This window comes from Phoenix dactylifera, chromosome 12 (genome assembly GCF_051530095.1).
Source record: "Phoenix dactylifera cultivar Ajwa chromosome 12, Ajwa_hap1_PhDact_Kaust_v1.1, whole genome shotgun sequence".
Classification (NCBI taxonomy): Eukaryota; Viridiplantae; Streptophyta; class Magnoliopsida; order Arecales; family Arecaceae; genus Phoenix; species Phoenix dactylifera.
In genome coordinates, this window is record NC_143201.1 from 17,663,554 (window position 1) to 17,734,182 (window position 70,629).

At 43.7% G+C, this 70,629-nt stretch overlaps 5 protein-coding genes and 1 non-coding gene across 12 annotated transcripts; 4 read left to right on the forward strand and 2 right to left on the reverse strand.

The window, feature by feature from the left end:
- The first annotated feature begins 12,938 nt into the window (after positions 1-12,938).
- On the forward strand, positions 12,939-19,699 carry LOC120111877 (nuclear transport factor 2-like). 3 transcript variants are annotated; one of them, XM_039129960.3, is made up of 9 exons: positions 12,939-13,277; positions 13,377-13,514; positions 13,694-13,982; positions 14,088-14,332; positions 15,078-15,258; positions 15,354-15,475; positions 15,596-15,661; positions 18,747-18,813; positions 19,159-19,699. In XM_039129960.3, exons 1-9 carry the CDS (start codon positions 13,227-13,229, stop codon positions 19,449-19,451), a joined length of 1,452 nt encoding a protein of 483 aa, XP_038985888.3. In that variant the 5' UTR covers positions 12,939-13,226; the 3' UTR covers positions 19,452-19,699. The 3 variants fall into 3 exon arrangements, with proteins under 3 accessions (XP_038985888.3, XP_038985889.3, XP_038985890.3); XM_039129961.3 differs by having other exon boundaries at positions 15,599-15,661; XM_039129962.3 differs by having other exon boundaries at positions 12,982-13,277; positions 14,088-14,233.
- A 5,370-nt stretch (positions 19,700-25,069) lies between these two features.
- On the reverse strand, positions 25,070-28,952 carry LOC103709393 (uncharacterized). The gene is made up of 3 exons (XM_008794696.6): positions 28,819-28,952; positions 27,860-28,690; positions 25,070-25,875 (listed from the first exon to the last, which is right to left on the reverse strand). Exons 2-3 carry the CDS (start codon positions 28,644-28,646, stop codon positions 25,379-25,381), a joined length of 1,284 nt encoding a protein of 427 aa, XP_008792918.4. The 5' UTR covers positions 28,647-28,690; positions 28,819-28,952; the 3' UTR covers positions 25,070-25,378.
- Positions 28,953-31,718: 2,766 nt separating this feature from the next.
- LOC120111879 (cyclin-C1-1-like) lies at positions 31,719-45,664 on the forward strand. 5 transcript variants are annotated; one of them, XM_089926775.1, is made up of 10 exons: positions 31,818-31,955; positions 32,050-32,156; positions 36,885-36,958; positions 37,316-37,355; positions 38,470-38,532; positions 39,374-39,492; positions 40,112-40,226; positions 44,395-44,439; positions 45,080-45,227; positions 45,328-45,664. In XM_089926775.1, exons 5-10 carry the CDS (start codon positions 38,474-38,476, stop codon positions 45,454-45,456), a joined length of 615 nt encoding a protein of 204 aa, XP_089782901.1. In that variant the 5' UTR covers positions 31,818-31,955; positions 32,050-32,156; positions 36,885-36,958; positions 37,316-37,355; positions 38,470-38,473; the 3' UTR covers positions 45,457-45,664. The 5 variants fall into 5 exon arrangements, with proteins under 5 accessions (XP_088564834.1, XP_089782900.1, XP_038985892.1 ...); XM_088708709.1 differs by having other exon boundaries at positions 38,470-38,514; XM_089926774.1 differs by lacking the exon at positions 36,885-36,958 and having other exon boundaries at positions 31,795-31,955.
- Positions 45,665-47,011: 1,347 nt separating this feature from the next.
- Positions 47,012-47,164, forward strand: LOC113462879 (U4 spliceosomal RNA). Its single transcript, XR_003386145.1, has one exon. It is a non-coding gene; the product is annotated as a U4 spliceosomal RNA (small nuclear RNA).
- Positions 47,012-48,416, reverse strand: LOC103709439 (syntaxin KNOLLE-like protein). Its single transcript, XM_089926783.1, is given in 3 exon segments — positions 47,012-47,123; positions 47,126-47,164; positions 48,383-48,416. Coding segments are annotated over 3 exon segments (147 nt in total). The 3' UTR covers positions 47,012-47,049.
- Positions 48,417-48,711: 295 nt separating this feature from the next.
- Positions 48,712-70,386, forward strand: LOC103698775 (protein RETARDED ROOT GROWTH, mitochondrial-like). Its single transcript, XM_039129965.3, has 7 exons — positions 48,712-49,340; positions 49,450-49,561; positions 50,204-50,366; positions 54,554-54,702; positions 54,783-54,934; positions 69,752-69,866; positions 69,963-70,386. Exons 1-7 carry the CDS (start codon positions 48,841-48,843, stop codon positions 70,089-70,091), a joined length of 1,320 nt encoding a protein of 439 aa, XP_038985893.1. The 5' UTR covers positions 48,712-48,840; the 3' UTR covers positions 70,092-70,386.
- The last annotated feature ends 243 nt before the right edge of the window (positions 70,387-70,629 follow it).

Sequence of the window (70,629 nt, forward strand, 5' to 3'; positions counted from 1 at the left end):
TGATATCAAACAAAAGGAGGGAGAATCCCTAAGGGAGTATTTGGACCGGTTCACCGCTGCAACATGGGAAGTCCGGGAGCTTGACCAGTCAATCGCCATGTCGGCACTAAAGACTGGAGCCCGGTTTTACAGGTTCCTCTTGTCTATCGAAAAGAATTTCCCTGCGAACCTCACCGAGATGCTTGTTCGGGCACGGAAATACGCCAAGGCTGAGGAAGCCGTGGCTGTTAGGCGGAGTAGGGCCGAGCAGAACCCCAAGAAACAGAAGAGACGCCGCGAGGAGCGCGGCCAGCCCAGAAGCCCGTCCCCGCGCCGAGCCAAAAATCCGCCCCGCCTGAAGAGTCCACCCCGACTACGGGGACCGCCTCAGCAGAGGTCACCACTCCGCCCGAGGTTCCCACCACGGGCCCGTGCACCCGAAGGGAGGTATGAAAACTACACTCCCCTCACTGCTCCCCGAGCTGAAATCCTTATGGAGATTGAGGGTCAGGATTATATCCGGCTCCCACCTCCAAAACGAGATTCCAGAGCTCGGCGTGATCCCCGGAAGTATTGCCGTTTCCACCGGGAGCACGGCCATGATACTGAGGACTGCTATCAGCTCCGAAACGAGATTGAAGCACTCATCCGCCGAGGGGTGCTCGATCGATTTGTGCGGGGCCGGCGTGAAGAAAAGAAGCCAGCCGAAGGAGCCGCGCAGCCTGAAGGTTCAAATGCCAACAAGCCCATCGCCGGCATCATCAACACCATCCAAGGCGGGGCCTCGGCTGGAGAAGCTTCAGGGAAAGGAACCTCCTCGAAGCGCCTGCGCGCCTCAGAAGCCATCTCTTTCTCAGATGATGATTTAGAGGGAGTCGAAACTCCCCACGATGATGCTGTGGTCATCTTCATGATTATAAATAGATTTGATGTAAAACGCATCTTAATCGATAATGGAAGCTCGGCGAATGTTCTGTATTTTGATGCCTACTATAAAATGGGGATGACAGGAGAGCAACTACGGAGGATGAATGCTCCGTTAGTTGGATTTACTGGGGACTCAGTCCCAGTAGAGGGCGAGATCGACTTCCTGGTCACAGCCGGGCTCGCCCCCCGTGAAAGTACCGTGGGGATGAGCTTCCTCGTGATACGCCTGCCCTCGGGCTACAATGCCATTCTCGGAAGACCAGGTCTCAACGCCCTCCGAGCGGTAGTCTCGACTCGCCACCTGCTCATGCGATTCCTCGCCAGCCAAGGAGTTGGCGAAGTTCGTGGAGATCAAGCAGTAGCAAGGCAATGCTACATGGTGACCCACGAGGCGGAACGACCAGCTGAGGCGCCTGTCCCAGCAACCGACCAGCCTTCAACTAAAGTTCTGGAGGCGCGGGTCGACCCTCAGAAAAAGCGGGTAGAGCCTGGTGAGTTACTAATCCAGGTTTCTTTGCACGAAAACTTTCTCGAGCTAACCGTGCAGGTCGGCTCTGGCCTCAATGAGCGCGAAAGGGATCGCCTCGTCAACTTCTTGCGAGACAACATGGACGTCTTCGCATGGTCGCCCACGGATATGCCAGGGATAGACCCAGAAATCATGGTCCACCGGCTCCAAGTAAAGCCAACCTGCAAGCCAGTGCGACAAAAGAAGCGAGGCGCCGCCCCTGAACGACAACGAGCAGCAGCCAAGGAGGTTGACAAACTCCTTGAGGCTGGTTTCATCCGGGAGATATCCTATCCGGAGTGGCTCGCCAACGTGGTCCTCGTCAAAAAAGCCAGCGGGAAATGGCGCATGTGCGTGGATTACACCGACCTGAATAAAGCCTGCCCAAAGGACAGCTTCCCACTTTCCAGCATCGACCAGCTCGTGGACTCCACCTTGGGTCACGAGCTGCTAGCATTCATGGACGCCTTCTCTGGATACAACCAGATCCGCATGGCGCCAAAAGATGAAGAAAAAACGGCCTTCATCACCGATGGAGGAACCTACTGCTACAAAGTAATGTCATTCGGCTTAAAGAATGCCGGGGCAACTTATCAGAGGCTGGTCAGCCGGATCTTCAAAGATCAAATAGGCCGAAACATGGAGGTCTATGTTGATGACATGCTGGTGAAAAGCAAGGTGGCGCAAGATCATGTGGCCGACCTTGATGAAGCATTCTCCACACTCCGAAGGTATCAAATGAAGCTCAATCCAGCCAAATATGCATTCGGAGTCACCTCCGGCAAATTCCTCGGCTTTATCATTACACAGCGAGGAATCGAGGCCAATCCTGAGAAGATCCGAGCCCTCCAGGAAATGACGCCTCCAAGGACAGTCAAAGAGGTACAACGGCTTACGGGCCGAGTCGCGGCTCTCGGAAGATTCATCTCCCGCTCAGCCGAGCGCTGCCTTCCGTTCTTTGCGGCTCTTAAGAAGCCAAAGAATTTTTTATGGTCGGACGAGTGCCAGCGGTCTTTTGAAGAGCTCAAGCACCTTCTGGCATCTCCTCCCCTGCTCACAAAGCCTCAACAGGGTGAACTCCTTTACCTGTATTTAGCTGTCTCCCCTGTAGCAGTAAACTCGGTCCTGGTCCGAGAGGAGGGCAAGCTCCAAAAACCAGTGTACTACACCAGCCGGGTCTTGAGGGACGCTGAGACTCGATACTCCAAGCTAGAGAAGACTGTTTATGCCCTGGTCATCTCGGCTCGGAGGCTGCGGCCTTACTTCCAAGCCCACACAATGGCCGTGCTGACCGACCAGCCAGTCAAGCAGATCCTGCAAAGATCAGACCGCGCGGGCCGGATCACTAAATGGGCCATCGAGCTCGGGAAATTTGACCTCGAGTACCGACCCAGACCGGCGATCAAAGCACAAGCACTCGCCGACTTCATAGTCGAGTGCACCATACCGGATGAGGTCGAGCCCGAGCCTGAGCCACCAATGGAGCAGACCCCAAGTTTGGCATGGATTTTACATGTCGATGGCTCTTCAAACTCGGAGGGTAACGGAGCAGGTCTCATCCTCACCAGCCCAGAGGGGGTGGTCGCTGAGCAAGCCTTACGCCTCGAGTTTCCTGCTTCCAACAACATGGCGGAGTACGAAGCGCTCGTCGCCGGGCTCAAGCTAGCCAGAGAACTAGGAGCGAAGGATCTGAAGGCCTTCAGTGATTCTCAGCTCGCCGTCAACCAAATCATGGGAGACTTCGAAGCCAGAGACCCGACCATGCAGAAATATCTTCAGAAGGTACGGGATCTCACCTCGACCTTGGACTCTTTTCACATCCAACATGTTGCCAGGTCGGAGAATCTCAGAGCCGACCAACTGTCAAAGCTGGCGTCTTCTCGCATGAGCGAGCTCCCCAAAGCGGCAGCGCTGGAGTATCTTCAAAAACCCAGTACGGAGGAGCCCGAGCAGGCCCTTTGTATTGAGTTCGAGCCAAGCTGGATGGACGAGCTCATCAGCTATCTGCAAGACCAAGTCCTCCCCAGTGATGAACGAGAGGTTCGCCGAATAAAGCGCTCCGCCACCTGGTACCTACTGCATGAGGGAAAGCTTTATCGGAGATCTTTCACTTAACCCCTCCTCAGATGTCTCCGCCCAACGGAGGCTGATTATGCCATGCGCGAAGTCCACGAGGGGATTTGTGGAAATCATCTGGGAGGACGAGCATTGGCTCATAAAATTTTGCGCCAAGGATACTATTGGCCGACACTCCAGAAGGATGCTGTGGACTTCGTTCGAAGATGCGACCGATGCCAGAGAAACGCCAATGTCCAACGCCGACCTTCGGCTCCCTTGACTTCTATCAGCTCCTCTTGGCCTTTTGCCCAGTGGAAAATTGACATTCTCGGGCCATTTCCTCTGGCTACTAGATAAAGAAAATTCTTGGTCGTCTCCATTGACTATTTCACAAAGTGGGTAGAAGCTGAGCCTCTTGCCCGAATCACCGAGCAGAAGATGCGGGATTTTGTCTGGAAGTCCATAATTTGCAGATTCGGGCTCCCCCGCATCCTCATATCTGACAACGGTCGCCAGTTCGACAACCTCCATTTTAGAGAATTCTGCTCCGAGCTTGGCATCGACCATCGCTTCACCTCGGTCGCGCACCCTCAGACGAACGGAGAAACCGAGGTAACAAACCGTACTATTTTGCAGGGGCTCAAAGCCAGGCTCGACAAATCCAAAGGACAATGGGTCGAAGACCTATATAATGTCCTGTGGGCTTACCGGACCACATTCTGTGTCCCCACCGGCGAGACTCCCTTCAATCTGACGTATGGGACGGAAGCTGTCATCCCGTTGGAGATTGGGCTTCCTTCTCCAAGAGTAGAACATCACGATGCCAGCTCCAACTCCTCGCAGCTCAGAAGCAACCTTGACCTGATCGAGGAAACACGGGAGGCCGCCCGAGTTCGCATGGCGAGGTACCAGCAAAAGACAGCTCAGTACTACAACGCCAGGGTCAAAGTCAAATCCTTCAAACTGGGGGACCTTGTCCTCAGAAGAGCTGAGGCCTCCCGACCAACTGAACAAGGAAAACTGGCTCCAAATTGGGAAGGACCTTACCGAGTCACGCGCATCCGCCGACCCGAAACTTATAAGCTAGAGTCTCTAGATGGAACTCCCATTCCACGAAGCTGGAGTTCTGAGAATCTCCGCGTGTACTACCAGTAGAACCCCAAGGGGTCCCCCATTATTCAACCATAAATTTCATCTTATAATAACTTGTGATGGTTTGTGCACTTGTTCGAGCTCACCAATTCTCCTAGCTATCTCATGGTGCCAGGCTCATTCTCCTACCCTGACCACGGTCGGGATGTCTTGATATTTCGGGATGGTGCGTTCTCCATCGGCCAACGAGCTCGGCTCGTTCTCCATCGGCCGACGCGCTCGGCTCGTTCTCCATCGGCCGACGGGCTCGGCTCGTTCTCCATCGGCCGACGGGCTCGGCTCGTTCTCCATCGGCCGACGGGCTCGGCTCGTTCTCCATCGGCCGACGGGCTCGGCTCGATCTCCATCGGCCGACGGGCTCGGCTCGTTCTCCATCGACCGACGAGACGGCTCGTTCTCCTACCCCGAGACGTCGGGATGCTCCGATACGTCGAGATGCCCCGATACGTTGGGATGCCCCGAGACGTCGGGATGCTCCGATACGTCGAGATGCCCCGATACGTTGGGATGCCCCGAGACGTCGGGATGCGGCCTTTACCAGCCAACGAGCTCGGCTCGTTCTCCATCGACCAATGAGCTCGGCTCATTCTCCATCGACCAACGAGCTCGGCTCGTTCTCCATCGGCCAACAAGCTCGGCTCATTCCCCATCAATCACAGAGCTCGACTGCTCGTGATCGGCGAGAAGACTGTCATTGGCAACGAACTGGATTCTATCTTGCCGGCGTCCTCAAAAAACAGACTCCGAGTAGAGGAGCGTCTCCAGTCGCCTTGGCATAAGAACGCTCACGGTACCAGGTACCCATTTATTTAATATCTTTCCATTATCTCATTTATTCTTGGATTCTTCTATCTTGCTGGCGTCCTCAAAAAACGGACTCCGAGCAGAGGAGCGTCTTCCATCCCCAGGCAAAGTTCACGGTCTTGGCATAAGGACGCTCATGGTACCAGGTACCCCTTTTAATTGATGTCTTTCCGTTTTCATTTACCTTCATTCTTGGTTAATTAATTACCTGAATGAACCCCTGACTGGCGTCGAGGCACCTGGTCAGGCCAATCATCGCTCGGCCTCACCCCTCCAACATGCACTGTCTAATAGCAAGCTTAGTCCAACAACCCTTTCGTCGGAACAAATCCGATCCGCCTCGGCAACTCGAGGCTCGAACCCAAAATTCACTAAAAAATTCCAAGTTTTAGTGGCTAGTCTTAGGGCTCGGTCGAATTCCGAGTTAAACTCGAACTTGAGCTCGCCATCTCGAGCCCAAATGCAAGTCCAACTGTGACGGACGAAGTCAGGGCCGTGGAGCCCATGTCCTTGGAGCCTAAAATGGATCCAAGCAGAGAAACCAAAGTCTACCAAAGACAAAGGCATTTGCAAATTTAAGGAAAATACATGTATATTCATTTCAAAAAGCCCGTAGGCTAAGTACAAAGACTCGGGCTCGGCCTTAACAAGTATGGAGGCCATTCCGACTTAAAAAAAAAAAAACTAACTACACTAAGGCTCGCGCCCGGCAGCTTCGGGAATAGCCGGCTCTGCGGTAAAGGCCTCCTCTTCGGCAGCCTCAGCAGCACCAGGAACGGCCTCGGAGGCCGTCCCGGTGGCCTCGGGGACAGCCTCGGCCGCCTCGGCCAGACCTCCCTGGTCGGCCTCCGGAGCTTCTGCCTCGGCCTCCGGAGCTTCTGCCTCCGGAGTTTCTGCCTCCACCTCCACCTCCGACCTTTCAACCCCTGCTCCTGGTCTGAGCAGGTTCAGGTCAAAATCTGGAAGGAGCTCCCGCAGTTGGTTGCGGAAGTCCTTGAAGCCCTAGATGAGCCCGTTCACACCTTCTTCTTCTAGAAGGTCACGGAACTCATCCGACTCACGGAAAAGCTTGACCGCGTCTTGGGCCTGCTCCCGAGCCTCTTGCTCCCGAGCCTCATGGTATGCGGCTTTCCGCTCGAGGTTTTTTATTTCCCGCTCGAGCTCTAAGGTCTTAAGGCGGGCATTCCCCACCTCTTGCTCGCAGAAGGCCAGTGCCAGCTCGGCCTCGGCCAAACGAGCCTCCGCGGCGCGCACTTCCGATCTCGCCAACGTATGCGCGCCCTTCTCGTCCTCGAGCTCGGCGGTCAGAGCTTGAATCTCGTCCTCGGCTGCTCCCACTCTTGTTTGGAGCACCTGGCGCTCGGCCTCGGACGCCTGGCACCTCGCCTCGGCCTCCTCGTGCCCCCTCTGATGCCTCCGGGCCCGCTTCCGGTAGTCTTGTACAATGTGCATCAGCGTCTCCGTCTCGTGCAAATGCTGTAAAAAAGAGATGTGAGAGATGAGACTAAAAAATAAAACTTGCATATAACCGTACGAATAGGAAGACCAACTTACCCGAACGGCAGAGCAAAGAGTGGAGTCCATGAAGGCGCTGCAGTTTATGGACCGTATCTTGGCCTGGTCGGCCGGAAGCAGCGCGACCCGAAACACTTCGCGTGCTACTTGAGGATTGTCGAGGGCCGAGTCGCCCTCAAAAACCGACCAGACGGGAGCGTAAGGAATCCGCTCCCGTGAGCCCGACGGGCCCGAAAGGCTAGCTTCGGCTGCCCTAGGCAGAGCCGACCTCGAAGCTCCCCGGCTGCTCCCCGGCTCGGAATTGGAGGGCTGGGGTCGAACAGGCGGCCGATCTGACTGCCGCGAAACTAGAGCGGGGCGCGCGAGCGCCAGACCCGCGGAGCTTCTCCCCTGGTCGGCAACTGGGGCTTCCTGCCGACCAGGAATTTGCGACAATGGCACCGGGCACGGGAGCGCCACCACAGCTCCCCTTGAGCCCACGCCCCTGGAATCCGCGCCCTCCCTCCGACCAGCTTCGGAGCGCGCGGGTCGAGGAACGCCCACCTCGACCGCTGCGGTCGCCGAGGTCTTCGCCTTCTTCCTCGGCTCGGTCGGTTCTCCCGAGAGCTCGGCCGCCCTCTTCTGAAACCGGGCGTATAGGACCTCGCTCTTGGTCACCATCTTTGCGATATCTGCAAGGGCGAGCAGGATTAGAACTTAGAACAGTAATAAAATGAAAAATGACACCCTACTGTTACCCTTACCATGGGGACGCGCCGAGCTCAGGCCAACGTTCACTAGAGCATCCTGACTTATGAGGCCACTCAGTAAAATACCGTCCCCGAGGCTGTGGATGGTGTCGATGATCCCCTGCTCACGTGGAAAAAGCTGGGGGGGTTTGTTGATAGACCTAAGCTGGGTCGGTCTCCACCTAAGGTCAAACCCCCATGTCCGTTCAGAGCCTAGGAAGAAGAACTTCTTCTTCCAGTCATGAATGGACGAAGGAGCGCCCTGAAAGAGTGGCCGACCCGCCCGAAGGGCGATATAGAGCCACTCTCCGTCTTCCGGATTCGACTTCAAAACAAAAAGTCGCCGGAAAACGTTGACAGAGGTCGGAATCCTGTGCAGTAAACACAGCGACAAGAAACCGATCACTGTCCTCCAGGCATTCGGAGCAAGCTGCGCCGGAACCAATTAGTACACCGCCAACAACTCGTTCACGAAGCCGTGGGGAGGGAATCGTAGGCCGGCCCAGAGTGACTCTAAGTACACTCCAATCCGGCCTACCGGAGGATCGGTCACCCGATCCCCCCGCCTGGCGGGTTCCAAACGGAACCCTTGAAGAGGGAAAAACCACTCTTCGGTCATTTCGACCTCCAGAACACTCATGGTGGACTCAACTTCACTAGGAATGGAACCCATTAGAAGGAAGAGGGAAAGACTAGGAAGAAAAGGGACCTGTAGGAGACGCCGGACAAAAGAAACTTCGGACTAAGAAGAGTTGGAGGAAGAAGACAATAAGAAAGGAACGGGAGGCCGGGTGAGAGTTTATATAGACCCCTCCAACGGCCCGGATCAGCGAGAGAAACGCTGCATCCCGTTTAGATTACGACACGTGTCGGCTCAAAAGACGGAGCGCCACATTTAATTCGGGTTGACGCTTCGAACACCGAAGCGCCCCATCGGATCGTGCGGCCCCATCATGAGCCCACGACATGAGGACGCTTCGGAGAGGGCGTCCCAATAATGGGACATTTCGGAAAAGAAGAGACGCCGCCTATTAGAGGCACCTCGAAGCGCCTGATAAATAGAAAAGCGCGATAATTTAAAATTTTCGAAATCCGTAATGACCCAACTAAAACTACTTCCCGCGCTCAAGCTGGTAGCCAGCTGGAACTTGGAAGTCGGAGGGTAGTGTTGGGGGAAAAATCCCAAGTCATGCCACCTCGAAGGCGCTCAACCAAATAGCGCCGACCAGCAAGGCGCTCGACCAAAGAGCGCCGACCAGAGGCGCTCAACCAAATAGCGCCGGCCAGCGAGGCACTCAACCAAAGAGCCTGAATAAAGGCGCCCGACTAAAAAGAGCCGACCAGAGAACGCCGACCAGAAGTAACCCTGCCACAGGACACTCCGCTGGGCGACCAGCTCGGCTCGGCACCCGTGCCGAGCCCGAGCCTTAACCAAATACTCAATCTCCGCCTAACCCTCTAAAGGATCTGACGGCTAAATACACGACTCCACTACAATCTACCACTATCTCTAAGTCATCAAAGCGCGAGATTTTATATTCTTTCTCTTTCTCTTGAGAAGAGTGAAGAAACATCCTTTTCTAACTAGGAAAGCTCATTGAAGTAGAGGAGTAAGAGCTAGGGCAGAAAAAAGAGAATCGTAACATTGTCTTTCTATGTCTACCTCTCGGAATCTTTAGTTAGTAGAAGAGTTGATCAAGACTTGCTCCAATGGTAGGGGAGTTCCAGGCCAGGCTCCTTATGCCAAGTAGTGTTAATTTCTCCCTTTTTAGTGCAGGTACTCGGCACGACCTGTCATTAATGCATGAAACCCCCTCAGGCCTCCGATGCACTCAGTCATTAAATGAACACGGCTCAAGATGATCTCCGGATCACTGAACCATCAAAGTGTATGGCTCTCCCTGACCGCCGATTCACTCAGCAATTAATGCACTTACCATCTACGAACCCCAGGCCCACCACGGCCGGCGGTTCAACCACTCCAGCGGGTCCGATCAACCGTGACAACTATCTGATTCCGGTCTGATCCCGCCTTATTCTCCACTACGCCATTAATGAGCCAAATCGTGCCCAATTATCACAAAAGAGGACAAATTCCCCTGTCACCTCCCAAGTAACATAATATCCTTCTATAAAAGGGAACGGAGGAAGTAGAGGGAGGGGACAACACAAAACAGACACAAATATACACACAGAAAGAACAGACACTCCTCTCCTTACTCCCCCCACATATTAGCCCCCTCTGACTTAAGCTTCGGAGGGCCGGCGCCGGAAAGCCCGGCCACCGGCTTTTTTGCAGGACTCTCCAGGAGGACACCACCAGCCGGCGCACCGCCATCCACCGTCCCGGCAGCGGAGCTCCTCCCCCTTTGGTTCGCGGCAGCCCCCGGGTCCAATTTCTAGCAACAAAACCAGTCCCCAGTCTTTGAGAAGTTGTGCATTGCACCATCAAACTTTACCTTGGCATGACAATGGACAGTCGAGCCTGCCGATCAATAAGAGAAGGATTAGAGGAGTGGAAATGGAATAGAAAACCTCAATGCACTTTGCATTAACATATTCCATAAACAAATAAAAGTCCATCATAAAAGGTCGGCCATCTTAAGCTTTGCTTCTTGTTTCCTCAAAATTTATTACAATGGAAGGGGGAGAGGGTCAGAAATATTCTCTAGGAGGAGAAATTATTGGTTGGACCAGGTCCACCTGCTCAATAGTTAATCAATCCAACCATAAAGCAACATGCACAAACACGGATAAAGAAGCAGGAGGAGAGAAAAGGGAGTCGGAAGGGCATTTTATGCATTTTGCTTTCTAGTTGGACTAGTCCACTGCTGAGCTGGTGGACTTGATTCAATCGATAATTTTTCCTCCAGAAGAGGGCATGAATAGAGAATGACCAATTGATCAATCGTAGGTATCCATGTATGGTAGGATAGTTATGATTGTACAGGGCCCACTGATGCATGTGCGGCACATTGTCTCGTGTACCACATGAGACCTGCACAATTTTGGCCATGATTGATCGACTGATCCTCTCGGGTTCAATGCCGAACCAGAGAGGATCCAAACTTGAGATGATAACTCACATATTATTGTACACCTTAATAGGTTAAACATACCCTACCACCAACTTATGTTCAATTAGGTGCAAAAAATAAAAGTTTTTAAAATATTATTTGATTTTTTTTGCTATGATTATTACCTTAGATAGATTAAATGATGGAATAATCATAAATTTTAGATAAATCTATATAAAAATATAAAATTGAAAAAACACATAAATATATTAACAAATAATTAGTTCACATAAATTATTTAAAACAAATAATCATTTGAACTCTAGATATGAGATCACAACTGTCCATCAAGTACTCTCTCATCTCGATTGTTAGGTCACGCGAAACACTCTCTTGCCCCTCGTGCGCCTCTAGAGAGAAGAAAACTAGCAAATTTGAGGAAATAAAATCCTTAAATCCTAGGATCCTCTAAGCTCAAACCTTGGATTTTTTTGTTGTAAATGCTCGGGATGGAACAAGGGATTCAAAGGAGAGGGAGAATTGGAGGATTCGATTGCGCTTGCAGGGATTTGGAGCTCGAGAGAGTGTGTGGGATGGGGGAGGGGATTGGGTAGCTGCACAGATCAATGGGTACATTTCCATTGATTGTGGAGTCCCAGGCAAAATAGCCTCCACACCCAAATTTAAGATGGCCTCCAAGCAGGGTTGTGTATAAAAATGGTGGAACCAGGAACCTAACCCAAACTAGCTTGGTTTATATCTATTTTTTTTTGAAAAAAAATTGGGTTTAATTTGAAAAAAATTAATCTGAAAAAATTGGTTTGTTTTCAATTTAAATTTTTTAAAAATCGGTTCAAATCAATTCAACCCGATCCAACCCTACACACACACACACATATACATTTAAACCAATCCTACCCAACCCAACTCGATTCAATCCACATGCATCTACATATAAATTTCGATTTTTTGATTTTTATTTTCCTATTTTTTATATATAAACAAAAGAATTTTTTATATATAATAAAATTCTTTTGTTTAGATTTAGCTTATCTTGTTTAGTCCAATCTATTGAATATCAATCCTATATAAAATAATTTTTTTTTTATATTTAGACTTAGTCTAGCCTATTTATCCTAGCCTATCAAATATCGATCCAATAAATTAAATTGAATCGAACCAAATTTTTGGATCGGCCTCATGCAACTTTTTATAGATGGTTAGTTTGATTTTGTTTCAATTTTATAGAACCAGTTTAAATCGGTTCAATTTTGAATTTAGCTCCAAACCAACATAACCTGACCCATGCACACCTCTACCTTCGAGCCTTGCATTTCCCTATGTAGGAGCCCGTGACTCTTCTACATAATCTATGTTTTATATCATACGTCGAACTAGTAACATACGGTGAAGATGGGCTATATAGATGTTTCTGCCTCTACCTTCAAGCCTTGCATCCCCCCCTTAAGGAGCCTGTGACTCTTCTACATAATCTATATTTTATATCGTACATCAGATTGGTAACGTACAATGAGGATGGATTATATAGATGTTTCGGTGTGGACGGTTGCACCGTGAGATTTGGTTAAGTTGCTTCATGTTTGGAGGATGAAGTTGAAGGGTTGGAAGATTTAAAAGTTGGATTAGTTTTATTAAAATGTGACACTTGGGAGATACAATATATGGGTGTGTCTTTTGCACCAACTAAAATATTTTTTTAATTTTTATTTTTTTGATAAATATATTTCTCTCGCTCGTAATTTAAGAATAGGAAGTAATATTTTTATAAAAAAAAGTTATAGATTTTAATATTTGAGATTACTAAAGGTGTATTTATTTTTATACGTGGTTAAAACATGAAGAGAATCGACAGAATCTACGTTGACCTTGTGTAAAGTACATATCTTTTTGTGAAGATTTTGTTCTCATCGACAGGCAGATAAATAAATCGGGTAAAATGCCGGCGCAGCCATCGCTGCTCCATCCCACGTGCATTGCACACGTGCGGTGCAATCTCATTCCAGCTTCTCCGGACGAACTCGATGCCAAAGTGCCCCAAATGGACACCTTCTGATGTCACGTGCACAGGAATCATAGATATTTCCATACGGAAATCGCATCGACCGTCCGCTTTAATCATCACTCACATCTGGACGCCATTTCTTTGTTCCCGCATAAAAAATCTATGCGTTCGATTGGAAGTTTGCTTCGCCGCCTCTGCGTTATTTAAACGGCAATGAAACGGAAAAAGGAACCAAGAAATATAAACAGAGCTCTCCCTGTCCTTCCCTTCGTTCTCTCTCGAGTTGTCGTTTCTTGGCCCCCCAGATCCTAAGACCCCAAGCCCTTGGGAGTGCTCGACGGATCGAAGGAGGAAAACCAAATTTCCTCGTCTTTTCACTCCAATCCCTCCTTTAATCCGACCCCCGGGGCTCGATTTCCATCGATCCGTGACTCTTTTCGTTGATCCGCGGCGCTTGCTCCGTTTCCCGGCGAACTAGGGTTTGTTCCGGTTCTTGTCGACCTTCGACTCGCGGCATGGCGTCCGAGCAGCTGGCTCCTGGCGGATCTCCCCCCTCTGCTCAAGTGGTAAGCGTCTCGATCCGATTGGGCTCTGTTTTCCTTCTTCTTGATTCAAGAGTTCGAAGAAAGGTTCGTTGCTATGCTGATTTATTGGATTGTTGGTAGGTTGCGAACGCCTTTGTTCACCAGTACTACCATATCCTTCACCAGTCTCCGGAGCTGGTCTACCGCTTCTACATGGAGAACAGCAAGCTCGGCCGCTCGGAGGCCCAGGGCGTCATGAGTTCGATCACCACCATGCAAGTAAGCTTGTCCTTGTTTCTTGTAGGAATTTAACATCTTTGAGTTTGATTGATGAGAGAAAGTAGAGAAAAATAAGAAAAAAAAATGAAGACCGATCTTTCTTGATAGCAACTCTTGCTTTAGATTTTTCTTTTCTGATTTAATTGATTTTTCTGTTGCCTGGTTGGATTGATGGGAAGGCGATCAACGAGAAGATACTGTCTATGTACTACAGAGAGTTCGGGGCAGAGATAAAGACGGTGGATGCTCAGGAATCGCTTGATGGTGGGGTGCTCGTCCTCGTGACTGGGTACCTCACAGGGAAGGATAACATCAGGAGAAGCTTCACTCAGTCTTTCTTCCTTGCTACCCAGGATAAAGGTTACTATGTCTTGAATGATATATTTAGATATGTGGAAGAGGCTGACGAGCAACAGGGGATCTCTGGGTTGGTGAATGACACTGGTGTGACTCTAGCACCCCAGCAGGGTATGATTCGGAAGCCACCAAATACTTGATTTATATGGAAATTTATGTGTTCCATTACTCATCTTTCCCTGTTTATTCTTTTTTCCTGTTCTAACTTATGTGCAGAGGCTCCTCCACCACAGGAGCAACATGTGATTGAGCGGGCAGTGTTGCATCCAGGAGAAGAGGAGGAAGTGAATGAAGAGGCAGTGTATAATCCTTCAGAGAACGAGGATGGTTCAGTTGTGGAGGAGGAAGCACCAGTAGCTGAGGTGATTGATGAGATTCCAAACAATTCTCAGGCAGTTTTAGCTGATTCAAATTCTGCTACAGTCCAGGAAGAGGCGCCGAAGAAATCATATGCGTCCATTGTAAAAATCTTTTTTGCATCCTTAAGGCTTTCCTTCTATTTACTTCTCCATGACTTGCTAACTATTAATGCCTGCTTAGACATTGTTCCTTTATCTTGTCATGTAGTTTTCATGAAATCATTTCCATTTTGTCACTGACACGTGATAAACTTTGAAAGGATACTGTGTAAAACTTCTATTGCAAATCTCCAGAACCGATAAGCCATGTCGAGGGAATCCTGTCCTTTCTTTTGCTAACTTGCACATATCCTATCTGCTTTAGACCTTCGACCATAGTGTTTTAATGATAATTCTATCCATAATTCTAGACTTAGAAATTTGTAATGTTCATGTTCTTCTCTTATTATATTTATTTATCCCTTAATGAATGGAAATCTATATTTATTTAAATCCTAGTGATTGAATTTAGGTCTTCAACTTATTTTCCTCTACTTGGAAGATGATGACAACTTCGGTTATTATGTATTTGTAAGTTGACAAGAATTTGGCACATTGCATGCTTGTTTTCTTAATGTTATTTGTTTTCATCCATAAGCAATTAATTATCAAAATATTTCTATTTGAAGCGTGTTAGTCTTAGTCTGTTAGAGCTGCATGCGATGCTCTAATGAGGAGTGTAACAAGGAGCAGGGTTTCGACAAGCATAGAGCTGTCTTCCCATCTAAAAATTCAATATCATTGCATAACAATGTGGAACAGTAGTGTTGCAGCAGTTCTCGTGATCTTAGATGTTTCACTAATGTAGGTGAAAGTCATGAAGGACAACGTTACTCCTTTATCGATTCCAGCATCTGCACCTGCTAGGCCAACCCCTTCTAACTCAGACCAACAGGCAGCCCCGGCTTTTACGGCAGCTGCAGCACCGGAGAATGTTGCTGCCAGTTCTAGTGCTGTTGAAACAAAAAATACTGCCCAAGAGTCAGAAGGTTGTGCAGTTCTTGCTAAAACTATGAAGTATTTTGATTTTGTACAAGTCTGATATATTAAGTATGATTATCGCTATCCATTTGCTTCTTTCCAGTTGATGGTCATTCAATTTACATAAAAAATCTGCCCTTGAATTGTACTCCTGAGCAACTCCATGAGGAGTTTAAGAGGTTTGGACCTATCAAGCCTGGTGGCATCCAAGTTAGAAGCCATAAGGTTTGCGTTAACCTCTTCAATTTTCTATGTTCTTTGTTGTTTTCTCGAAATTTGTCATTGACTGTTGCATAACTTTTATTTTCTTGTGGCTAAGGTGTATCTATTTTTCATTATTTACAGCAGCAAGGGTTTTGCTTTGGTTTCGTGGAGTTTGAGGTGACTAGTGCTGTCCAAAGTGCAATAGAGGTACTCATACATATAACACTTCTGGCTTAACTTCTTCTGTTATGCCATGGTTACTTGGAAGATGAATTAATTGACTGAAGAGGGTATTATCTGCATATCTATGAATTTTTTTGTGTCATGATCATGTATGCCTAGTGTGACAAACGTTCTAGGAGACTATTACTTAGGATCTGCTATTTTGTTCATCTGGCCTCATTTCTTCTATCCTATATCTTCAATGCCCTTTTTGCTAATTTTACTGTGACAGTCGAGGTTTTAAATCCCGTAGATTGGGCTTGTTTCGATTTTCTCATGGAAGGGGATATGTTGCCGTCTTGATCCGTCCCAACATTTGGAACAGAGGATGTCCCAAGATATGCCAATTGGGACGTTGGGACGATGGCGGGACGGTTCTGTCATGACACATGAGATGGTAATCCATCCTAGTGTCCTGCGAGACGTCCTGCCGGAACTTGAATCCTTAGTGACAGTAAATTTATATTGTGTAATTTTGGATTTTGTTACATTTTTTGTGAATTTTTTGGAAAGACTATCATGTTTTAAAATATTCTCTGATGTACTAGAAATTGCAATTTAGTTGTTGAGGTCTTCTAGAATTGATGCTTCATCTTTCTTTCTAGTTCTCCTCTGATGTGATTTAGGTATCTGTGTTGATAATTGTTGATGTATGTAATCTCATGCTTTTTCTTTATTTTACTCAAACTTTTGATGTGTCAAACCATGCTTTTTCTAGTTCTCCTCTGCGTATCAAGCTGATGGCATTAGTAGGTTCTTGCTTTGTGGTTAGTAGGTTGTATCTTCATTTCCCTCGCAGTCTTTTTGCAGTTTTAAGACATTATTTGCACTGCTTGCTCATTAACCTTGTATACTAGACATGCTTCAAATGTTTTAAGCCGCCTGCTTTAAAATTCATGACCTAGTCTTTTACCATTGGAGCATCCAGTGGTAATGTCTTTTTCTCCACAAATTTTGTTGTAGCATTGTTGCTCTTACCTTTGCTAATATGTGTTGTTCCTGCTAACTCAGTCTGTTGTCAGTCAACCTCACAAGCCAGAACATTGCCCGCGTCATCAACACATGCCAAGAGTACCTTTCTGTGGGTCTTTTAACCGTTGGAGCTTTATTTCTAGGTTTTTCAATGGTTGGACCTTGTTAGTACATCAATCTAGTCGTCTTGTTGACTTGTGATGGTTGTAGGGTTACTAATTCAGCTTTGAGAATCTTCTAGTAGAATCAGCTGAAATGCAGATTTACATTGCCACAAGCACCTTTTCTCCTTGACCTTGGCTCATTGATTATATTGGTGTATTATCCAGGGTCAGAGGAGCTGGTACCGGGCACCATACCGGTTCTCCGGTAGAACGAGTCGGTACGAGTTGTGCCGAGCCCGTACCGAGAGAGGGCACCTACTGGAGCCGGAGAAGAAAAAGAGAAAGAGAGAGCGAGCGGGGGAGAGAGGGAGAAGGAGCGGCAGCGGATACCGGTGGAGGGTCGGAGGAGGCTGCGTCCTCCGCCCCCGCCGGAGTCCGCCGCCGCTACTTCTCCCTCACTCCCTCGCTTGCTCTCTCTTTCTCTTCTTCTTCTCTGGCTCCGGCAACGTGCCATTTTTAAAGCCGGAACCGTACCAGTGATCTACCGGTACAGCTCGGAACGGGCAGAACCGTCCGGTTCGGGACTGTTCCGCATTTCATGATATTATCCTTATGCGCATGACTCATTTGTTGAATACATTCATGCATTTTGGCTCATTCTATGGAACTTGACATCTTAGCCCACTTGTCTCCGGTTTACCCATATCATTGCTTGGACGTTTTCTCCTAAATTCTTATTCCCCATCAGCTACCTAGATTCCATATATTCTGCACATCTTATTCATAGAAAACACTTGTACATGATTTATCTCGAGTTTGTGGGAGTTGCCAAAGAGGCATGCAGTAATTTTTTATTATACAGTTGGAGCATACACATATTCAGCGTGATGTCTTATTCATACTTATATTTCTTCATGCTTCTGCGATGTACATACATATGGATTATATGCAGTAAGTTTGTACATGTTTTCGTACTGCGTTCTACATTGTTTATAAAGCATACCCTTTATTGGAGTTTATATCTGAGTTCATGCTCTAACAAAATGTGTATAGTCCAATTGTTTCTCAAGTTTCAACTTTGGGGACTGAAACAGGAGCTAAAATCCTCTGGTGATGCTTTTGTTTGCATTGTCTTCTATGTGAATCTAACAATATGTAACTGGAAAGATCACTGGTACCCAAACAATGGTTGGTCCTTGTTGCTTCCTTTGGCCACTAAAAATTTTCAGATTTACAAAGCTTTTCAAAACGTGGAGGCAGGTCTGCATATCAAACGTGTGTAGGAACAATGATTTAATTACAAGTTTGGTTTTGTCAGATATATTTCTAAACTTCTAAATGGTGAACTAGATTAGTTTATCCAGTAAAATAATTCTTTATTAATGCTTGCCAGCTCTTTTAGAGGAATCCAAATGTTCCATATTTTTATGGCCTGTCATCTGGTTATTATCCATGCCAAAAAATAGTACAATTATCTATATTCAAATTTCAAAAATGGCAAGCAACTTTTGGCTGACTTTGGCAATATACACAATAGTAGACATTTCATGGTCAAATTTTTTAATAATACTTGAACACTCCTTGAGAATACCTTACATTTTGGGACCCCCTTGCATTTCGGTTATGCCGTTATGGCCTGTTTCCTTGCTACAGTTTTAAGGTTCTGTTATACGTACAGATGCATAGACATGCATGACGAGCAGATATGTGCATCTTTCTTTTCTTGGCTGTGTGGCAAAAGTTCTACTTTCAGGTTTCCTGTCAGCTTGAATATGCTTTTAATGGTTAGATCGTAAGTACTTTCCCCATAAAATCTATGTAACATAAGTGTACAGCCTATGTAAATTTACTGGCAAACCTAGAGACACAGAAACATAGCATCACGCAAGTTTTAGATTTGTTTTCAACTTTTCATTCTATTTTTGATGTTTAGCCAGTTATATTCTTTTGCATGCTTTTGAGAATTTATGAAATATATGTTTTCACTTTTTCAGGCGTCGCCCATAATGATTGGTCGTCACCAAGCTTTTGTCGAGGAAAAGCGGCCTGCTGGTTCACGAGGCAAGTGGAATGCTCTGTTCTGGTTCCTAGCCTTGATGTGTTCTATCATTATTCCATTTATAAATTGGCATTTATAATATTTAGCTTATTTTAGAGAATTCCCCATATCAATAGCACTGGGAATTCGTACACTTTACAAAATTTGTGGATTCTTAAAATTGCCCGGTTGAAGTTGCCATCTGAGGACACGAGTGGACTTTATTTCATCGGTCTTTGGAGGCATATTAGAATTGTGACAAAAAATATAGAAATGCACATGACCCTGCCTTCATCTATTTGAATTCTGTATGACTACATCCAGTTGTTGGATTCGGCAAAGTGTAATGGTTCATTTGCTCTCTGCAGTTAGCAATGGAGGAAGGTTTCTTTCTGGCAGAGGTGGGTTCCGAAATGATGGTTTGAGAGGGCGTGGGAACTATGGTGGTGGGAGGGGCTACGGAAGAGGGGACTACAGCAGCAGGGCTGATTTCAGCAACAGAGGTGCTGGAAGGGGAGGATCTTTAAACCGTGGCGGAGGTGATGGTGGATATCAAAGAGTTGATCGTATTGGATCCAGCGGTGGTCGTGGAAACCGCTCTGTTTCACTGCCAAGAAATGCACCCGAAAATGTTGCACCTCGTGTGCCGGCTCCAGCTTAAGGCAGTGAATGAGAGAGCGATGGTGTGTACTTTTACGCTTGTTTGAACGGTTGCCATTCATCGGTTAGGATCATTATACTTTGACAGGCACACGAGGTGGGAGCATCTCCTGCCTACGTACTTTGCCATTCTCCTGCCTGTTGTTTTGTCCTGTGTTTTTGCATTACGTAGGATTACTGGTGGTTACGAGTGTAGAATATGGATAATTCTTTTCATGGGATAACAACGCATCTCTATTTGTTATGTCATTTCTAGGATTTGATTTTATTACTGTTCTTTCCCACCCACCCACCTGCTGGAAAGGAATAATTTTTCTTTTTTTGATTCCTCCCTTTTCTTAGAGCTTCACTGGGTTGTTGACAGCTGACTGCTCTGTGAGTTGGATTTTGTTATATTTTTAATCGTCGTATGATGAAAATGGGCAATGATCTTTTGATCATCGGAGCTCGTAGTTCTGACCAATTTTGTATCAGATGCTTGTGTTGCGTTATTGTATTATGGGGTTGTATTTCTTGGTCCTGCACCTATTTGATGCTGTTTTGCTGTTCAGAGAGGAATGCTGTGGTCAATGGGCATTGTGAATCTTGCGAAATTTTATTATTCTATGGTCCATTTTTCCGATTTGCTCTTACTGTAGACAGCCTACTGAATCTCAAGACTGTGCAAGGTCACTTGGGGTAACGGGTTGGAAATGGGATGAGACCCGTTGGGGAGTTTCAGTTTTGGGTCAGGTATTGATTGAGGTTGTTCTGCCAAAATGTTGGTCGGCCTTGGCCCTTGCAAACACAATCCGATTCAGTTTGTCCAATCCTGAAGCCCAAGTCCGATTGCAGGCTCGAAGCCCAGGACAGATTTCCGCGTGGAGGCCAGTTCCCTATCCCCCGCGTGATCTCCGCCCCATCCTCTTCCCCTTTCTCCGAAAATTCCTCCATTCGGCTCGTACGGCCACTTTACCAGCCCTCTCTCCCTTTATAATGGCTGCTTGCCTTATTCTAATATAGTTACAGCCAACAGAATCAAAAGCAATAATTTGGCATAACTGTGGAGGAAGGATATTCTAGTCGGTCCATGGAACTCCTCCGGAGTGCTGTGCTGCATAAGATGCAACTCAGTTGGCAGTCTTGTTCGCCTTCTTATACGCATACACTGTATGAAAGGCACTGCAGTCTCTCACCATTTGTCGGATATCGCCGAGTAGAGAACTCCCATCCCCCTCCTCACATAGCCAATTGATCACCATGGTCGAGTCGCCCTCGAGGATGATACGCTCCACCTTCAACTTCCGTCTCGCATAGGAGATGTCTGCCAATGCTGCCTTGAGCTCTCTCCTATAGCTAGCAGCCTATCTGTGCTTCGCCAGCCCACAGCAATGACCTATGAGTCATGACTTCTGATCATGAAACCCACTTCTGCTTTATCTCATTACTAAAAGCACTATCATCAAAGTTTACTTTAAGATGGCTAAGACAAACCTGGGCGCTGAATCAACAAGTGGGGGTCCTCTCTCCTTTTATGCTGCACCCAAAACAAGCCCTCCGATTTCATCTCTACTGCATCTGCCCTGCAGTTGCCGCCCCTGTCGCCACCATATGAAAACCATTTGGGGTTTGGGCTGGGTTTTCAATGGGGCTCGGGCCGAACCCTCAACTGTAATAGGCTTAGACTCGGCTTGAAGCCCAAAGAAACCCAGCCAACCCGCTTCCAGCCAATTTGGTGATGGTTAGGTTGGTAGTGCTGATGTAAAAAAAAGGCTGTATGAACAAATATTTGCCAGATTGGAAGTTAGCATATTTGTTAATTTCTCCATTCGTTATCTTTTTTGCATTATTGTATATAATATTAACTCGGGCTGCCAAAAGCCGTGATAACGTTGTTATGTTGATAGAATATAACACCGTTATTTAAAGACAGCCCGGTAGGCCAGCGTAATTAGAGTCAGGTTGGCTGATTTGAGGGACATGAGTCGGACCGAAGCGGGAGGGGAGGAAAAAGGATTACCGTTCCGCTTTTATGTGGCACGTCACGTATTTTGGATATGATGCAGAGGCTAAACAAAAGAAACAATTGGTTCCAACCTAGAAACTAAATTTCAATGATCCCACACTTAACAGAATCCATACATTACTTTTGAGATTGAATCACCTCAACATAAGAAATATTGAAGCGTCCAATCACCCTTACCAATAAGAACAATATGCCTTGGACTCTTATGATCTATTTCTATGCTGCATACAATATGGTTTGGAAATCAATTATTCATAGAAATGATGAACACTCTAGGTGTAAATCTACTATAATATGGTTTGGAAATTCGAGCAGAGCTACTGAATCTGCTTTAACATTGATGCACACAATGAATACCGGCACACAATGAATCTGCTTTAAGATGACTGACCTAAGTGGAATGAGCCTTGATGGTTTGCAATTGCACACTATGAGGTTAAAGGCAATATCGTTCGACAGAGCAGCAGTGACACTCAAATCAACAGCCTACATATCAAAATCCATGAAACATTCGAACGAAATGCCAACATCAAACCTCTACACTAAAACAACTCCTTTAAGTATGATCACTCCAAGATAGCACAATCCATTTTTACAATGTGCATATGGCTCCAAATTTAGCTTGAATCATCAAAAGCCTCAAAATGTGATCCTCTGCATAAAATTATATGAACAAGCAATAATAACCTAAGTCCTCATCCAAAAAGCTAACCAAAAGTTCTTACTTGGATTCCTCGCCTCTGTATAAATATCTAAGATCTTTCTAGTGCATAATCGGTAAGAGAATAAAAACATAATAGCACAGGTCCTCCTGCACTCTTTCTTTTTAAGCCCTAGTGTGCCCACTATATTAAAGATTCAAATCTAATCAAATGCAAATCCAATCACAAATATTACAATATAATTGGCTTATACTCGGTCTCAAAAAAGTTGTGCTGCAATGTCTTTTGGTCACCTATGGACTATGGGCCAGTTCCCTCTAATACCATATGTAGCGGCTTAAGAACTCATCCAAAAAGCTATCCAAAAGTTATTATTTGAATTTCTTGACCTTATCTAAATATTCAAAGTCTTCTTTATGCATAACTAATGTGGCACTAAATATATATTATTACAAATGGTGTCAATACTAACCTAGGCCACAATCCATATTAACTAGGGGATATTACAGCACAACCTTTGAGAGCCAAATATGATATGGTGTCTGTGATTGAATTTGAACCTGTAGCCTAACAATGATACTAAAGCTTAAATGGAAAAAGTATCTAAGAACCTCTGCCAGCACTTACTTATTCTTGCGTCAATTATGCATTGAGAAAATCATGGATACTTACACAAAACTAAAGAATGAAAATAACTTCTTTTGGCTAGCTTTTTGGATGGGGTCTTGGTTCGTTACATTGCCTATGTGATATGCACATAGATTAGGAGTTCTAATGCCTTTATAATTCAAATCCTACAAAAAAAAAAATTCTATTTGTTTCCGCTCCTAGCTGTTTCAAAATCTTACTTGCCTTCTAGTTAGAAAAGAATTATATTGCTTAGAGTTGAGCTAGTGATCCAACTAATGCCAGAGTAACAACCATCAACAATCTTATAATGATACAATCTGTGCTATTAGATTGAGAAATGATATAATGTCACCAGCCATGGAACCCGTCTAATGGCAGTTGTTTACCATCAGAAGACCTGAAGCACTCTCCACCAGTTGACCTTGTTTGCATTTTAGAGGTTCACTCCCGAGGTTTATCCTCATCAAGATATATTAGTCTCTTTTCCAATCACGACCTATTCTGCATTATTTATTTTTTTGGTGCAAAACCTATTCTGCAATTAAAGATAGCCCAAGTGTCTTTTCTCCAAAATTTCATAACCATCTAATGATCAAAGGCAGCATTAATCTTTCTATCTTCTTTCTTATAAAAATGATTTCTTATTGCGTTACCAGTCTCCTGTGAAAAGCAACTCAAGACCTAGTTCACAAAGTTGTCCGACGGATATGATTATTACTGGTGACGATCTTTCTGATATTCATGAGCTTAAGCAGTTTTTGAGTCAGCACTTTGAGACAAAGAATATTGATTCTCTCAATTATTTTGTTGGACTGGAGGTGTCTCCTGCCTCTGACGACCATTATCTTACCCAAGCCAAGTATGCTTCTGATCTTCTTTCTCGTGCTAGTCTTACTGATTGCAAGACAGCTGACAATCCCTTAGAGTCCAACGTCAAGCTTCGTGCTAGAGATGGGGAGCTCCTTCCAGACGTTACTCTTTACCGACAACTCGTTGGGAGCCTCATTTATCCCACTGTTATCAGACCAGATATTGCCTATGTTGTACATCTTGTCAGCCAGTTCATGACGACTCCACGTTCTATTCGCTATGCAATTGTTCTTCGCATCTTACGCTATATGGATTCATGGACTTCATTTTTCTTCTTACTCATCCCTGACATTATAGGTTTATTTTGATGCTGATTGGGCCGGTGACCCTACTGATCGTCGCTCTACCACTAGTTTTCTTTTCTTTGGTTAACTCTCTCGTTTCTTGGCAAAGCAAGAAGCAGACAGTTGTTGCTCACTCTAGCACTAAAGCTAAGTATCGAGCCATTGCTGATACTATTCCTGAACTTCTTTGGCTTCGTTAGCTTTTCCAAAATATGGGTGCTCCTCAGCAGTCGAGCACTCCAATTTATTGCGATAGTTATAGTGCCATTCAGATTGCTCACAATAATGTCTTCCATGAGCGCACCAAACATATTGAGATCAATTGTCATTTTGTGTGTCATCATTACAGGAGGGCACTCTTCGTCTTTATCCTGTCGCTTCGGCTGATCAGCTTGCGAACATCTTCACCAAAGCTCATCCTCCTGACATCTTTTGATCTCTTGTTTCCAAACTCAAGTTAGTGTCCACTTTACCATCTTGAGTTTGAAAGAAGACATTAAAATCATTGTAGGACCATTGATTGATTGATTGTGCCAAATTTAGTTGGCCTTACCAAACTTCATCTTAATTGATTTGTGATTGATTGTGCTAAACTTAGTCAGCCTTACCAAACTTTGTCAGCCTCCTAATACTCTATAAAAACTGGTTTTGTATATTATAAAAAAAAAAAAAGAAATACAATTTTTTGAGGCACGGCTGGTGTTTACGAGCGCTTGTATCTGTGCTCTCTCTCTCTATCGTGTCTGCTACTGAATTGCCATCATGCAAAAGCTGGAACTTGATGAGAGACTGAGCCTTCCAACTGGGTCGCAGTACATCATCCAAAAGGCATCTTTTGAAAGTATCACGAGTCTTCTCTTTTCTGAGCTACTCATGCAGGTCCTGCTATTGTATCAGAAAAAAAAACAGAAAAAACAGCCCTCTCAGTCTTCTTCAATATTTTCAGCTAAGAAGCTGACACCGTGAGGGATTCCAACATCCACCCGAATGAGATCATGTCACAAAAATAAAATTAGTCATTTCTCTAAAGATTACCGGATGAGGTCGTTTCACAAAAATAAAGGTTAAAACACTGCATCACACTTGCTAATAATCCAAAGGCAACTTTGTGTTCCCAGCATCTGTGTGGCATTTTTCCTGTGTAAGAGTGAAACTGGTAAACCAGGAATTTGCTAGAAAGAAAGCCTCATCAGCACATTGTTAGGAAGAGCTCCAATAGAAAAGATCTATACAGCGTCTTTCAGATCCAAGTTGATGAGCCAACTACTGAAATTTCCCCTCCTACACTACCATCTACTCTCTAATTTGAACAGCCAACTAGTAAATTTCTCCTCCAACACCAGCACCCATCTCTATTGCTGCTATCTACCTAACTACCTGACACCTAGAAGAAGGCCAAACAACAAAAAAGATAACACTGACAGAAGCCTAGCGACTCCAGAAAGACAAGAACAGCAGAGAACTCTTCTCTACCCACTCATGAAGGAACAACAATTATCTGCCTCAAGGGATGTGAAATGTTGGTACCCCCAGCATGCCTCACAAACTCTGCTGGCGAAAAGGAGCTCCCATGGCAAACACAGACAATGCTGACCTCCGACTTCGTATATCTGTATAGAAACCCAGTGACAGTTTTTCCATTGGGCCCATCCCCGGTAGCCGATACGTAGGGCATTCGAGGCAGAGAGAATGAGCCATTCAGGTTCCAATCTTCGGCAGCTGAGATTGGTTTGTTCACAGAGGCAACGCCATCGAGCTTCCTCTTGGTTGAAGTGGCTGAGTTCAGCACCAAGCTAGACCCTGCAGTGCAGGCGGCCTTCTCATTACCTTCTTCGATGACTCGGGATGAAGATGCTGCATGGTGAGATTGATGCCTTTGCAGGTTGCCGACTTGTGATGAAAGTTGCGAGCCAGACTTCTCTGCCATGGTATGGGTTGTTGAATGGCTCCTTGCATCACTGCTGATGCTCGATCCTGAGGTACCAAGGAACAGTGAGTAGTCCTAGATGCAGAGAAGCAACCTAATGTGCAGAATTTAAGATATAAACACGAACAATGACATAATCAGATCCATTTGAGATCACCCCTATCACGTAGCAATGTTTACTGTTTGAGGGTTTATAAAATCATTTGCATTTCTCTTTCAAAAAAGAAAAATCATGCATATGATGATGCATTTTGCTGCCCGAGTTGAAAGATCTCAGGCATAATATCTTTCATATTTAAGAATTGAGAAATAATATGATACTAGTGATCTCACAAGTAATATCTACCATAATTACTGTGAGGACCCGTGCGGGCGTGTGTTTAGTCCCACATCGGTTATTCGCTGGGTAGATCTTGGGTACTTATACAGAATCAAGGAACCCAAATAATACCTTCCGGCTAGCCATTTTGGGTGAGGTCCTGTGTTGTTACAAATGATATCAGAGCGGACCCGGCCCATAACTTATGTGGACTGGGGGACACTGCAGCATGGATCCATTGGGGCTGACCACGGGCCAATCGTGGTGTTTGTGATTAGATTTGAATAGATATGAACCCTTAGCCTGACGAGGACGTCAGGGCTTGAACGGGGGAAGTATGTGAGGACCCGTACGGGCGTGTTTAGTCCCACATCGGTTATTCGCTGGGTAGATCTTGGATACTTATACAGGATCAAGGAACCCAAATAATACCTTCCGGCTAGCCATTTTGGGTGAGGTCCTGGGTTGTTACAATTACAATATTCTCCTAATTATTGAAGAGCTCCTGAATTAGTAAATGATTCTCCGAATTATTATCCAAAAATGAATCGATCTAGAACTATCCGATTATTCTTGAATTATACATGAATTTTATGATTTATACAGCAATTATTTATGATTAGTTTAAGAAATTTTTGTGTTACAAATTAATGATACCATATATTGTAGCGAGCCATGATATTCTATGCCATCATTTGTTACTTTTTCCTCCACTATACTTATTTTTAAATAAATAAATTTATAAATAAGTTAGAAAGTCTATCTTCTTAATTTTATTATTTTTCTAATTCTTTGGGGTCCGAGCTTTTTTTTGAACTTTTGCTAATTTTCTGGATTTTCCCGAATTCTGGATCATTATATCCAGCCGAATTATTCCCAAATGCAGCAATGATATGTACCATAGAATTTTGATCGACAGCATCACTAACATTACAGCCCTTATCAATCAACCATAGGATCCATCGAATATGTGTGTTGAACGCCATAAAGCGAAGAGTGCAGTGTAAGAGGTACATAGACGGGGCACTACAAGAGCTCAATACAGTGATGTCATTTGGTTAATGGTGCTCAAATATTCATTTTCAATGCATAAATAAACCTAATTCGTGAGTTGCTTCACTATCCACCAATCATCAGAAGGTACATTGCATTCTTTTGGAACTCCTTGCATGGTTTAAAAATAAAAGGAAGCAATTCAACCCTACCTATGCAATATAACAATATAAGCTCTAATGTCAACAGACCATTAAAATAACAATGGCCATTCACCTTTTGTCAACAACTAAACAGAGAGCCAAAGCGCTGTTGCAAGAGCTTATTGGTGTTCAATTACAGTAACAGTCAAAAGGTTAATTGCTGTCCAAAAGGTTATTGGTGTCTCATGGTCAAAAGTCATACTCAACAAAGAAAACAAGAATCTTTCTTTAAAAAAAACCAAAGGAATCAAGAATCCACAAACAAAAATTGTAACCATTTCAATTTAATTTCAGCAAAGCCAACCCATTTAAAGGGTCGCATTCCAAAATTCAGAAGAAAATTGAACAGAGTGGTAATTTACTCCAGAATTACATACAAAAGAACCGAGAACAATCTAGTTCTAGAGTAGTCAAAGATGCAAACTTTGAGGTAAATAAGTAACGTTTTTCAGAGATCTATAATACAGAATACATCGAAAATTCAAATAAAATCCAAAGAAGGGAAGAGATGTTTACCTCGAAACGAACCACTCCAATGATCCGAAACCCCTGAAGAGCTGCTCCCCAGTGAATCAATGGACGAAGGGACTCCATTGACCCCAATGCCATTCCCACCTTTCACGTCCAAAGAGCAACTCTTACCGATGCCACGATTAGCGTTCAGAGCCGGCACGGAAACCGGCAAACCCCGGCAAGCCACCGGCAGGAACACATTCCTCTCGGAACGGTTCGAACCCTCGTCGGCCGCCGGCGACACCGCCGGAGCCCAGCATGGCATGACAACGGGATATCCGAGCCCATTCGGGACCTGTGCGTACTGCACATGGTGGTGAGAATACTGCATTGCCATCGCCGGAAAAGGATGCGACCCGCACGCCACCGGATTAGGGTTAGGGCTAGGAATTCGAGCAACGCCGGAGATTCGGCCATCGCTCTGCCTCCACTGGTCGGCCACGAGCGCCTCCCTCTCCCTCGCCGCCCGGTCTCTGGCCCTCGATTTCAGCGCCTGGGCCTCTAGCGCCGCCTGATCCTCCGACGGAACCTCATTGCCGCCTCCAAAGATCCCATTTTTCCTCCCCTCCCGCCGCCGGAAAGGATCTCCGCCGTCGAAGCGAAGACCCCCGCCGAAATCGGCGACGGCCTCGCCGGATCCTAACCAGGTGTCCGACCCGTGACGGGCCGGACCCGGATTCGAGGCCCTCCGGGAGCTCCCGCCAATGGAGAGCCCGAGGCTGAGCTCGACTCCTCCGTCGTCCGCCGGCTCCGGGTCCGAAAACTGCACTCTTCTCATATTTCCATCCATTAACGGGTTCGGATCTGCACTATAACTCCATGACTTCTCAGAACCTTCAAAAAAAGCAAAAGGAAAAAAAATTTCCAAGATTAGGCGTAGGCTTTGGATTTGGAACTTGTTCTCTTTACCAGAACTTCTACGGAGAAAGAGAGGAAGAAAGACGAGGAGGGAAGGCTTTTACGAGAAGTCCAAGACGGAGAAGGACTTAGCAGAACTTCTACAGAGAAAGAGAGGAAGAAAGACGAGGAGGAAGGCCTTTAAGAGGAGTCCAGGGCGGAGAAGGGAGCCCCTCGTACCAGCACCCGTCGCCGGAGGAGATGCCACGTGGCAAGGTGATGGTAGGAGATGGGCTCCACGGCGGACACGTACTCGCGTCTACATAAGTTCGCAGAAACCGTTTCTCCCCGTTCCATCCGCTTCTTCAAAATTATCCCTTCGTCTGCCATCAAAGATGAAATTCCATTTTCCTCTCATGGTCCATATAGCCGACATCTGTACGTTTTGATTTACGGCATGGCGTGTATATAGTGGACCCCGGTGCTTGATTCTCTTTGTTGGGTACGTGGCGGTTCGTCGATGGCTTATTATGGTGTTTCGGAAGATTATGGGGAAGTAATTGATTGAGGGCGTCTGGCGTGTCCGTCTCGCGTGGGTGGAGGTCGCAGCGTGGTCAAAAAAAAGGGCTGAGAACGGCTGACTCGACACGTGGCAGTCCCGCGACCCCGCGTGCGGCGTTCTTCCTGCGGCCTGGCGCGCGATGCCTGCGGCATCGACACGAGTCGCGATGGGAGGCCATGCCTAGTTAGTCCAGAGCTTGCCACGTGGAGGATAGAGAACACCGCATGCAGAGGGGACACGTGTCCGACAGGTCTGTGGAACCAGTACGCTAGGCGGCAGCCTGCAGGAACGTAGCCTTTGATGACTTGATCCGAGTGGAGTCCACGCTTGGAGCCATAATTATATTATTTATTTTTATATTAAATATTTTTTTATTATCATAATATGTGGTGTATTGTACCCACATCATGTATTCATAGTTCGAAAATAAATAAAAATTATATATATATATAGATTTTCAAAAAAATTATATATTTTTAAAATGGATAAGGTAGGGGTTACCTATAATAACATCTAATGTTACATAAAATTCATGATGCATATTAGGCATACTACATTATGGACCGGCAATCTAAAACTTTAAACAATTAGGTCGAGGATCATCATAAATTTTATTTATCCGATACGGAACTTTTCGGATGGCTTTGGAAGTATTGCATTATTGAAACAACCAATCTCTTTACCTTCATCCTAATCTTATTTTTATTTATTAAAGTCTGCGATTGCTGAGTTGAGACATAAAGGGATTAGCTGGGTGGGTATGATCTAGGAAAAGACACAATAACTGGGTTGGATATGAATTTACTCTTCTAAATTCTATTGTGAGGATTTTTTTGACCCAATGTTAATTTGACCTAACTCAAACCTAACCTATTGCCACTAGTAGCATGTTATTGATTCGCTAACAAGAACTTGTGGTGGGTCATCATTGTGGGTGAAGGAGTGGTCTAGGCATGAGCCAGGGAAGGGCCCTGACCAGGGTAACCACTTGGTGACAGATGAATAATCTATTATTCTTGCCTAGGGTAATATTATTGAATTAAAATGCACTGCTCTGCTTGAGAACTGGTGTAAGTATTGCAAGTCTACCTAGGTGTGTATCTAGCCAAGCTAGACCAACCTAGAGCTAGAGTTGGATCAAGCTTGATTTGAAATCAATTATAGGCCTAAAATTTGGGACCAAGCTTATCTTTTTCTTCTTTTTTTTTATCAAGCCTAATTTTAAGCAAACCTAATTTGAGCACTTCTTTTTGGAATAGAAACTCGAACCTATATTAAATGGATTGATAGCACTTAACTAGTTAAAATAAATTCAAACTTTTGTTAAGCTTGCTTCGAGCTTGATTCATGCTCATTTCAAGTTTGATTCAAGCTTGCTTGAGGCTTCAAATTTTAATCAAGCTTGACTCATGCTCAACTTATCAAAGTCACTGAAGCAAGATGTACAAATGTAAAATAAGCTATAATACTACTTAGTTGATGTACATATTAAGCTTCTAGATATATACCTATGCAAACTTATAGCATGCTCAACTTATCAAAGTCACCGAAGCAAGATGTACAAATGTAAAATAAGCTATAATACTACTTAGTTGATGTATATATTAAGCTTCTAAATATATACCTATGCAAACTTATGGGACTTCTTAGTCTACTCATCTAGTCCCTTGAGGCCACAGATGAGTTGGATTAGCAAAATGGACCCCTTTTTTTTATTTTTTATTTAGTAGCTCACGTCAATCTAGCATGAGTACAACCAACAGAAATAAACCCTGCGCGAGCCCAAAATAGTGCTTTTAATGGCTTCAATTTCTTAATGTGGAAAGGCCCACGATGAAATAAGCTTGCAGGGTTGGGCTCCAAATGTCAGGTGGTATAGGAGTTTTTAAGGGATGCAGACTGGACAAATCTGAGCTAGTGATTTCCCCAATCCTAACATCAGGTTTAATTTCCAATAATTACAGATCCCATATGTATCTTATTACTTGTATATCTTTATGAGATATTTAAACCATGCTAAACTTCTTGACCTGAGATCTCTACAATTATATGCATTATAAAATTTCCATACCAAAATCTAAATTCATAATGATGCATTAATTATAGCAAAACTTCTCTAGGTAAAAAAATGTAACACATTAAATAAATTTTGAATAACTTCATGAGAAAGATGTATTAGCTTCTAATACGTGTTAATCCTTACGTGCAAGTTGGTTTATATGCATTGTAACCAGTTTCCAATAAGATTTACTTGATAATCTAGTCTAAATAATACAAAATCTAACTGAAGGTGGCCCATAAATATTTCTATAGTTAGTCGAATGATGTAAATTTTTTTAAATCAAACACTAAGCCATGTGGAATTGATTGCATTATTAAATGCATGAACCAAAGGTAATTCGGACAATTGGAGTTGCATCATCAACTATTTTTCTTTAAATTGAGAAACAAAAAAAAGTTAAAGATTAAAAATGTTAGTAATCATTATTTTTTTAGGATTTCACTTTTGGCCCCTTAGATTTTTTTTTTAAGCAACATGGCACTCTACCTTCGGTGAACTTTGCGAGCGGTTTTTTATTGGGGAGAAAGGGAAAGAGGTCGGATCCCCTTCTTTCCTCCATTTCCCATCGCGTCTCTCCTCCTCCTCCTTTGCTTCTTCTCCGAAGAGATGGCCGCCAACTTCTGGACGTCGTCCCACCAGTAAGACCTCTTTCCCACTGGTAATCCTTTCCACGATTCTTTGCTCCCGTTTCCCCCGTTCTGATGTCCCGTGTCTCCATGAATTCGTTCGCAGCAAGCAGCTCCTCGATCCCGATGGTGTCGACGTCGTTCATCCCCTTGACAAAGAGAAGGGTCTCACCCAAGAGGAATTCAGGCTCATCAAGATCCACATGACCTTCTGTAAGTTGAAACATGTGGCGCACCAATTTTCCTGATCTCAATTTCTAGGGCTTTTGTTAGTTTTTTTGATTCGATGGGATGCTTCAAGAATCCAACTTTGGTGTCGTTGCCGATTTATGAACTATATGATGGTGATGGATGCGATCATCTTCCTAGCAAACTCTATTGATTTCCAGGGTTTTGATTAACGGGATGTTTAAAGATTCTAGCTTTGGTGTAATTACTGATTCATGAACAATATGATGGTGGATGGGTTTCATCTTTCTTGCAAAGTCGATTAATTTTATGGGTTTCTTCAAATTTGTTATACTTGGTTTAGTTTTTTTTATTCAATTAGGATATCTTGGCTGTATCAACAGTTTATCATGACTTGTGAATTTGGATGGTTTCTGGAGGTTATGGGTTTAGGGAATTACCTGTTTTTGGATTTCGGAGAACTGTGGTAAAAAAGAGAGATTAGAGTGCGCAATAAACAATGAATTCTTTTTGAGGATTATTTTGTATGTACCGACAAATTGCAATCATCTGTAAAAATAGATAGATGTAACTGATCATCAATTCATGAATAGCCAAATCACAAAATTTTTTAGTTCTCATGATTTTCTCAATTATTTGCTTTAATATATGCAACCAAACTACCCTTCACAAAATTTTGTAGTTCTCATGATTTTCTCAATTATTTGCTTTTATATATGCAACCAAACTATCCTTCCCAAGGATTTACAATTTTTAAATACCATATACTCCTAATCAAAGAAAAATGATGAGTAAATAAATGATTTTGAAGATAATTTCTAACATAAATTTATCTTCTTCACATTACCCATCTTGAGTTTTTAGACCCTCCTCATTACCCGATATTTTAGATTGGATGATGTTCTTGGCCTGTCTGAGAAAGAAAACTTTTAGGGTCCAATAACATGACACCCTGAAGAGTACCATCCCATGCCATTGTGGCCAGTCTTATTCTATTATATGTGCTTGAGTAGTTTTTTGAATTCTTTTACAGGTTCAAGATAGGATAGGTGTCACTCTTGCTGTCACTCTTGTTATGAGACTTATTTTTACACTCCACTTGAGCCTTGCTTTTCTAAGAATTCATTCCTTCTGACCTCTTTGGGTCTGGTAAGTTCTTTTCCTTTAAAGAAAAAACCTTTCTTTATTCTATGAATATATTAATGGGCCATATTTTTTCTCATCAAATTATACTATGCTATTCACTTTTCTCATGTGCCTTGTCCTGCACATCAAGTATTAGGTAGTCCATGACAAGTCTAAAGAGTTCGACTTTAAGGCCAATTCTCGTTTTATTCCTTTGCAAGTGAAAAGCTAAAACTACAACAAGCATTTTTGTCTTTCTTCTTTATACACTTCCCCTTTTGAGATAAGGGAAGGGAGACCCTGCTGCCCTACAATTATCCAAGTTCAGATTTCTAGGGATGCACCACCTATGAATGGAAGCCAGAACCTCTAGTTGACAAGCAGTGGGGTGTGAACACTGAGGCAAGCCCCAGTTCGCTTATATGATTCCTTTTTAATCTCAATATACTCCTTGGAACATGATCCTTCAGTGCTGTTTAAGAATATTGCATCTAACAGCTTTATAGTATGCTTTCTCTAAACAAGGAAAATAGTTTTTTGTGTTCCCTCGCATTCTTTCAAATTTCTACATCAATTTTTGAAGTGATGACATATCCTTGATGTTGACCATCCTAGTTAAAGATAAATTGCTTCTCGAATATTGATGTCCTACAGAGGGAGTCACAGATAGCTGGACCAATAAAAAGGAAATTTGAAAAATAAAGAGCAATCATGGTTTGGCTATAATATGCCATTTAATATGCACCGGAAATCCCCTATCATCCATTTACTTAGTATATGTATCTAGTGTGGTCAAAGCCATACCTTTCATTTTAGGGATCAGGGCCATGAAACGCTAACAAAGTCTTGATGCAGAATGAATTTGTTGAATCTATAATTCTCTTTTTCAACCAGCTAATTGTAATTTCTTTATAAAATAATTCTAAAACTGCATTAAGAGCTAAGCCACTTTCATCCTAATCAATTTCTTTCAGTCTCTCCTCTTAAAGTAAATAGTTCTACCATTCTTTACAGATGAGTTTTTCTGACTCTGAATATCTCAGATATTAGAGTTTAGAAAGATGCAGAGACCATTTAGGGTGTATCTAAAAGAGTAAGATTCATTTGATTGGAGCAAGGACTAATCTGATCTTCAACTTATATGTGAGGATAATATGAAAGTGATTTCTCATAATGTTAAAGAGAGGTAGGATGTTTACTTTGTGCATTATGTACATGTTGCAGCAGCTACATGCTTAGCCTGTTATAATTACATGCACTGTTTCATTCTTTATGTGGTCTCAGGTTCTCTACATAGATTATGTATATCGGATATGTAAATACATGCACCTTTTGTGTGGTGTCCTATGCATTGGATACCAGTTCATGGAATCATTTATATTTGTTTGTAAGTTGACTAATAGATAGTGCATCATATACGCTTGCTTGCTTCTTGAGTTCATTTAAGATTTTAACAAGATCATCCCTGCCCTCTGAATTGGACCTCTCTTACTTGAATGGTTCTGCCAAAATGAATTATCGGTGTCATACACTTAGTATGCTTTTGTAGGTAAGAATAGTTGTTGGATTATTCTGAATATAGAGTTAACAGTTATAGTTCCTGGAATATTGCATGCCAAGTCCAAGAATTTCAGGCCTCCTAAAAGTCTTCTGCTACCTTTGAGTCACTAGATTACTGGAACATATTTAGAACAACATCCTGTGTTCAAGAGACACTAATAAAACAGTTACTTAATACCGTTGTTAAATGAATCAGGCATGTCTATGTAACATGTCCGTTTTGTGTTAACTATAGTGTTTTGTTTTTGCAGTAATAGTTTTTTTTGTAAGATTTATATGCGTGCGATCAAATCATCATTGTTTGGTGAAGCATATGGACATGATTTTCTTTGGTTATTAATTTAAGATCAAATGCTAGTGCATGTTAAAACCTTGTCTTTTTCTTTCGTCACCTGGACCCTTTAGATTGCTCTCTTTTTGCATAGGCTTGAACTGAGTAGGTAGGAAGGTAAGTTTTTCTACTCATCAAATAGTTCACTAGGTTGGGAGTTGGCCTCTATTTGGACAGTAAAAATTAGGTACGTAATCATTTTTAAATATCTTCAATGATGGATTATACCATGTTCCTTGTGGTCAACCCTGTATAGATTAAATCAGCCTTCTTGTTTAAGATTAAGGTTATAATAGCTATGGAGGAAGGTGCGATAAACATGATGCAACTTGCAAATGTAAGGACTAAGGAAGCTGAAACCATAAGAATTTGTGCACTTCACTGCAGGGACAGCTCTTGGGGGGAGGCTCCGCCAGCGCTGGACAGAATCCCTAACAGTGTAATCTGCTCCGGATACCATGGTTGCCTCCTCTTGCAATCCTGTCACTAAGATAGCTTTTGAAACTAGGCACTCCTGTGAATTCAGTGATCTTGCTGGACTCCTTTCCTTCAGCAACATTTTGCATCTTCCTCTTTAAACTATCATTTAACCATGTTCAACTAATTTTTCTCATCCTATATCAGATCAGATAGAAGATAACAATGTGGTTAGAATCTGAATTGCATTGCAGTCTCTCATGTTCTTCTCAGCTGTCAACATAGAACAATCCACAACGCCAACCCCACCTTCTCTCTAACTTCCCTTCTAAGAACCATTCTCTACGACAGTCCTAATCCTGGATTATGGATAGCGTCAGCTGCTTGTAACTTGTCATGCTTTCAGCATATTACCACCCCTCGAATTTCTTCTCTTACTATTTCATTGGCCTTGTCATAAAAGGTTATTACTTCTCTCTTGGGCAGTTACTATTTATTTCCGAAAAATAATACATGGCACATTATATTATGGCGTCTAGGGGACTATTTCTTGGCTTATTAAACAATTAGGTTGCTTGGAATGCTTCAAGTATGTCATGACACAAAACGTAGATTTGGAGCACATACCAGCAAAAACTGTTTACTGTTGATACGATTTCAAAGAAGGATAATGAACCCTCTACAAATTTGTATCTTAAAGTACTTGGAGAATTTATGATCACTGTCATAACGGGTGCAACTTCTCCAGGGAAGTTTAAAGTTATGATCTGTGAAGCTGAGTTGTTGATACCCAGTTTAATTTTAAGGATGGTTGAGGGATGCAGAGAGATTGTAAGAATGATAACCTGAGTCAGATATCACCCCCATATGTGAAAAGATGGGAGTCATGAAACAGAAAAACAGTTAAAAATTAAAACATATAAAAAGGAATATTAGGGCACTAACAAATGATAACCCACCTTATTCTTTAATGGGTCAAATAGGTTACACCTATGATTTGCCTGCAAAGAGTGATACGAATATGTTTCTCAAAATTAATGAGTTTTGAGTTCATTTTCTAGGCTTTTCTTGTGTTGTGGGTTCCATTGTATCTTTTAGCTGTATTCTCAATATGCGGCACTTGTTTGTCTGTTTCCTTTGCTCTTTAGGCATATCTTAATATGCTATAAATTGGGTTTTCAGATGGTAGGTAAAGTATCAGTTCTATCAGTCTACTATCTTTTATTTTCTTTTTATTTTGTGTCTGTGAAATTATCTACCATTTTTCTCATGGGAGAAGGGGTTTGTATTGATTTAGATGAGTTGGCTGTACTTGGCAGGAGACAAGTGGAAGCATAGGATCTAGATGGAAATCTGAGGGCACACCTGAAGATTACTACTTGGTTTTATGTAGGTTAGATAATACAAGAAGATTCATCTAGGAGTCCAAAGTGATAGTGTGGGGCCTATTGGTTGTGCCCCAGTCAGGTCTAAAGTTGTTTCTACAATTTCTTCTATGACTTATCCCCATGTCAAGTTTTTCTTTTTCCTGTTCGTAAATGCACCATAATACTTAATTACAAAGCTACATGATTTGTTGGTTATTTGAGATGAACACTTATGTAAGGATCGATTCCATTGAAAGTTGATGATCTATTCTTCGCAAAAGGCAAAAAGTTTGTGATCATATATAATATAGTTCATATTGTTGTTTCTTCATAAGTTGCTTCTCTTTTGTTCCTACTGATTGTGATCATAACCATTATTTCAGATATTCTGAAGTTGGCTCAGCAAGTTAAAGTGAGGCAAAGGTTAGATCTTGTATTGCTGTTATATCTTATAAAATATAGACAGTTAAACAAGAATTCTGTTCTATAATGCTCAAATTGTTGATTGATTTTTGATCCTTGCACAGTCATCTTCAATGCATTGGTTTTGCTCTCTCAGTAGTAATTTCAGAACAATGCATGGCATGTGCATGGTACAATTCAAATCAGTTAGTAAGTTCAGTTATAACAATACTTAAAGGGGCATCACGTTTATTGATGATGTCTGTAGGCCATGAGCATATTCAAAGACTAATGAGTAGAGATGGAAATGGGGACCAATAGCCCACTAACCTGACTTGAACCCTGCCTGGTATATCGGGTTTGGGTCCAAAAAAAAAAGCTAATAACTTGTTTGGGTCAGTTATGTATCCCAACTGTAAATCTGAAATATTATCTGGGCAACTTTGGATTTTGCCCAATCCATATGCAAAATGATGTATATATGTATATCCTTAGCCCAGAAAAACACCAACAAGACTCAATCATCAACTGATAGTTGCTACAAAGTACTTAGTGTATCTTTTTCCTATTCTATGCCTTGTAAAGTGGTTGTTTAGACAACAAATTAAAAGACCAATTAGTTTTTCTATTTTAGCCAAATGTTACCATGCTCTCAAGTTATTGCTTTTTTGATAATGTTAATATTACGTGTACTTAGTGTAGAAATATTTTAGTTGCATCAATTAACCTTGAAAATAATTAAAAAGCACTGTAATGGAAATATTGTTATAAAATTTTTCATGTTTCTCCATATTTTGTTTAGTTTCTTAAACTTACTACTATTTTAATGTATTTATTTATTTTAATTATTTATATCCTGGGTTAGTGGGTTGACCTGCAGTTAAACTGCTGGTCTGTGACCTGGACACCAAAGCCAGTTGGTGTCTAGTCCAGATTTCAAAAATTGGTTCTTCATACTTAGACCCATTTGATGGCATTAACTGTTATATGACCATGTAATTTGTTGCTTCATTTGGATTACTCACCTCATAAATATAAATTATTTTAGCACCTCTTTTTTTTTTTAATGTGTGCTTGTCAACTGTTGCAAATGATTTAGCTTTAGAACAATTTTAATTCATCTATGATTTTTCAGGGTTATGGCTACTGCAGTTACTTATCTTAGACGCGTCTATACTAGGTATGTTGGGATCTCTTGGTAAGGGAGGGGGTTGGTGGGTGCCATTAAATTTATTCTTCAATTAGCTTTATTCATGCAGTATTCTTGTTGGAATTACTTTAATATACGGTTGTATTATGCTACTGAGATTTGGCTGACATACTATTTTTTTCAAGAGTGGAAGGAGCTTGTCTGATATTTTAATGTCGAAACCTCAAATGAAAATTGTTGCATTTTTGTCTAAAAAACTTTAAAAAATGAGGTTTTGTTTTAATATTTATGCTGGTGTACTGCTTCACTCTTTTTCTCTAAATAAAGAAAGGGCAAAGTGACTGCAAGTATTTAATGTCGAAACTCTCATTGACACTTGACAGTGCTTAAAATACAGTACTTGTAATACAACATAGTCACGTAGTGTCTCTTGAGTAGATTGTTCATTACATTATTCTGTTCTCCTTGATGAATTGTTCTTAGAAGTCTTGGTTCTCTAATTGTGGATATTACGACCTAAGCTATGTTTCTTTTGCCACTTTGCCACTAAATGAACATTTTCTTGCATAATGTTTCTGAGCTCTTGTTATGCTCAGTTTTGATGTCTTAGATACCAGTTCCAATTTGTTATTAATACTAAAGGGTAATTATATATTTTGCCACTTTTTTATTTCATCTAATTGTGTCTGCTATACCATGCTTATCTTCTTTTTTCTGGGTTGTTCTCTATATTGTTGCAGTCTCCTTAATGAATTGTTTGTGCTTATAAAGCTTGTTTCTCCAACTCTAGGTCTTACAATTTAGGATATCTTTCTTCATGTTCTTCTCCAATTTACATTTGTCACACAATATTTCCAAGTTATATTTACTAGTAGCATTCTGATTGCAGGAGGAGCATGACAGAATATGATCCACGTTTAGTTGCTCCCACATGCTTGTACCTTGCATCCAAGGCAGAAGAGAGCACAGTGCAGGCTAGACTTCTTGTCTTTTACATTAAAAAAATGTGTAACTACTTATCTTTACTATGCCTATTATTTTTGAGGCTACCATGATCTTTACATGTATTCAGTGGCGGAGCTTTTTTTTTTTTAATTTTGTAGTCATTGGAGGGAGGGGGGCACATGGGAGGCAATTTTCCAAAGTCTTGAAACTGACCGAATCTAAGTTGTTATTTGTGAAGTTTCCTACTTTTTTGGATTGCTTTAAAAGCTTATTTGACAATAATCTACGAGTATGTTTTAAATAGGCAACTTATATAGGTTTAATTTACAGAAATGTGGTTTTTTGAAAATGTCTCAACAAACTTATAGTTGTTAGTTGCAGTATTTATTTGCTATCCACCGTTCTCTTCTCCTAAGTAGACTCATTTAGTAGGTGGACCTTTCTGATCTACAAGCTAAATTCTATTACGATGCTAAGTTGGTATATACAAATTTGTAGGGTATTTCCACTGGATAGATGATTTAGGCGACCAGTTTAGTTCTTTAAAATTTTAACAACCTGATTTGAAAATATATTTGCAAACTATTAGTTATTACCATCATTCCCCTCTCGGAAAATCTTGGTTCCGCCACTGCATGTAATATATATATGCTAGAACCATCATTTGAGTTACACATGACAGGTTCGGATGAAAAGTACCGCTTCGAAATCAAGGACATTCTTGAAATGGAAATGAAGCTTCTAGAAGCCCTTGACTATTATTTAGTTGTTTATCATCCTTATCGGCCACTACTTCAGTAAGTTTTTCTTTTCCCAATCATTATAAGCCGTACTCTTTCCTAAATTGAATTAGTATTATGCGAATTCAAATGTCGTTATCTTTACTTTTGCATGATGCACCTATTCTATATCTGTTAAATCATTTTAAGAATCTTCCTTATGTAGCTTTTGGTATTGAGTATCACATATTATATTCATACCAATGACACTTGGGCCCTGTACAGACTATTGGACAACTATTGTGCAAAGCTTTTGCAAACAATACAACAGAATACCATGGGAAGATATATTTTTTTCTAATCTAGAGACACAATACATCTTATACAGAAAAGAAGAGATGGCACTTCGCATGTTGCCTACTTTGGAGACTATCATCTCAATCATTTTGTTGTACCGGATGAAACTGAAAAGAAGATCTAAAGCTCAAAATGTAAAGAACAAACTAGTCATTAATGAATGACTTAAAGGCTCTAGCACAATAGCTATAAGGGGAGTAAAATGACTGGCAACATCCGAGTGCAATATGATGTATACAACAAAATTTACACATATGGTTTTTTATATTTAATAGTTATAATAGACCTAGGGTCCATTACATGTATGATTCATACTCTTGGTAATGTTAAAATAGCAGAGGTATAAGGTGAGGTGTTTAAACTAAGGCATTATGGACATGTTTTAAAGGTTTAAAAATCTAAGAAAAATAATATGAAAACAAACATGTGGGGTTTGTGATTTGACTTGTTGCAAAAGGATCAGATATTCCACATGTAACATCAGCAGAATTATTGATGGTTAGCATGAGGGGCAATGTGAGGGTAGCCTCAATTAGGCCTCTTTCTGAAAAAAGCTTGGTACTTTCCTGAAAATTCATATATTGCTGGGAGTCAGTTCCACAAATGGTTGGTTAATGAATTAAGTTAGAGGCATAGTTTAATGTCTTGGTCATATTGACAGCTTGGGTTCAACACTGAACAGCAATCAGATAAGTAAAAATCCAAAACAGTCTTGATATGACAGCATTGGCCTAGTTGGAGTTGTGCTTGCATGTGAATGATCAAGACTTAAACCTGATCTCTTTACAACCAGAACTGTCTAATGACAGTGGTCATGAGTGTGAAGATGAGATTTGATATCTCATATTCTTGTTTTTCTCATATAAAAAACTGAAGGAAGTGGAAACTCAAGCATCCCAAGGAACCATGAAATCCTGTGTCCGGTGGTCAAACTTCGCTGCAGATGTCCTAAGATAGCATGGCAATATAACAAGCAATCATGTGTCACTTTAATATCAGCATCAATTGTTGTCTCCTTTACAAGCATGCTATCTGCCACAACTCTTGTAACATCAGTTGAGGACTATGAAGCATAGACATGTGGGATATGGATATGTGGATACAATATGGAATGCTAGAGTATGTGATATGGATACAATATGACAGTGAACATATGTGTATGTAAAAAAAAACATAAAGGACAGTGGTCTCTCAAAACAGCATAGTTCATGTGTTATATGATGCGTTAACTTCCACAAACCCATAATTTAATTGTGATTCAATCCATCAATCTCAATCCATGGTCCAAACTATGGTATGAACATCACAAAATTTCAAAAATTACCATTCATCATTAAAAGGTTGGCATTCATTAAACAAAGAAAGAAAGAAAAAGCTCACTCCCTCATTGTTAAAGGTGTTGGGGAAGTATCTTGAGTGTATCTAGAGCACTTCTCTTAATTTTGAAAAATAGAATACTTAACATAACAAGCCTGTCTGGTTCAACTGAAGTGGAGCACAAGGCTATTAACCTGTGGTCGTAGATCGAGATCCATGGTGGGCATTCTTTTAGAGAGGGTGAGCCTTGGCACAATGGTAGGGTTACTCCATTGTGACCTGGAGGGCACAGGCTCAAAACATAAAAACAGCCTCTTTGCATGCGGGGGTAAGGCTGCATTTAACTGTCTCTAGACTCAGCAATGGCGGGAGGCTGGTGCCCTGAGCTGCCTTTTAGAATACTTAAGTATCAGTCATAAGTGTTGAACAGGTATCAATATCTAGGGCTATCAAAACACATGAGCTATTTGCAAGCTAGCTCTTGTTCAGCTCGACATTCAGCTTGAGCTCGGCTCGCTCATTTGGTGAATGACCTAGCTTGAGCTGGATTTTCGAGCTCCGAATTTAAATCAGCCAAGCTCAAGCTTGGTTTATCTCGCTTGGTTTCAGTTTGGTATAGCTTGATATATTGGAATTATATGTATATAATATTTATTTGACTATTTTAATATTCTCTAATGTTTATTAACAAGCATTCTTAGCGAAGAGCTATGGAGTCTGTCATAGATTTGATTTCAAAGTTAAGATTATTTATAAGTTAAATAACACAGTAGTTGTTACATTGAATCCAATGGCTTAGAGGTTTGAAGGGACTAAGGGCTTATCTGGTTTGTGCACTGACCCTTTAAGGCATAGCCTTTCACATCTATCGGCTTTGAACATTGCTCTCTCTCGTTTCCACATAGCACCCCAAACGCCCTCTCTCGGACACATGCATGAGGGATGACAGTGGCTCTCTTCTTTCTCATTACTTCCATGGGCTTCTCCCATTCAGGGTCATTAATTCTTTGTGAGAGAGCGAGGGAGCAAGAGGGAGAGAGAGGCCATGAATGCGGGAATGGCTTGCTTGGGAGAGAAATAAGGCTGTGAACACTAGGATGGCCTTGGATTTACAACTCCTATCGGTTTAGACATGCCTCTCCTGTACATGCTCTCAGCCCTCTTTGAACTAGGGTTTCTTGTTTTCCTTTATCTTTAACAAGCTTAGCAAGCCAAGACTAGCGCTTTAGAAAGATAGAGATAGAGAGAGAGAGAGAGAGAGAGAGAGAGAGATCAATCTATATTTCTTCCCTTCTATCTCAAACATGTGCCTCTCTCATGTTCGAACTCTCTGTCTTTCCTTATTATATTTTATATTTCACTAATAATTTTTGTGGGCCCATAATCCATGCAAAAGGAGCTTGCTTCAAGTGGTAAAATTAATTGTGTTCCTCTTACATGCATTCCACATTCCAAAGGTTATATATGTATATGTATGTTAAAGCTAGAATGCTTTTAAGAGCATTTAGCCTGGAATACTTCCAAATGAAAATCAATATCAAAATGAAGAATCCACATCATTGATAATAATTTGCATTTTCCAGATTGGCTAGAGTAAAATATGTATTTTTGAGGTTTTTTACCTACAAAACAAATATATGCAGAATGACACAGTATTAACTTGATACTGTGCTTAAATTTATCTAGAAAAATGATAATGATGACTGCTTCCAATCAAGCCCTAATGATGTGTTCAAGGAATGCTGAACCACCTGACACACATCTACCTCTCATGTATCACACCAATCTCGAACTGCCATATATGACTGGTGAACTGATCAGCGAATAGAAAAGTTGTTTTAGCAGCTTTATTCGATTTATAATCTAGAAGCATCCAGATCCACTATATTTGGCCTTAGTATGTTTTAAGATGTCTAGATCAAGATCATCTAACAAAATATGATCTACAATGTGGTTTTGCCTGCTGGCTGTTTTGCTAGTGCTCATTTTGTTCCAACTTCATGCATAGGCAAGGGACACTCAAAATAAATGATATTTGATTTCTACCCAATTTAGATAGTGTAGATCTTGATCAACGATGCGGATTTTTATTCTGGAAGGATCATTGTTGATTTTCATTGGGAAGCATGCAGGATGGGGCCAAAGGCTTCATGCCAACTAAAATAATATTTTTATTCAATGAATATTGATTGAAGAAAATAAGACCCAATTTTCCATTATTATTTATTATTTCTGTTACAACAGTTAATAACAGGCATGAGCCAACATATTTATTCCAAATAAACTGTCTTGAAGTGAAATAAGCAAATAACTGCCCTTATTTCTGTTATAACACAGAGAACAGTTTCAACAGGGGCCTATTCTTAAGGATATTAAAATTATATAAACCTTAATTAGATCTTTAGGTCCTTAATAATTAAAAAATGTAAATTCTATAACATTGTAAAATTTATCCTCCTGAAATGGTGGTGTGAAAAATGGTATTTTTTCTGTGACAAGCATACTTGTACAACTATTCCACTTTAAAAAAAAAATGTGTGGAGACTGACTTAAATTTTTTTTCTTTTATCAGGTTATTGCAGGATGCTGGCATAACAGATTTGACACAAGTTGCTTGGTAAGCATTTAATCTGATTTTGTTTTGAAAGCATTTGATGTAGTTTCTTATACGTCCTGAAGGTTTTCTCTTTGTTTATGGACCTTTTTCCCAGTCTTAATTTGCCAAAGATCTAGCAGAGTAATATTTCATGATAATGGGATTTAGGTGATTCTTTCCTGGCGAGTGTTTCTTTGTACTGCAGTTATATTGTAAGATGGCATAAGAGGGTGACATTAGGTCTGCTTCTTAGTTCAACCTTCATTAAGTTGTTTACTGGCTACTAGGAAAATTGGGCAATAAACCAAAGCAACACTAGTGAAAGAGACACTAGTTGAATATAAGCCTGAACCTACTAAATTCAGGTGTATTGCTCAGATAATAATATGTCCATTTTTGCTAGAAACAAAAGGAAACCCCCCTCTGAAATGTTATCCATCAGAAGAATTTGAAAACTCCATGTCGGGTAAATTTATGGTAATGTCCAACATATTTACTGGGAGTTCCAAGAGCAAATAGGTTTTCGGATTGAAATGAAATTTTGGGCCCCAAGGTATTCTCTAATTATTATTTTACTAGACTGTAGTTAAATTATGTGATCATGCTGTCTAGATGATAAAGGGGAATCAATTCTGTGCTGATAGATGTCCATTACATGCAGGGGCCTTGTAAATGACACCTATAAGATGGATCTTATTCTTATATACCCTCCATATATGATTGCACTGGCCTGCATATACATCGGTAGTGTGCTCAAAGATAAAGAGACAACTGCATGGTTTGAGGAGCTTCGTGTCGACATGAATGCTGTAAGCCTTGCTATCTTAGGACCCTCATCCAAATGCTTGATATTTCCTGTATGAGTCTGGTTACAAGTTGAAACTATTCTACCTACGCGGGGATTTGCAGGTCAAGAACATATCCATGGAAATATTGGACTTCTACGACTACTTCACACTTGCAGGTGGTGAGCATCAGAAAGGTATCCCAGAGGAGAGGATAAATCCAGCTCTGAGCAAGTTGGCCACAAAGGCTTGAACAAGGCCAACATGTTCAATTGACTTAATGCACTTATTAGCTGGATGTTAAAAATTTTGATCCATTGCAATTGGAATTATTCATTCTTCTCAATTGTTGCAGTTAATGGAAATATGTAAGCCTGTTTATTTGAATCCATCGTTGATGATTAATTCTTATTGTAAGAATTTCAGTTTCCTACTTAATGGTTTTTAGAGTATTACAGTTAGTTTCTGAGCTATAACATCACATGTGCATAAGTTTGTATGTTTTTCAAATATAAATGACATGCCTAGATTAGTGTAAGTTGTGTGAGGAAACACTGATGGATGCTGATTTACTCATAATTACCTGATTCACTAGTTCAGGTTTACGTTCATAATTTCCAGTTTTTCTCCTTGCAAGGAATTATTTTTGCTAGGTTTAGGTTGAGCAATCTTATTCTTATTGATTTATATAATTTTATTTTAATATTTGTTTTGGTATTAGGAAAGTATAACATTTTGATTCATTAATGTAAAGACATCTAATAGTGCGAAGCCATCTTACAAGAGAGTCATATATCAAATCAGGCCATAATAATAAACAGTACTCAGAGTTCTGGATTATCTACGACCGGATGATGTCCCAAGTAAATTACATCGTTGCCTTATCCATTTGAGTTCATGGGCAAGTCACCAAGGACAGATTTCATGGGGGTTTAACCTGATGATGTTCAACAGAAATGAGAAATAAAGCAGGGCCTTATGGAGAACGATGCTATGTTGTAGCCTCTGCATGCATTGTTATCCATACCATGTATAAGATATACTCCCTCCATGTCGAAGTCAAACACTAATTCTCCAGTGAGCGGCTTGGGGTATCCAATATTCAATAATAGAATCTAACGAAGACTTGATATGGATTTGGCTATCATCTTGTGCTCTGCTCCTAAATTTCAGTTTTTACTGAATACGAAGTAAATCTAGGGGAAAAAAAGACAGCAACATTGGATGAATGTATCCGCCGCTTGTGTCGGCTTCTTGCATGTGTATGCTACGATGTCTCCATGAAAAAGGAATGAATAGATAGATAAAATTACACACAGAACAAAAGCAAGCTGGTTGAACTCAAATTGAGCCTCATCCAATAGCGAACTCAACCTAATTTAACCCGACATGTTACAAACTGGTTGGATCCAATTTGTATAGGTGGACTAGTGCCTAATTTCAGCTAGACTCGTTTTATGTCAGACTTAAACTGATTAACCCAATGTGATCGGTCCATATCTAGAACCAAGTGATGCCTGACCAACCTGAACGACCAATTTGAAACCATTCGGACCCTTTGCATGGGATGGCTAGACCAGTTTCTTCAATGGGAAATAGGAAGAGAAGCAATCCATCCCTACCCACAACCAAACACGAGCTCTAGTAGAAGAACCTGGGTCTTCAGGGACTCTTGGCGCGGCCTGCTCTGGACCGGCACGTGAGAGGCGGTGGGATGAGGAATAATAAATAATCCCACATCGGAATCGAGCAAAGGAGGCGGGGATCCAATTGGTGTATAAAAAAGGAAGCGTTGGGCTGAGCTAACCATCTTTGCGCTTGGGGCAATGACGCAGCTAATGAGGTTTTAACCGAGGCGCGTCAATTGCTGGTTGAAAACTATTTCCAAACCCCCTCTTCGGCCCGGGTTCAGCCCGGTTGCCGTCGAGAATTTCTGGAAGGGCTTCCTGCAGGGTAAAGCCCTACAAAACAAAAGTAAAATATTTTCTCGTTGTAAAATCGTATGTCTCTTTTTAAGAAATGTTAAAGGGGATTCGCAATTTCTACATTTAAATCCTAAAAAAATAAATTTATGACTACTTGTGAACAAAAAGCTCTAGCATCAATCATAAATGGTAAATACTAAATTAATGCTTTGGAAAATAATCGGCTTATCAATGTCTTACACTTAGGATTAGATTTTAGGTAGGTTAATAACTATTAAAAAACACATTTTTGGTTGTGCATTTATTCTACCTAAGAGGTCACAGGATTAGAAGACTAATTTGCTGGGTAACCATGATATGAGAAGGAGATGGAAACAACCTCAATAGGATATATCTAAGCAAGGTACTAATATGCTAGGTTTCTTAATTTTTTTTAATCAAGATAAGAGCATGATTGAATCTAGATCATGGGTGAGCTAGTAGCTTTACCAATTCAACCACTTAAATGAATAACCTTGGATGATTTTTTTTAATTGTTCTCTTAAATCAAAAAAATAGCATGGAAAAAATACATAAAAGATTACCTTCTATTTTTTTTCAATATATATTTTAATATAAAAATTGGTGCCAAACTTAGCCGACAGATACTAGATGTCTAAACTGCACCTTCACTAGGGCATGGAAGCCAAAGTTTTAAATAATATTTTATAATGTTATGGTTAACTCCCACTAAAATAATTATTGGCAAATATAACTTTTATAGCAACCATTATTTGTCTCAACGGAAATAAGAAACTATTAGTAAAAAAATATATTATATAACAACTTATTGTAATAGCAAATAATGGATAATAATAGAAAGTAAGTAGCATTATCTTTCTAATTACTTTCCACTTAACAATATTATTGTTTTTAGTCTGTACAACCATGGTCGGAGAAAAATTTCGTAAGGGATTGAATTTGTTAAAAAATATTTAGCAACAAGCTTATATGAGCAAAAGTAAAGTATGTCAAATTAAGCCAAATCATTCGATTCATATGGTACCGGGCTGATCCAATATGAAATTGGATCGGTTCACTATTTCAATTCGAGCATGAATCGTAAAGAAATTGACTGGTTCGATGCCGACTCGATTTGATTGTGGGCACTATAGCTAGGTGCATCGATTCGGTATCAAACTACTATATATCGGTATGGATCTCCGTATCAGTTCGGCGTCTAATTAACTGTGATTCTTTTTTGTGACTCAACACCACTCCATCTGATGTGTGGGGTTGGGGTGGCCATCCAGGCCAAATATGTATTCAGAGAAGCTGATGGGGCAGCCGACTAGGTGGCTGCCTTCGCGGCTCATCATTCAGGGTACACTTTTTGGATGGAGGAGGGAGAGTTGCTACTGGCTCTCTGTGAGTTAGTATTTTTTGATTTTATTGGATATATTCATATACGTACTGTATGGGAACTCGTTTTCAGCAAGGAAAAAAAAAAAAAAAAAAAAAAAAAAAAAAAAAAAAAAAAAAAAAAAAAAAAAAAAAAAAACCACTCCACACATTAAACGAAAATTCTATTCGCTCTTCTGTCTCTCCCGCACCTTGTGGCGCAAGTCTTCCTCCCACTTCTCTCTTCCTTCCATTTCCCCTTCGTCTCCGTCCCCCTTCTTTCCTCCTCCGCGTCTAATGTGACCTCATTTCATTAATATTATTATTACACGATGTCTTTCTGGAGAACCCGCTGCTTATCTTCTTCCCGCTCATCTTCTTCCTTATCATTAGAGAAACATCTCCATTCCATGCTCTCCTCCTCCAATTCCTATTTCTGCTCCTCTTCCCACCCTCTCCCCAAAACCCTCCCCCTCCGCTCCTTTCAAACCCTAGCCTCCGCCCCTCCTCTCTCCTCCTCCGCCGCCGGCCGCCGCATCTCCTTCCTCTCCGCCATCCTCTTCCGGCGGCCGCCGCAGCACCGCCCCCTCCTCCTCCTCCTCGCCTCTGCCCACCCCTCCCCGAGGGCCTTCTCCTCCGCCTCCTCCGGCCAGGAGCTCGAATGGCGCGAGGACCACCACCAGCCGCCGGAGGAGCATCGCTCCTTGTCACCGTCGGCGGCGTCCTCCTCCTCCTCCGACGACGATGGCGGCTACCAGGACCACCTCCTCGAGGTCCAGCAGCAGAAGCAGAGCCGCTTCATCCCCGTTAAGGCTTACTTCCTCTGCACTAGGTCCCTTTCTTCTCGCTTTCTCTCGTGCTAATTTTTCACTTTCTTTTTCTTTTTTTTGTCCCTTTTCAATACGAAATTTGTTTTTGATTCATCCCTGTTGTGATTGCAGTATTGATTTGAGAAGCTTGCAGTCTCAGAATGCTTTCAATGTGATCCCCCCAAATTCTCGCGCCGCCAACTATGTCGTGCTCCGGTACTACGACGTTAAGGGCGATCCTCAAGTAGGTTCTCTGATTCTTCTCTTTTTCTCTGATTTGATGTTATAGAATAGGGATTTTTGCAGTTAAGAAGAGGGTTTTGTGATATGGTGTATTCATCTTCTGTAGCTTCTGTGGCTTGAATTGGATATTGCTTTGTTTGGCTCCATATGTACTTGCTTGTTAGAATCTTCCATGTGAACTCCACTGATTGTTACAATCCCATTGACGATTTTTTATTCAACTGCATATTTCATGCTTGCACTAAGCCAACTGGACTTCATTGTTGTTTGATTATAATGGGAATCTTTATCATTGCAAAGTGTACCTCAATTTGCCTGCTTCACGAATTGTTGTAGTATTTGCCAGAGGACATCCAAGAGCAATGATAGTTATTGTTACAATTTTTTTTTTACAACAGTGCTTTTGTCAGATTGGTATCTTTGCCACAAACTTAATACTATTTTATTTTGTTAAAAGGCAACCATTTTCTCTATTGTGTACACTACTTTATGTTGTCATATGCCTTCATACTGATGGTTTTTAGGAGCCTAATAGAAATACAATCATATGATGCATATTAGGTTGTGGAGGCACTATGATATGCCTGCTGATTGCATACAAATTTAGACCATGTGACGTTACCTAATATTTTCCTGATTTCAGGGTCTGGAAGATGGTTTTGGAAATGAGAGTAATTGCCACTATATGGTAGTTTTTCAGTATGGCTCAGTTGTCTTGTTTAATGTTTCTGACCTTGAAGCTGATGGGTATCTGAAGATTGTTGAGAAACATGCATCAGGTTTGCTGCCAGAGATGAGAAAGGATGGTAAGCACTCCAAAAGTTCTTAAACCTCTTTGCTTACATTTTACTAGATCAATTTTCCTCATCAATCCTCTATATTCAACTGCTTAGACATTTTTCTAGAAGAATCCAAAGCTCAAAAAATTTGAAAGGATATCAAAATGAACTCATGAATAGGTACTTTCTTGATGAGAATTTTGAACACATTGCATATATGCTTCTCCACTTGGATGCGAATCAATTTGGACATGATTCAGTGCAAGACATGTTCAATTTTTATTGGTCCATAAAATCATATCTATTCTAGTTAGAGCATAAATTTTGTAAATGACAGGAGATCAAGGAATATAGAGCAATGATATCATATTGTAGATGAAAATGTTCATGTAGGTTGAGGAATGGAGCTGGCAATTAGATCCTCATGGCCTTTAAATGAATCATGGTAAAAATGAGAAAAATAAAACTTCTATTTATATTTTAAAGAAAATTAAAGGTAATACCAAGGTCCGCCGTACCGGTACCGGTCGGCGTACCGGTGGCCGGCCGGACCGGTACGGTACCGGTCCGGTCCGGTACGTACCGGCCGGTACCGGTACCGTACCGGCCGGTACGCTGTGGTTCTTAAAAAAAAAATCGTACCGGTGCGAACCGGCCGGTACGGGCTCCGAACCGGCCGGTTTGGCTAAAAAACCGAGAAATACCGGTGTTTTAGTGGTTCCGGTACCGATCTAGGATCGGACCGATACGTACCGGCCCGTACCGGCCGGTACGGGCCGGTACGGCATTCCATGGGTAATACTATATCATTGCTGTGCACAATCTCTAGGAAAGTTATAACCTCACATTCTAATAATAGAAACCATTTTTAAAACTTCTTAGTTTTGAAACTTCACAAGCATTCATATTGATGAGGGAGAAGGTGGTCAAATTTCTGTCATGGTGAAGAGGAAATTGACAGATTCAATTATTGGATTGTGATGCAAGTTCCATTTTCAGGATACCGTTCCTCATTTCCTCTCATGATTTGACCATCACATATTTGTAATCAAATTAAGGTTCTCTCATTTTTATACGTTAGCAAAATTTTCTGGATTTTCCTTTTCCCATTTGAAGCATTTGCATCATTCTATTATATGTTTATCTCCGTGCCGCCAAACTTAGTTGGTTTTGCATTAATTATCATGAGAAAAAAAAGCCTTAAGTTTCTCTTTTCAAGGTTCTGATGACCTTACAGAAGATTTTTCTAGCATTCTGTTGTGCTTTGGGCTTTGCATCATGGACAAAGTGTAATTTTCATATCTCTTTTCATTATATCATTCTCATCAAGTGCTTGATGCTGTCTTTGAACAGACCTTCTCTTTAAAGCAGTGGGCCTCGTTTTGATTGCTACAACTTTTCCAGTTTTTGAGATCTATATTTTCACCTGTAGTACTAAGTCTTAAACTACCAACGGGTGCTTTACCAATTCATATTACTAATTATTTAGTGACCTTGTTCCATTTTACCCTTCGTTAAATTTGAGAATGTTGATAAATTCCACAACAAATGCTATGAGATCCATATACTTTTTTTTTTTTGTTTGTTTGTTTAACTTCTGCCATCATCTCTGTTCTCAAAGTTTAAGTTTTCTTCATTTGGAGGCAGCTTTGGGTAAAAAAACTAATCTTATGCATGTTTCTTGTTGTTCTGTATCTTATGTATGCAGTGTTTGTACTTTGTGTCCCTTCCCCAGTTAAACATCTAAATTCACTGTTTTGCTATTTTGTCTGTTACTTGATTCTCAAGTTTAGATTTTAGCCTGCAACTCTTAAGGTCCACTATTTGTTCAGCTGCTATGTTTCGCTATCCATCATGCTTCCTTGAATTCTCCTGGTGGCATTGTTTGGTAAGCTTTCCGATTGTAACTCTGGATTCTCTCTCTGTTTATACATTTCTCTTCTTTTCCATGAAGTCGGCATTGCTATCCTGTGAGTACTTGGTAATCTGCCACTTGGTTGTACATGTAGGGATTTGCACTAGCACTTCATAGGTCAGGAAGGAAGTAGGTAGGTCAAACTGTTACATCATGGCAAAATATGTAACTGCTTCAATCTAGATGCACTAGTATTTGATTAACCTCAGTAACTGTTTTTTTCCATTAATTCAAGATCCACATAACCTTGAGATAACTACTTTCTGTTTATCAGCTTCTCATGCATTGTCTGTCCCAAGTCTTCCTTCTTTGTTTTAAGATCCACTTGATTACCAATTGCATCATCCTCATCGAAAATTAATTCTTCATTTTCCATTCAAATTGCTCAACTGAAGACTCATGTTGTCATCTACCAACAATGGCCAGTCCAGTTTTTGCCCCCTTCTTACTTTACTGAGATGGTCTGTCTCACTGGTTTATCATTCTACATTCTGAACTTTGTTGATTTGTAGTTTCACTCAGATGCTTGCATTATTGCTTAAGGCTTCCATACAGGCAAAGCTGCTTTCTGATGAATATAACATGATCACATTCACCACCACTTTTGAATCATTCATGTTAGTCTCCGAACACATTCGTGGATCGTAGCAAATGCTTTAATACTAGCTAAAAACTAGTGACCTCTCACCAGCAAATGCTTATCCCTGATCACTGGTTCATCTCATCATTTGGACAACTCAAATCATCATTTGGATTCAACCTTGTGGCTGCTTCAGTGCTTCTATTGGTCAGCCTAATAACTTTGATGCTATCTAGTTATCTTATGCTCTCCTTGGCTAGTTGGTAGATCAACTGCATAGGTTAACCTGCTGATGCATTTAGAATGCAGTACATACTTCTCTATTGCACTATCTCATTATTCACTTCATTCTTTAAGCCCATTCATTTTAATTACATAAATGTCAATATACCAATTCTATATGTACAGCCCACGAGGATGCAATCCAATGTATAGGGCACCAGTTGTTTTTAATATTTGCTTAAAGGCATAAACTTTCCATGCCTCAATGAAATAAGGTTACAGACAGTGATTTTTGAGAACCTACGAGGTGAATGATGCTTTGGAGGTTCTCTGGATGAATTGGCATATAAGTGTGCATCATTATATGCACAAGAACTAATGATGATGCTAGAGATAGTTGCAATTTTCTCATTACCTTGTCGATCGTCATAAGATTAGTTGTTTGATTATCTTACAAGAATGTGATGATTTACATGAATGTTGATGATATGTCAGGGAATGCTTTTGGAAATACTTAGAAAGACTTTGGAGGACAAGGTTCTGAAACTAGTCAGGTCATATCTGAATATTTAGTACGCAATTTAGTAGGAATGCACATAAATGAAGTTTTGTTAAAATATTGATCGACAACACATCCTGTAATCACCCGTGAAAGGTGTATAGTATTGGAGATGAAAATTTAGATGGAGACATTTGTAATGAAATTAATGCATGGTGAAGCCTGAATATGATGATTGGACATTTATTTTGTAGTAATTATGATCACAGCTCATGCCAATGAGTGATCATCATATTCCAAGCATTTTCCAATCAATTATAAGATATTCAAAGGAAAACTAAAAAGGGAAGAAACACTCATGGCCTACAAAGCCAATAGTCTTACAAAGCATATAGAGGATAGTGCTGAGCTTGATTTGTTGTACAACTAGGAAACATATGATTGTAAATGTATTTAAGGAAGAAATCTAAATAGCTGATAAATTTGGATTGATCGCACCTCTCCTTTTCTTTCTTTGGTTTTCTAGACCTCTTGGTTTTAGTGCAGAAATGATTGCTTTCTGATGCTATATATTTCTGCAATGAGCTTTGTTTACTTTGTTTCTAATCTTATCCCAGTGGAATATTTTCCATTCTGTTGAAAGATCTATTCATTGCTGGAAAACAAATTCTTGTTGTTAATTCATGGTCAAGTGATAATTTCCATCATCTTATAGTTAATATAAGTATAACAGCATTTGTCAATTGAAGGATGCTAAAGTCACATATATTAGTAAAATACTTGCTGGCCTAAAATTCAGCAAAGCATTATGCTTTATTGTGTTGGATGGTGACTGCTAGATATGATGTAAGGTATCTAATACCTTGCATCATAAAGCTTCATAATCTAGGTATCTTAACCTTTTTCTTTTTTTCCTTTTTTTTTTTGACTTTTCATAAAAATTGGCATGAGAGCTATACTTATCCTGAACTTCATGGTTTGAATTCTTGAAACTCTAGATTATGCAGTAGTGGAAAAACCAACTCTGGATGCATGGATGCAAGGTGGACTTGACTATATAATGCTTAAGAATTTGAGTATAGATGGTATTCGCACCATTGGAAGTGTTCTTGGTCAAAGTATTGCTTTGGATTACTATATCCGACAAGTATGTTGCAAACTTTTCTTGATATTGTAAAATATTTAAGCATTAAAAGAAAAATTGTAATTGCTATTTTCATTGTTTAGGTTGATGGAATGGTAGCAGAATTTACAGATATCAACCGTGGTATGGAGAAAACCGGTACCTTTACCATGAAGAGGAAAAAACTTTTTCAATTGGTCGGGAAGGCAAACTCTAATTTGGCGGATGTTATTCTAAAACTCGGGCTTTTTGAGAGGTATTTTTCCAATATTTCTGATTTAGTTATGTTGATTTTGGAAAAAGGTAAAGCATTAGAGTTTCTTGCATATTTCAAAGATGATAGTGGTCAGCCTATGTTTATCCTTATTACTATTGCATATTTAGTTCTCATCATGGTTCGCCGTACTAGTATGTAGCACTTGTACTGCATGTACCATACTGTACCAGTATCGAACCAAGACTAGATAGGAGGGGCGTATTGAGTCTCGATACACCGAGCCGACCTCCGTACCATCATATCAACATTATACCAGTGCGGCACTAGTACGGGGGCCTGTATGGATATAGTGAACCTCAGTTCTTATTATATCCCATACATTTATAACAATGGCTTTGTATTGAAAATTTTGTACGGATCTTTTTCTTTTAACTCCTTTTGATCTCTCACTTTGAAAGGATTTTGCGTGACATTTCCTAATCATAGAATAATATTGAACCACCGAGGAAAAAATCGAGTTTCTGATGCATTATTTATGTCTAATCCTACTCCAGAATTTTACATTTAATGGTTGAATCATGTTGGAAATTGCTTCATTTTCATCTGGACCTGGTTATATTCTTTCAGGTTGCTTACACGATTGTGCGATGCTAGATTTGAAATTTTTGGATTGGGTGTCTGAGGAGTAAGTTTAGTACTACAAACTTGGTCCAACCAAAATTTTCTCGAACATACTCAAAGATGATCGGACACGATCCATCATGCTATTAATTTTTGTCCCCTGATCCAATGGTTAACCATGGCTTGACGACAGATCAAAGCATCTTATCATGCTGTACGGCATGTACCACAGCAGCAAGATATGCGCAGCATATAATTACCCACATACCATTCATATCTCCCTGTGCCAACCTATATCTGTTTGTGCCACCATGGACTTTAAATATTTTCCTCAAGTCCTAGGACATGCTTGGGCATATCTAGCATGGTATGACATGTGCTGAGCTCACTGTGATTGGCATGGTGTGGCATGCGGTATTTTCATCCTTGGGCTAAATATGGTGAAGCATCATGACAACATTCTTTACCTGTTCTTTTCATCATGACAACAGTCTTTACATGTTCTTTTCTAACTCCCTAAAGATGACATTGGAATTCTTTTGCTCATACTGAGACAGATATATGCATTATGATATTTACCAGATATAATGGGACCTCTTATAAAACTTGGAGCTTTATATCTATTTCAAAGCACCAAGGTCTAACCTTAGCGATTGGTGTTATCACCTAAAATAGAATGTATTATAACCTTCTGCTATTATATGATTATAAATGAGAAAAATGTTGGCAGTTATCTATCAATTTTTCATTAGAGTAATGATGATGCTTTCGATCTTACATTTTCAGTTTACAAATTTACAAGTATTCTAGAGTATTCTATGATTGTTTTAACTGAAGTTGGAATTCTGTTATAAGATTTGTTTTAGTGGTGTCTCCAGCTACTGCTGTTCCCATGTCTTTTTCTGAATGCTGTGGATTTGCCTTGTTAACTGGAGGCTTAAGGTTTTAAACCTATTATAGACGAGAAAAGGAGAGCAGGAAAAGAGGCGGATGGTGTGTGCTGGCTGGGGGGTGGGGGCAAGAAAGAGAGGATTTATGTATGTTTTCCTGCATGTTAACTGTTGAGTATATGACCTGCTTGCTTCAATTTGAAGACATTTATATTCTACAGTCTCTGCAGACTGATTTTTAATATTTATAATTTATAGTTTAAATGACCTGCAGCACCTGAACCACCATACTTGTATGTGACGTGCTCGGTGCTCTATTACTGTTGACTATCTGACCGGTAATAAAGCAAATTTGATGAATGAATGCCTGTAACCTGGATTACCATCTGCTCAGCTGATTCCTCCTTTTGCTGCTGATCGTCTTACTTTTGTAATCTTGAAGTCCCTCTCTCTAAATGAAGGATCAAATCTTTGAACCAATATAAAGGAAAAGAAGCTAATAAAAGTAAAGAAACAATTTGTAACATATAAATGGATGATAAGTGTTGGGGGGAAAACCCAAGTCGTGCCAGTCCGAAGGCGCTCGGCCAGGGAGCGCCGACCAGAGAGGCGCTCGACCAAAGAGCGCCGACCAGAAAGGCGCTCGACCAAGGAGCACCGACCAGCGGTCAACCAGAAAAACGCCCGACCCTACAACGAGACACCCCGCCGAGCAACCGGCTCGGCTCGGCACCCGTGCCGAGCCCGTGCCTTAGCCAAATATCCAACCTCCGCCTAATCCTTTAGAGGACCTGACAACCAAATACACAACTCCACCGTACTCTGTTACCATCCTTAAGCCATTAAAGCACGTGATCTCCGCAGGCCTTCGGCACGCCTGACCATTAATGCGTATGACCCCAGCGGGCCTTCGATGCACTCAACCATTAAATAAACACGGCTCAAGATGATCTCCGAATCACTGGACCATCAAAGCGTATGGCTCTCCCTGATCACCGGTTCACTCAGCAATCAATGCACTTGCCATCTACGAACCCCAGGCCTACCACGGCCGGCGGTTCAACTACCCCAATGGGTCCGATCAACCATGACAGCTCCCTGACTCCGGTCTGATCCGGCCTTATTCTCCACAACGCCATTAATGAGCATGATCGTGCCCAATTATCACGAAAAAGACAAATTGCCCTGTCACCTCCCAGGTAACATAATATCTTTCTATAAAAGAGAACCTGGGGGAAAAGGGAGGGGAGACAGACACACAAACGGATACAGAAACAAACATTCTCCTCCTTTACTCCCCCCACATATTAGCCCCCTCTGACTTAAGCTTCGGAGGGCCAGCGCCGGAAAACCCGGCCACCGGCTTTCTTGCAGGATTCTTCAGGAGGACGCCACCAGCCGACGCACCGCCACCCACTGTCCCGACAGCGGAGCTCCTCCCCTCTCGGTTCGCGGCCGCCCCCGGGTCCAATTTCCAGCAACAGTTGGCGCTAGAGGAAGGGCCCGAGTTGCAGCCATGAAACTGAGAAGTAAGGAGGCTTCCAATGCCTCTCGACGTCCTCCACGCAGTCCTGGACACTCTGTCCAGAACTCGCCGCCTCCGGCCGAGTCAACCTCTCAAGTTCGGCCGGAACAGTTCGATGCCTTGGTGCAACAGGTGCAGGCCTTGGCCACCGCTGTCCAAGGCTTGCAACCCAGGGGCATCCCGACGGCACCGCTCCCTCCGGCCCCAGTTCAACCGGTACCTCCTACAAGCGGACTTCCCCTTCGAGGTCAGGACTCTCAAGTCCAGGCCTCCCTCTGGAGAGAACATCCAGTAAGAGGCCCTGGTGGCTGGCCACAGCCCTCGGAGGCTGAGTCAGTTCCAGGGCAACTTGCACCGGAGCGAACCGCTGCAGCGATCCCCCAGAATGATGAACTCGACAAAAAGGTCGAGAAGCTGGAGCGCCAGATTCAGGCACTCCACGGAAGGAAATCGGGACGTAATGGTGACTTCGAGTTCACCACGAAGTCCCCCTTCTCCCAGCAGATTGAAGACGAGCCAGTCCCGCCGCGGTTCAAGATGCCGCAGGTGGAGCCTTACAACGGCAGGGCCGACCCCCTTGACCATCTGGAAAGTTATCGAGTCTTAATGGCCCTACAAGGAGCCTCGGAGGCCATGCCGTGCAAAGCTTTTCCAGCAACGCTCCGAGGACCAGCCCGACTTTGGTTTACCGGGCTGAAGCCGAGTACTGTTTCTTCCTTTGAGCAGCTCGGCAGGCAGTTTGCCAGTAATTTTGCCGCCAGCCAGCCCCAGCGGCGGACATCGGACTCCCTCCTTGACATCAAACAAAAGGAGGGAGAGTCCCTCAGGGAGTACTTGGACCGATTTACTGCCGCAACATGGGAAGTCCGGGAGCTTGACCAGTCAATCGCCATGTCGGCACTAAAGACTGGAGCCCGGTCTTACAGGTTCCTCTTCTCCATCGAGAAGAATTTCCCTGCGGACCTCACTGAAATGCTGGTTCGGGCGCGGAAGTACGCCAAGGCCGAGGAAGCCGTGGCTGTTAGGCGGAGCGGGGCCGAGCAGACTCCCAAGAAACAAAAAAGACGCCGCGAGGAGCGTGGCCAGCCCAGAAGCCCGTCCCCGCGCCGAGCCAAAAATCTGCCCCACCTGAAGAGTCCACCCCGACTACGGGGACCGCCTCAGCAGAGGTCACCACTCCGCCCGAGGTTTCCACCATGGGCCCGTGCATCCGAAGGGAGGTATGAAAACTACACTCCCCTTACCGCTCCTCGGGCTGAAATCCTCATGGAGATTGAGGGTCGGGATTATATCCGGCTCTCACCCCCGAAACGAGATTCCGGAGCCCGGCGTGATCTCCGGAAGTACTGCCGTTTCCATCGGGATCATGGTCATGATACTGAGGACTGCTACCAGCTTCGGAACGAGATCGAAGCGCTCATCCGCCGAGGGGTGCTCGATCGATTTGTGCGAGGCCGGCGTGAAGAAAAGAGGCCAGCCGAGGGAGCCGCACAGCCTGAAGGTTCAAACGCCAACAGGCCCATCGCCGGCACCATCAACACCATCCGAGGCGGGGCCTCGGTTGGAGAAGCTTCAGGGGAAGGAACCTCCTCGAAGCGCCTACGCGCCTCGGAAGCCATCTCTTTCTCAGATGATAATCTGGAAGGAGTCGAAACTCCCCACGATGATGCTGTGGTCATCTCCATGATTATAAATAGATTTGATGTAAAACGCATCTTAATCGATAATGGAAGCTCGGCGAACGTTTTGTATTTTGATGCCTATTGTAAAATGGGGATGACAGAAGAGCAACTACGGAGGATGAATGCTCCGTTGGTCGGATTTACTGGGGATTCAGTCCCAGTAGAGGGCGAGGTCGACCTCCTGGTCACGGTCGGGCTCGCCCCCCGCGAAGGTACCGTAAGGATGAGCTTTCTTGTGATACGCCTGCCCTCGGCTTATAATGCCATCCTCGGAAGACCAGGTCTCAACGCCCTCCGAGCAGTAGTCTCAACTCGCCACCTGCTCATGCGATTCCCCACTAGCCAAGGAGTTGGCGAAGTTCGTGGGGACCAGGTGGTAGCAAGACGATGCTACCTGGCGACCCATGAGGCGAAACGACCAGCCGAGGTGCCGGTCCCAGCAACCGACCAGCCTTCAGCTAAAACCCTGGAGACACGGGTCGGCCCTCAGAAGGAGCGGGTAGAGCCTGGTGAGCTACTAATCTAAGTTCCTTTGCACAAAAACTTTTCCGAGCTAACCGTGCAGGTCGACTCTGGCCTCAATGAGCGCGAAAGGGATCGCCTCGTCAACTTCTTGCGAGACAACATGGATGTCTTCGCATGGTCGCCCGCGGATATGCCGGGATAGATCCAGAGATCATGGTCCACCGGCTCCAAGTAAAACCAACCTGCAAGCCCGTGCGACAAAAGAAGCGAGGCGCCGCCCCTGAACGACAACGAGCAGCAGCCGAGGAGGTTGACAAACTCCTTGAGGCTGGCTTTATCCGGGAGATATCCTACCCGGAGTGGCTCGCGAACGTGGTCCTCGTCAAAAAAGCTAGCGGAAAATGACGTATGTGCGTGGACTACACCGACCTGAATAAAGCTTGCCCAAAGGATAGCTTTCCACTCCCCAACATCGACCATCTCGTGGACTCCACCTCGGGGCACGAGCTGTTGGCATTCATGGACGCTTTCTCCGGATACAACCAGATCCGTATGGCGCCAGAAGATGAAGAAAAGACGGCCTTCATCACCGACGGGGGTACCTACTGCTATAAAATAATGCCATTCGGCTTAAAGAATGCCGGGGCAACTTATCAGAGGCTGGTCAGCCGGATCTTTAAAGACCAAATAGGCCGAAACATGGAGGTATATGTTGATGACATGCTGGTGAAAAGCAAGGCGGCGCAAGATCACGTGACCGACCTTGATGAAGCATTCTCCACACTCCGAAGGTACCAAATGAAGCTCAACCCAGCCAAATGTGCATTCGGAGTCACCTCGGGCAAATTCCTTGGCTTCATCATCACACAGCGGGGAATCGAGGCCAATCCTGAAAAGATCCGAGCGCTCCAGGAGATGACGCCTCCGAGGACAGTCAAGGAGGTACAACGGCTTACGGGCCGAGTTGCGGCTCTCGAGAGATTCATCTCCCGCTCGGCCGAGCGCTGCCTTCCATTTTTTGCGACTCTAAGAAGCCAAAAAACTTCCTATGGTCGGACGAGTGCCGGCAGTCTTTTGAAGAGCTCAAGCACTTTCTTGCTTCCCCTCCCTTGCTCACAAAGCCTCAACAGGGTGAACTCCTCTACCTGTATTTAGCTGTTTCCCCTGTAGCAGTAAGCTCGGTCCTGGTCCGAGAGGAAGGCAAGCTCCAAAAACCAGTATACTACATTAGCCGGGTCTTGAGGGATGCTGAGACCCGATACTCCAAGCTGGAGAAGACTGTTTATGCCTTAGTCATCTCAGCTCGGAGGCTCCGACCTTATTTTCAAGCCCACACAATGGTCGTGCTGACCGACCAGCCAGTAAAGCAGATCCTGCAAAGATCAGACCGCGCGGGCCGGCTTACTAAATGGGCCGTCGAGCTCGGAGAATTTGACCTCGAGTACCGACCCAGACCGGCGATCAAAGCGCAAGCACTCGCCGATTTCATAGCCGAGTGCACCATACCGGATGAGGTCGAGCCCGAACCTGAGCCTACATCAACAGAGCAGACCCCGAGTTCGGCATGGACTTTGCATGTCGATGGCTCTTCAAACTCGGGGGGTAGCGGAGCGGGTCTCATCCTCACCAGCCCGGAGGGGGTGGTTGCTGAGCAAGCCTTACGCCTCGAGTTTTCTGCTTCCAACAACATGGCGGAATACGAAGCACTCGTCGCCGGGCTCAAGTTAGCCAGAGAGCTAGGAGTGAAGGACCTGAAGGCCTTCAGCGATTCTCAGCTCGTCGTCAACCAAATCTTGGGTGACTTCGAAGCCAGAGACCCCACAATGTAGGAATATCTTCGGAAGGTACGGGATCTCGCCTCGACCTTGAATTCCTTCCACATCCAACATGTTGCCAGGTCAGAGAATCTTAGGGCCGACCAGCTGTCAAAGATGGCGTCCTCTCGTATGAGTAAGCTCCCCAAAACGGCGGCACTGAAGTATCTCCAAAAGCCCAGTACGGAGGAGCCCGAGCAGGCCTTTTGCATTGAGTTCGAGCCAAGCTGGATGGACGAGCTCATCGACTATCTGCAAGACGAAGTCCTCCCCAGTGAGGAACGTGCGGCTCGCCGAGTAAAGCGTTCCGCCACTTGGTACATACTGCATGAGGAAAAGCTTTATCGGAGATATTTCACCTCTCCCCTCCTCAGATGTCTCCGCCCAACAGAGGCTGACTATGCAATGCGTGAAGTCCATGAAGGAATTTGTGGAAATCATCTGGGAGGACGAGCATTGGCCCATAAGATTTTGCGCCAAGGGTACTACTGGCCAACACTCCAGAAGGATGCTGTGGACTTCGTCCGAAGATGTGACCGATGCCAGAGAAACGCCAATATTCAACGCCGACCCTCGGTTCCGTTAACTTCTATCAGCTCCCCTTGGCCTTTTGCCCAGTGGGGAATTGACATTCTGGGACCATTCCCTCTGGCTACCGGGCAAAGGAAATTCCTGGTCGTCTCCATCGACTATTTTACCAAGTGGGTGGAAGCCGAGCCACTCGCCCGGATCACCGAGCAGAAGATGCGGGATTTTGTCTGGAAGTCAATAATTTGCATATTTGGGCTCCCCCGCATCCTCATATCAGACAATGGCCGCCAGTTCGACAACCTTCGCTTTAGAGAATTTTGCTCCGAGCTCGGCATCGACCACCGCTTCACCTCGGTCGCGCACCCTCAGACGAACGGAGAAACCGAGGTAACAAATTGTACTATTTTGCAGGGGCTCAAAGCCAGGCTCGACAAATCTAAAGGACAGTGGGTCGAAGACCTATACAATGTCCTGTGGGCTTACCGGACTACATTCCGTGTCCCCACCGGCGAGACTCCCTTTAATCTAACGTATGGAACGGAAGCTGTCATCCCGTTGGAGATTGGACTCCCTTCTCCGAGGGTAGAACTCCATGATGCCAGCTCCAACTCCTCACAGCTCAGGAACAACCTTGACCTGATCGAGGAAACAAGGGAGGCCGCCCGAGTTCGCATGGCGAGGTACCAGCAAAAGACAGCACAGTACTACAACACCAGGGTCAAAGTTAAATCCTTCAAAGCAGGAGACCTTGTTCTCAGAAGAGCCGAGGCCTCCCGACCAACTGAGCAAGGGAAACTGGCTCCAAATTGGGAAGGACCTTACCGAGTCACACGCATCAGGCGGCCCGGAACTTACAAGCTGGAGTCTCTAGATGGGACTCCCATTCCAAGAAGCTGGAGTTCTGAAAATCTCCGCACTTCGCCCGGCTTGATCTCCACCAAACAACGAGCTCGGCTCGTTCTCCATCGGCCTACGAGCTCGGCTCGTTCTCCATCGGCCAACGAGCTCGGCTCGTTCTCCTACCCTGACCACGGTCGGGATGCCCCGATATTTCGGGATGACGGAGTACCTACTGGACTCCCTGAAGATGTTCGTGAGTTCGTGATGCGGTCTCCACCGACCAACGAGCTTGGCTCGTTCTCCACCGGCCAACGAGCTCGGCTCGTTCTCCACCGGCCAACGAGCTCGGCTCGTTCTCCTACCCTGACCACGGTCGGGATGCCCCAATATTTCCGGATGACGGAGTACCTACGTGGACTCCCTGAAGATGTTCGTGAGTTCGTGATGCGGTCTCCACCGACCAACGAGCTCGGCTCGTTCTCCACCGGCCAACGAGCTCGGCTCGTTCTCCACCGGCCAACGAGCTCGGCTCGTTCTCCTACCCTGACCACGGTCGGGATGCCCCGATATTTCGGGATGACGGAGTACCTACGTGGACTCCCTGAAGATGTTCGCGAGTTCGTGATGCGGCCTCCACCGACCAACGAGCTCGGCTCGTTCTCCATCGGCCAACGAGCTCGGCTCGTTCTCCATCGGCCAACGAGCTCGGCTCGTTCTCCTACCCCGACCACGGTCGGGATGCCCCGATACTTCGGGATGCGGCCTCCACCGGCCAACGAGCTCGGCTCGTTCTCCACCGGCCAACGAGCTCGGCTCGTTCTCCATCGATCATAGAGCTCGACTTGATCTCCTGTTCGCGATCAACGAAAAGTCCGTGATTGGCAACAAATGTCTTTAACGACAACTGGATCCTTCTACTATGCCAGCGTCCCCAAAGAACGGACTCCGAGCAGAAGAGCGTCCTCAAAATCGCCAGGCGGAGTTCACAGCCTCGGCGTAAGACGCTTACGGTACCAGGTACCTGTTCAATTAATGTCTTTACATTTATTCATTTATTTTCATTCTTGGTTAACTAATTACCCGAATAAACCCCCGACCAGCGTCGAGGTACCTGGTCGGGCCAATCATCGCTCGACCTCACCATCGCTCAGCCTCACCCGTCCTACATGCACCGTTCAATAGTAAGCTTAGTTTATACCGACGGCTCGATGAATCCCCATCACGAGCTGCCGGACGTTCAACCCGGTTGTCGGAAAAAGTCCAATCATCCGCCTTGGCAACCCGAGGTCCGGGTTCAAAGTTTGACTAGAAATTCCAAGTCTAGTGACCCTTGGTCCTAGGGCTCGGCCGAATTCTGAGCTAAGCTCGAAAAGACCTCCCGAGCCTAAGCGTATCCTAGACATAAGCGTGGCGATACCACTGGTCGAAGGTCCGAGCAACGGAAGCTGTTACCTGAGCTCGGACCGAATTAATACGCCGAGCCTAAACGCAAGTCTAACTATGTAGCGGACGAAGTTGGGGTCGCAGAGCCCAATTTCTTGGAGCCTAAAGCGGATCCAAGTGAAGAAGCCTAGGTCTACCGAAAATCAAAGCGCAAGGCAGTTGCAATTTACAAAAAATGTATATTCATTCAAAAAAGCCCGTAGGCTAGGTACAAAGCTCGGGCTCGGCCTTAACAAGTATGGAGGCCATCCTGATTTACAAAAAGAAAAAAACAAAAACTTAAGGCTCGGCGGCTTCAGGAATGGCTGGCTCCTCTGCGATCGAGGCCTCTTCCTCGGTAGCTTCGGCAACCTCAGGAGCAGCCTCGGGCGCCTCGGCCGGACCCTCCTGGTCGGCCCCGTCAGATACCGGAGCTTCTGCCTCCGCCTCTGACTCTTCGACCCCTGCTCCCGGTTGAAGCAGGTTCAGGTCGAAGTCCGGAAGGAGCCGCCGCAGTTGGTTGCGGAAGTCCTTGAAGCCTTGGATCAGCCCATTCACCCCCTCCTCCTCCAGAAGGTCGCGGAACTCTTTCGACTCACGGAAGAGGCTAACCGCGTCCTGGGCCTGCTCCCGAGCCTCCTGCTCCCGAGCCTCGTGGTAGGCGGCCTTCCGCTCCAGGTTCCTTATTTCCCGCTCAAGCTCTTGGGTTTTGAGGTGAGCATTCCCCACCTCCTGCTCTCGGGTGGCCAGCGCCGACTCGGCCTCGGCCAGACGAGCCTCCGCGGCATGCACTTCAGATCTGGCCAGCGTGTGCGCCCCCTTCTCCTCTTCGAGCTCGGCGGTCAGAGCTCGAACCTCGTCTTCGGCCGCCCCCACTCTTGCTTGGAGCGCCTGGCGCTCGGCCTCGGACGCCAGGCACCTTGCCTCGGCCTCCTCATGCCCCCGTTGATGCCTTCGGGCTCGCTCCCGATAATCTTGGACGATGTGCATCAGCGTCTCCGTCTCGTGCAGATGCTGAAAAAAGAGACGTGAGAAATGTGAGAAACAAACTTAAAACAAAACTTGCACTACTGCACAAATAAAGAAGCCAACTTACTCGGACGGCAGAACAGAGAGTAGAGTCCATGAAGGCGCCGTAGTTCATGGACCGGACTTTGGCCTGGTCGGCCGGGAGCAGCGCGACCCGAAGTACTTCACGCGCTACCTGGGGGTTATCGAGGGCCGAGTCGCCCTCGAAAACCGACCAAACGGGAGCGTAAGGCACCCGCTCCCGTGAGCCCGACAAGCCCGGAAGGCTGGCCTCGGCTGGCCTGGGCGGAGCCGACCCCGCAGCTCCTTGACTGTTCCTCGGCTCGGAACTGGGGAACTGGGGTCGAACAGGCGGCCGATCTAACTGCCGCACAACCGAGGCGGGGCGCGCGAGCGCCAGACCCGCCGAATTCCTCCCTCCCTGGTCGGCAATCGGGGCTTCCTGCCGACCAGGAATATGCGAAATCGGGGCCGGGCACGGGAGCGCCACCGTAGCACCACTAAAGCCTGCGCCCCTAGAACCTGCGCCCTCCCTCCGACCAGCTTTGGAGTGTGCGGAGCGAGAAGCGCCCGTCTCGACCGCCGCAGTCGCCAAGACCTTCGCCTTTTTCTTTGGCTCGGTCGGCTCCCCCGAGAGCTTGGCCGCCCTCTTTTGGAACTGGGCGTATAAAACCTCGTTCTTAGTCACCATCTTTGCGATATCTGCAAGGACGAGCAGAATTAGAACACAGAATAATAACATAATAAAAAATGACTCCTACAGTTACCCTTACCCTGAGGACGCGCCGAGCTCAGGCCAACATTCATTAGAGCGTCCTCACTTATGAGGCCGCCCAGTAGAATACCGTCCCCGAGGCTGCGGATGGTGTCGAGGATCCCCTGCTCGCGCGAAGAAAGCTTGGGGACTTTATTGACGGCCCTAAGTCGGCTCGGCCTCCACCTAGGGTCAAACCCCCATGTCCGCTCGGAGCCTAGGAAGAAGAATTTCTTCTTCCACTCACGAATGGACGATGGGGCGCCCTGGAAGAGTGGCCGACCCGCCCGAAGGGCGACGTAGAGCCACTCTTCGTCTCCCGGGTTCGATTTCAACATAAAAAGTCGCCGGAAAACGTTCACAGAGGTCGGAATCCCGAACGCTAAACACAGCGACAGGAAGCCGACGATTGTCCTCCAGGCATTCGGAGCGAGTTGCGCCGGGACCAACTGGTACTCCGTGAGCAGCTCGTTCACGAACCCATGAAAAGGAAATCGTAGGCCGGCCCAGAGTGCCTCCAGGTACACTCCGATCCGGCCTACCGGGGGATTCGTTACTCGATCCCCCGGTCTGGCGGGCTCCAAACGGAACCCTCGTAGAGGAAAGAACCATTCCTTGACCATCTCGACCTCCAACTCGCTCATAATGGACTCAGTATCACTCGTACCGGGACCCATTAGGAAGAAGAAAGGAAAGGATTCTGGGAGGATAGAAAAAAAAGAGAGGGACCTGTGAAGGACGCCGGAGATAAGAAACTTCGGACTGAGAAAAGCTGGAGAAAGGAGACAATAAGAAAGTAGCAGGAGGCTAGGTGAGGATTTATATAAATCCCTCCAACGGCCCAGATCAGCGAGGAAAAACGTTGCTCCTCGTCCAGATCATGACGCATATTGGCCCGAAAGACGGAATGCCACATTCAATTCGGGCTGACGCCTCGAACACAAGCGCCTCGTCGGATCGTGCGGCCCTATCATGAGCCCACGACGCGAGGACGCTTCGGAGAAGGTACCCTAATAATGAGACGTTTCGGGAAAGAAGAGACGCCGCCTATTAAAAGCACCTCGAAGCGCGCGATAATTCAAAATTTCCTTTAACTCATAATGGCCCGACTAAAACTACTTCCCGCGCTCAAGCTGGTGGCCAGCTGGAACTCGGAAGTCGGGGGGTAGTGTTGGGGGGAAAACCCAAGTCGTGCCAATCCGAAGGCGTTCGGCCAGGGAGCGCCGACCAGAGAGGTGCTCGACCAAGGAGCGCCGACCAGAGAGGCGCTCGACCAAGGAGCACCGACCAGCGGTCAACCAGAAAAACGCCCGACCCTACAACGAGACACCCCGCCGAGCAACCGGCTCAGCTCGGCACCCGTGCCGAGCCCGTGCCTTAGCCAAATATCCAACCTCCGCCTAATCCTCTAGAGGACCTGACAACCAAATACACAACTCCACCGTACTCTGTTACCATCCTTAAGCCATTAAAGCACGTGATCTCCGCAGGCCTTCGGCACGCCTGACCATTAATGCGTATGACCCCAGCGGGCCTCCGATGCACTCAACCATTAAATGAACACGGCTCAAGATGATCTCTGAATCACTGGACCATCAAAGCGTATGGCTCTCCCTGATCACCGGTTCACTCAGCAATCAATGCACTTGCCATCTACGAACCCCAGGCCCACCACGGCCGGCGGTTCAACCACCCCAACGGGTCCGATCAACCATGACAGCTCCCTGACTCCGGTCTGATCCGGCCTTATTCTCCACAACGCCATTAATGAGCATAATCGTGCCCAATTATCACGAAAAAGACAAATTGCCCTGTCACCTCCCAGGTAACATAATATCTTTCTATAAAAGAGAATCTGGGGGAAAAGGGAGGGGAGACAGACACACAAACGGATACAGAAACAAACATTCTCCTCCTTTACTCCCCCCACATATTAGCCCTCTCTGACTTAAGCTTCGGAGGGCCGGCGCCGGAAAACCCGGCCACCGGCTTTCTTGCAGGATTCTCCAAGAGGACGCCACCAGCCGACGCACCGCCACCCACTATCCCGGCAGCGGAGCTCCTCCCCTCTCGCTTCGCGGCCGCCCCCGGGTCCAATTTCCAGCAACAATAAGCACCCAACTTACCATTCTTTTATATTTATGCATGTTCATGTGCTTTTCAGATGTGCCTGTGACCATACTATGTCCATAAGCCTTGTTTAGATTATATATCCTTGCTTTTATATATCCTTATTACATGTCATCCCTTTGAAAGGCCACTGGAGGTATTACAGTATTATTGCAAGCTTTTTGGGAATCCTTCTCACTGCTTCTATTCATGTTAGCTCACTGCCTTTTCTCCCTTTCTCTAGCCCGTTCAATATGGATTGAAACACCTGTCATTATTAGCTGGATCTCCTCGAATATAAGCTGCATATGCTCATTCAATTCATTTAGTTTTTCACAGTCCCCCCCCCCCCCCCCCCCCCCCCCCCCCCCCCTCTCTTCTAATGCACTTGTTCATCACTCTATCCTCAAGTTTTTTGTACATGCATCTCAACAAATATACTTTAACTCTTTAACTTCTCTAAATGCTAAAATTGCAATTTTTAACTTTAGAGAGAACGTAATTGTCTCATACAAAGAAATAGTGCATTAAATTCAATATATTTGTCCATCAACATTGAATTTAAACTACATTGAAAATTGGAAGGAAGAAAAGAAACATAGCCATAATCCAACAGTTCTCATCAACCATCCCAGTGATTCCATGTTGGATATGACATGATCCTAGATCAAAGATTATGCTAATAGTTGAGTAAATTACGTACCTCTGTAGATGTACTTCTTCAGGTTTTATAGTTGGATCAAAAGTTATGAACACTGAAAAGGTAAACCATCTTATTCTCTTCACTCAAAAACTATCTTATTCTCTTTGTATATATCACGAGGAGGACTAATGCCGGTACAATCCCAGGAATACATTTCGACTGAGTGTATATATTTGATCCATTTGATTTTTTTGTTTTTCTTAAAAAAAAAAAGCTTAATGGACTTCTTATCTTGGTAGACTGATTGAAAGTCATCTATATCTAGATATCTCTATAAATGTTTAAAGGAGTCAGTTTTTTTGAAATCCCTGTCATCATCTTATTGTATTTGTTCTCTATTTAAATTGTTTGATGGCACTTTGTCTTATAAGCATCTGTCGCATTTATCTATTGAAAACCATGCCAGAACTACATGACCATGGCTAGAATTATAGCAGTTTCATGCTTTACAACTTTGTTTTCCTGCACTAGATCCGATATTGCTTGGAAGAATGCAAACTATGCCCAAATATGGGAATATCTTCGGGATGAGTACGAGCTTACACAAAGATTTGGAAACCTGGATTTCAAATTAAAGTTTGTTGAGGTAAAAATTTCCTTCAGCAGATTATTTGGTTCAAAAGGTAAAAACACTGGTCGTGTTTATCTAGTTTTTCTGATATTTGAGTTTTCTATTTTGCAGCATAATATTCGCTTCCTCCAGGAAATTCTTCAAAACAGGAAATCTGATTTTTTAGAATGGCTAATCATTATATTGATTAGCGTGGAGATCCTCATTTCTGTCTACAATATTGTTCGTGAATCATTATGACATAGAAGCCCTCTGAAAACCACAACAGTCAAATGATGGTTGAAATTTAGATTTTTTTTTGTACTTTGGTTTAATGTCTCCTGACTTTGTGTTTATTGGGAAGAGGATTTATCTTGTTTCTTTCTTGCTCTTGTAAAGTAGTGAGATACCCCATATTATTTTGGTTGTGTCATGATCTAAATGTGCATTCTCCGTGCTATTGGTGCTGCACTCGTTCTGCTACTTTGTACAGTAATGCCGTCTCTTTGTAACTCATTTTGGCACTATTAATACACATTGTTTACTAGCTGTGCCACTGTGGTTTAAACACATTCATATAGTAGAAGATTTGAGAATTTTAAATTTAATAGCAATAAAAAAATGAGGCTGTGATTATCCAAAAACCTTAATCATAAAAAGAAATGCTGCTATGCTTATTTCATGCTTGCATCTAATTGGGAGTGGCATGGTAAAACTAAAGCAGCCAAGATGGGACCTTTATATTTGCAAAATCGTTGATGTCATGATCTCCATGGTACAATTATTCAAAGGTAATGGG

Coding starts and splice junctions, on each gene's coding strand:
- LOC120111877 (XM_039129960.3), top strand. CDS start 13,227: ATGGCGTCCGAGCAGCTGGCTCCTGGCGGATCTCCCCCCTCTGCTCAA. Junction 13,983..14,087: donor GACTCTAGCACCCCAGCAGG/GTATGATTCGGA, acceptor ACTTATGTGCAG/AGGCTCCTCCACCACAGGAG. Junction 15,476..15,595: donor TCCAAGTTAGAAGCCATAAG/GTTTGCGTTAAC, acceptor CATTATTTACAG/CAGCAAGGGTTTTGCTTTGG.
- LOC103709393 (XM_008794696.6), bottom strand. CDS start 28,646: ATGGATGGAAATATGAGAAGAGTGCAGTTTTCGGACCCGGAGCCGGCG. Junction 25,876..27,859: donor TTGGAGTGGTTCGTTTCGAG/GTAAACATCTCT, acceptor TTGGTACCTCAG/GATCGAGCATCAGCAGTGAT.
- LOC120111879 (XM_089926774.1), top strand. CDS start 31,924: ATGGCCGCCAACTTCTGGACGTCGTCCCACCA. Junction 32,157..37,315: donor CAAGATCCACATGACCTTCT/GTAAGTTGAAAC, acceptor CCATTATTTCAG/ATATTCTGAAGTTGGCTCAG. Junction 37,356..38,469: donor CAAGTTAAAGTGAGGCAAAG/GTTAGATCTTGT, acceptor ATGATTTTTCAG/GGTTATGGCTACTGCAGTTA.
- LOC103698775 (XM_039129965.3), top strand. CDS start 48,841: ATGTCTTTCTGGAGAACCCGCTGCTTATCTTCTTCCCGCTCATCTTCT. Junction 54,935..69,751: donor AAACTCGGGCTTTTTGAGAG/GTATTTTTCCAA, acceptor TTCCTGCACTAG/ATCCGATATTGCTTGGAAGA. Junction 69,867..69,962: donor TCAAATTAAAGTTTGTTGAG/GTAAAAATTTCC, acceptor TCTATTTTGCAG/CATAATATTCGCTTCCTCCA.